General features: G+C 54.0%; 2 protein-coding genes across 6 annotated transcripts; one reads left to right on the plus strand and one right to left on the minus strand.

Moving 5' to 3' along the window:
• Nucleotides 1-30,389: 30,389 nt before the first annotated feature.
• LOC136319074 (uncharacterized) lies at nt 30,390-41,241 on the minus strand. Its single transcript, XM_066252380.1, has 6 exons — nt 41,007-41,241; nt 39,580-39,682; nt 34,321-34,595; nt 33,263-33,436; nt 32,691-32,847; nt 30,390-31,297 (listed from the first exon to the last, which is right to left on the minus strand). The coding sequence occupies exons 2-6, from the start codon at nt 39,629-39,631 to the stop codon at nt 31,152-31,154; spliced, it is 804 nt and encodes a 267-aa protein (XP_066108477.1). The 5' UTR covers nt 39,632-39,682; nt 41,007-41,241; the 3' UTR covers nt 30,390-31,151.
• DUSP8 (dual specificity phosphatase 8) lies at nt 39,678-60,555 on the plus strand. Of its 5 annotated transcripts, none has more exons than XM_066252377.1 (7): nt 39,678-41,242; nt 48,051-48,389; nt 50,998-51,136; nt 55,723-55,889; nt 56,407-56,566; nt 56,727-56,850; nt 57,094-60,555. In XM_066252377.1, exons 2-7 carry the CDS (start codon nt 48,159-48,161, stop codon nt 58,133-58,135), a joined length of 1,863 nt encoding a protein of 620 aa, XP_066108474.1. In that variant the 5' UTR covers nt 39,678-41,242; nt 48,051-48,158; the 3' UTR covers nt 58,136-60,555. The 5 variants fall into 5 exon arrangements, with proteins under 5 accessions (XP_066108474.1, XP_066108473.1, XP_066108472.1 ...); XM_066252376.1 differs by lacking the exon at nt 39,678-41,242 and adding an exon at nt 41,600-41,952; XM_066252375.1 differs by lacking the exon at nt 39,678-41,242 and adding an exon at nt 41,612-41,729.
• The last annotated feature ends 2,947 nt before the right edge of the window (nt 60,556-63,502 follow it).

The raw sequence follows: 63,502 nt of genomic DNA on the forward strand, positions 1-63,502 counted from the left end.
ATGAGTGCCATTCTGACTGGTGTGAGGTGATATCTCATTGTGGTTTTAATTTGCATTTCTCTAATGATTAGTGATGTTGAGCATTTTTTCATCTGCCTATTGGCCATCTGTATGTCCTCTCTGGAGAAGTGTCTATTCATTTCTTTTGCCCATTTTTTGATTGAATTATTTACCTTCCTGGTATTGAGTTTTACAAGTTCTTTATAAATTTTGGTTATTAACCCCTTATCAGACGTATTGTCAAATATATTCTCCCATTGTGTAGTTTGTCTTTTTATTCTGTTCTTATTGTCTTTAGCTGTGCAGAAGCTTTTTAGTTTGATATAGTCCCATTTGTTTATCCTGTCTTTTATTTCACTTGCCCGTGGAGAAAAATCGGCAAATATATTGCTGCGAGAGATGTCAGAGAGCTTACTGCCTATGTTTTCTTCTAAGATGCTTATGGTTTCATGGCTTACATTTAAGTCTTTTATCCATTTTGAGTTTATTTTTGTGAATGGTGTAAGTTGGTGGTCTAGTTTCACTTTTTTTGCTGGTAGCTGTCCAATTTTTCCAACATCATTTATTAAAGATGCTGTCTTTACTCCATTGTATGCTCTTACCTCCTTTGTCAAATATCAGTTGTCCATAAAGATGTGGGTTTATTTCTGGGTTCTCTGTTCTGTTCCATTGATCTATATGCCTGTTCTTATGCCAGTACCAGGCTGTTTTGAGTACAATGGCCTTGTACTATAACTTGATATCCGGAAGTGTGATACCTCCCACTTTATTCTTTCTTTTCAAGATTGCTGAGGCTATTCGTGTTCTCTTTTGGTTTCATATAAAGTTTTGGAATATATGTTCTATATCTTTGAAGTAAGTCATTGGTATTTTAATCGGTATTGCTTTGAATTTACAAATTGCTTTGGGTAATATAGACATTTTAATGATGTTTATTTTTCCTAACCATGAGCACAGTATATGATTCCACTTGTTTGTATCTTCCCTGATTTCTTTTTTCAATGTTTTATAATTTTTTGAGTACAAGTCTTTAATCTCCCAGGTTAAATTTATTCCTAACTTTATTTTTTTATGGCAATGGTAAAGAAAATTGCTTCCTTAATTTGTCTTTCTGAGAGTTCATTGTTAGTGTATAAAAATGCCTCTGATTTGTGAGTATTAATTTTATATTCTACCACCTGGCTGAATTCATTTATCAGGTCTAGTAGTTTTTTGACTGAGACTTTAGGGTTTTCTATATACAATATTATATCATCTGCAAATAATGATAGTTTTACTTCTGCTTTTCCAATTTGGAGGCCTTTTATTTCTTTTTCTTGTCTGTTTCTTGTGGCTAGGACTTCCAGAAATATGTTGAATAAGAGTGGTGAAAGGGGGCACCTCTGCCTTGTTCCTGACCTTAAGAGAATTGCTTTTAATTTTTGACCATTGAGTATGATGTTGGCTGTGGGTTTGTCATAGATGGCCTTTATCATGTTGAGTATGTTCCCTGTATTCCCACTTTGCTGAGAGTTTTGATCATAAATGGGTGCTGGATTTAATCAAAACCTTTTTCTGCATCTATTGAAATTATCATGTGGTTTGTGTCCTTCCTTTTGTTTATGTGATGAATCACATTGATTGATTGGCGAATATTGTACCAGCCTTGCCTCCCAAGAATAAATTCCACTTGATCATGGTGAATGATTTTTTTCATATATTGCTGGATCTGGTTTGCTAATATTGTGTTGAGGATTTTAGCATGTAAATTCATCAGGGATATTGGGCTATAATTTTCTTTGTGTTGTCTTTTCCTGGTTTTGGAATCAGAATTATACTTGCCTCATAAAAGGAGCTTGGAAGTCTTCCATCCTCTTGAACTTTTTGAAATAGCTTGAGAAGGATAGGAGTTAGTTCTTTGAATATTTGGTAGAATTCACTATTGAAGCCATCAGGCCCAGGACTTTTCTTTTTGGGGAGTTTTTTAATTACTGTTTCAATCTCATTTGATGAAATCGGTCTGTTTAGGTTTTCCTGATTTTTCCAGATTAATTTTTGGAAGATTCTATGTTTCAAGGAATTTGTCCATTTCATCTAGGTTGTCTAGTTTTTTGGCATACAGTTCTTCATAGTATTTTCTTACAATATTTTGTATTTCTGTTGTGTCAGTTGTTATTTCTCCACTCTCATTTCTAATTTATTTGAGTCCTCTCTCTTTTTTCTTGGTGAGTCTGGTTAAAGGTTCATCAATCTTGTTTACCTTTTCAAAGAACCAGCTCCTGGTTTCATTGATCCTCTGTATTGTTTCTTTAGCCTCTATGTCATTTATTTCTGCTCTGATCTTTATTATTTCCTTCCTTCCTCTAGCTCTAGCCTTTACTTGCTGATTGTTTTCTAGTTCCTTTAGATGCAGGGTCAAGTTTTTTATTTGAGCTTTTTCTAGCTTCTTGAGGTATGTCTGTAATGCTATGAACTTCCCTCTCAGGACTGCTTTTGCTGTGTCCCATAAATTTTTAGTTGATGTATACTCATTATTGTTCATTTCTAGAAATTTTTAAATTTCTTCTTTGATTTCATTGTTAACCCAATCATTATTTAATAATATGCTATTTAGTTTCCAAGTGTTTGAGTATTTTTCAGTTTTTCTGTTGTGGTTGATTTCTTGTTTCATGCCACTATGATCAGAGAAAGTGCTCGATTGATTTCAATCTTCTTAAATTTGTTGAGACCGCTTTTGTGCCATATCATGTGGTCTATCCTAGAGAATGTACCATATGTACTTGAAAAGAATATATATTCTGCTGCTTTAGGGTGAAAGGTTCTGAAAAGATATCTATTAAATCAAGTTGATCTAGTGTGTCCTTTAAGTCTGCTGTTTCTTTGTTAATTTTCTTTCTTGAGGATCTATCTAGTGATGTTAGTGGGGTATTGAAATCCCCTACTATTATAGTATTGCTATTGATCTCGCCCTTTAAATCCATCAAAGTCTGCTTTATATATTTAGGTGCTCCTATATTAGGTGCGTAGATATTTATAACAGTAATATCTTCTGGTTGGATTGCTCCCTTTATTATTATATAGTGATGCCAGGGTCCAGCCCCAGGGGGAATCCAGGGGTCCCACAGGAAGAGACGGCGTCGGCACAAATCGAGTGAGAGAGCCGAATTCTTTTCTTTCTCTTTATTCTCCAGTTAGCATTTACTGCCAGGCATCTCTCCCAATTGCTGGTCTAGCTTTCCTTTTATGCACACACACTAAGTTACAATCACATGATATTCAGAATACATTGATTAGTCATTGTTTTTGTTTCACTATGGTTACATTTTCTAGGTAACAGTTAATTCATTTCTATAAACTATAAATCAGGTGATAAGTCATTCAAAGTACAATTATACAATAACTTGAACAGCAATAACAATATTGATACAAACTTCCAAAAGGTCAGTACTGATTAATAACTCTACCTTGTCTAGGATTCTATTGTCTAGTCAAATTTTATTTATTACTATATTCATACACTAAGTTCTAACTTTACTTTTCTCAGAGTGTTCCACCACCTGCAGGTCAGGTATGCAAGAAGAATGGAAAGTTTCTTCACTCTACCACATGAGAAGGCTAGGGAGGAAAAGTGATGAATTAAGTGAAGGCTGAAAGGTGCTCTGTGTATAGTTACTGTTTCCTACCTATTCATAAGTCACAATCTATTCTTTCTAACATGATTAATAAGAAGAAGTTCTCCTACCAATTTAACCCTTTATGAGGGATATCATAGCCAGCCTCTTATGTCTATGAGCCCAGTTCAAGGGGCTTACAGACTTTTCTGTGGAACTCACACCCTTTGTCTCATTTCCAAAGATATTACTACGAATCTACAGGGAAAGTACGGTACTATTATCCCTGTGCCATAAATGATAGCACACACCCTGAAAAGGGGAGATATAAGGCCAGATTAATTCAAAAAGGTCAAAAGGGGGAAGTATCGTTGTGCCTTTCCTTTGCGGTGACTTTGTCAACCCGCAGCTGTTAGTCTTCACTGAGGTGACTTTATTAACCAGCAGCCATAGGTCTTCTTCTGCTGTGACTTTGTCAACCAGCAGTTGTGGATCTTCTTCTGCTGTGACCTTGTTAGCCAGCACTAGTGGATCGGCTCCCGACATAGTGACCTTCTTCATCTCTTACTATAGTCTTTGTTTTAAAGTTCATTTTGTCTGGTATAAGTATTGCTACCCCAGCTTTTTTAAAATTTTCATTTGCATGAAATATTTTTTTTTCCATCCTTCTATCTTCAGTCTATGTGCATCTTTTGTTTTAAGGTGTCCTCTTGTAGACAGCATATGCATGGGTCCTGTTTTTATATCCATGCAGCTACCCTATGTGCTTTGATCAGATCATTTAATCCATTTATATTTAAGGTTATTATTGATATGTAATTGTTTATTGCCATTTTATTCTTTAAAATTGTATTCCTGTTTTGCTATATTCTTTTTCTCCTTTGATCTGTTTACAACAGGTCCCTTAGCATTTCTTCCAGCCTTTGTTTGGTAGTTGTGAATTCCTTGAGGTTTTTTTTTTTTTTTAATCTGGAAAGCTTTTTATTTCTCCTTTAATTTTAAATGATAGCCTTGCTGGATAAAGTAGTCTTGGTTGTAGGCTCTTGTTCTGCATTACTTTGAATATTTCTTGCCATTCCCTTCTGGCCTCAAGTGTTTCTGTTGAGAAATCGGAAGTTATCCTTATGGTGGCTCCTTTGTAGGTGATAGTCTTTTTTTCTCTAGCAGCTTTTAATATTTGCTCTTTATCACTTAGCTTTGGTATTTTAATTATAATGTGTCTTGGTGTAGATTTCTTTGGGTTTCTCTTTAATGGAGTTCTCTGTGCTTCTTGAACTTGTGAGATGTTTTCCTGCCTTAATTGAGGGAAGTATTGAGCTATGATATGTTTGAACAAAGTGTCTATCCCTTGTTTTTTCTCTTTTTCTTCAGGAACCCCTATGATGCAGATGTTATTTTTCTTCATGTTGTCACAGAGCTCTCTTAGAGTTTCCTCAGACTTTTTGAGTCTCTTTTCTTTTTTCTGCTCTGCTTCTGTGACTTTATTTATCTTGTTTTCTAACTCGCTGATTCAATTCTTAGTTTCATCCATCCTGCTTTTAATTCCTTCCATTGTGTTCTTCATTTCTGATATTATATTTGTCATTGCTGACTGATTCTTTTTTATTATTTCAATGTCCTTTTTTTTATTTGCTATCTCTTTATTTAGGTGTTCGTAATGACCATCTGTTGTTGTTCTAAGATCTTTGAGCATCCGAACAATCGTTATTTTAAACTCTGCATCTGGTAATTTGGTTATATCTGACTCATTCAGGTCCTTTTCTGGAGATTTCTCTTGATTCATTTGTGTTGCATTTCTCTGCTTTCTCATTTTGTCTATGTAAAAGAAGGTTTTGGCCACTGGAGTCCACTGGGTGTGGTCTCTATGTTTCCTAGGTGTGGTCTGTCTGCAGGGCCACCACCCCCTCTGCTGTTGCTGCCTAGGGCGTTCGGGTATGGGCGTTGCTGGTGCCTGCCCACTGGAACTGTTGCTGTGGTTTCCGCCTCTCCTTCACGGGAGCGGCTGTGATCATGTTCTCGAGTGTACAAGCCTCGTTGGCCTTGGCCTTCACCCCACCCCTGTGGGTGGCGTTATGCTTGGCCCTGAAGGCAAGGGTGAGCACCTTTACTCAGCTGCAGGTCTCTGTCTGATTCTGGGCTTTCACCCTGCCCTTGCAGGAGGAGCCCACTGGTGGGTCGACTGCAAGCCTTGGCTTCACAGGCCGGGCGGGGCTGAGTGTCCATGCTCAGTAGCGGGACTCCGCCTATTCTCAGCTTTTGGCTTCACCCCCGCGGGAGAAGCCAGCTCTCAAGTCAGGCCACAAGCCTCAGTTCAGCAGGCAGGGCAAGGCTGTGCTCCTGCACCCTTGCTCAAGGACGGGTCTCTGCCCCTTCTGGGGTTCCCGCCCTTCCCCCCACAGGCTGGATTTCAGGCGGCATACAGCTGGGCTTGACTACTTTTGCACATCCGCTCCTCCCCAGCTCACACCTGGGCTTCAGTGGTGGCCAGCTGGCTTCCACCCTTGCCGACAGAACCGAGTTTCCATGTCCCTCCGCCGCCCACCCTCAGGAGAGTCCTCAGCCATATGAGCGCTGCAGGTCAGACTCTAACACTCACTTCTGTAGTCCCAAAAGCTCCCTCCTTCTAAGCGACTCTGCTCTAAGTACCACGGGAGAGCTTGTTTGGCTAGTGTCCTGCTTCCCTTTGCTGGTATTACTGTTTCCCAGAGAAATATTCACTTCAGATTTGGGGAGTGACTCGTCCCAGAGGTTAGGGTGGCTGTCTCTCAAAATGTTTCTCCCTGTGCCTCCTACATTACACTCTCTTCCTGCTACTGCAATCCTCTCCTCTCTCCCCATTCCCCGGAGCCCAGGTGAGTGGTTGTGAGAGAGGTTTTCTGCACAGTCCATTTAAGAAGAATCCTGGCGATTCCCAGCCAGGGCACACAGGAGAAGTGCCCATCTGCTTCTCCACCCCTCCCCCTCTCCTTCCTCTCTGTCTCTCTTTTCCCCTCCCACAGCTAAGGCTCCATTGGAGCGTGGTTGACCCGAACGCTGAGGATGGCTCCATGACCTCTGCCTCAGGTGCTAAAATGTCCCTGGTTGCAATGCCCCAGAAGGACAGAGCATCGCCCCCTGGTGAGCATGCTGGGTGGATCCCGGTCGGGCGCATGCTGGAGTCTGTCTGACTGCCTCCCCCTTTCCAACTTCAGAAAAATACAAAAAAAAAAAAAAAGAAGAATCCTGGGTCTGAGAAATCAGTCTCTTTCTCACAAACAGTATCCTGTCTTGTTTCCAGCTAAATACTGTCCATTCACCTCTTCTAGGCTCTGGGGCTGCAGGCTTGGGCTTTGTTCCTGGGACTCAGGACCCTCCTCTCTCCGTTAAACTCACTTCCTGCCATGCGAGTCTCTCCCAGCTGCCGTTCACTCCAGGGAGCTGGGCAGCCCTCTCTGTGTTTCCGCTTTTCCTACCAGTCTCAGTGTGCCTTATTCAGTGATCCTTGGTTGAAGAGTCCTCTTAGTTTAGTTCAAACTTGGTTTCTCCAGATGATGGTTCTTAAAATTAGATTGTAATCCACTTTGGTTCCGGGAGGTGGAAGTTGTTACATCGGCCTACTACATCGCCATCTTGTCTTTCTCTTTGTCTAGTTTAGGAATCAGTATTATGCTCGCCTCATAAAAGGAGTTTGGAAGTCGTCCATCCTCTTGAATTTTTTGAAATAGCTTGAGAAGGATAAGAGTTAGTTTTTCTTTGAATATTTGGTAAAAAATCCCCTCTGAAGCCATCTGGCCCATGACTTTTGTTTGTTGGGAGTTTTTTGATAACTGTTTCAATCTTATATGATGAAATCGGTCTGTTTAGGTTTTCTGATTCTTCTATATTGATTTTTGAAAGATTATATGTTTCAAGAAACTTGTCCATTTTGCCTAGGTTGTCTAATTTTTGGCAACAACTCTTCATAGTATTTTCTTGCAATCCTTTGTATTTCTGCTGTGTCAGTTGTTACTTTTCCACTCTCATTTCTAATTTTATTTATTTGAGTTCTCTCTCTCTTTTTCTTGGTGAGTCTAGTTAAAGGTTCATCTATCTTGTTTACCTTTTCAAAGAACCACTCCTGGTTTCATAGATCCTCTGTATTGTTTTTTCAGTCTCTATGTCATTTATTTTCACTTTGATCTTTATTATTTCCTTCCTTCTACTTCCTCTGGGCTTTACTTGCTGTTCTTTTTCTAGTTCTTTTAGATGCAAGGTTAAATTGTTTATATGAGCTTTTTCTAGTTTCTTACGATGTTCATGTAGTGCTATGAACTTCCCTCTCAGGATTGCTTTTGCTGTGTCCCATACATTTTGAATTGTTCTATGTTCATTTTCATTTGTTTCAAGGAAATTGTTTATTTCATTCATTATTTAATGACATGCTATTTAGTTTCCAAGTGTTTGAGTGTTTTTCAGTTTTTCTATTGTAGTTGATTTCTAGTTTCATGCCATTGTGTTCCAAAAAGATACTTGATATAGTTTCAATCTTCTTAAATTTATTGAGACTTGTTTTGTGCCCTAACATGTGGTCTATCCTAGAGAATGTACCATGAGAAATTGAAAAGAATGTATATTCTGCTTTTTTAGGATGAAAGGTTCTGAAGATATCTATTAAATCCAGTTGATCTATTGTGTCCTTTAAGTCTGCTGTTTCTTCATTAATTTTCTTTCTTGAGGATCTATCTAGTGATGTTAGTGGGGTATTGAAATCTCCTACTATTATAGTATTGCTGTTCATCTCGCCCTTTATATCCATCAAAGTCTGCTTTATATATTTAGGTGCTTCTCTATTAGGTGTGTAGATATTTATAATGGTTATATCTTCTTGTTGGATTGTTCCCTTTCTCATTATGTAGTGACCTTCTTTCTTTTACTATAGTCTTTGTTTTAAAGGCCATTTGTCTGATATAAGTATTGCTACCCCAGCTTTTTTTTTATTTCCATTCACATGAAATATTTTTTTCCATCCTTTTATCTTCAGTCTATGTGCATCTTTTGTTTTAAGGCGTCTCTCTTGTAGACAGCATATGTATGGGTCCTGTTTTTTTATCCAAACAGCTACCCTATGTCTTCTGATTGGATCATTTAATCCGTTTACATTTAAGGTTATTATTGATATGTAATTGTTTATTGCCATTTTGTTCTTTAAATCTACATTCCTCTTTTACTAGATCCCCCCCTTTATCTGTTTACAGCAGACTCCTTATCATTTTTACAGCATTGATTTGGTTGTAATGAATTCCTTGAGTTTTTATTTTTTCTGGTAAGCTTTTTATTTCTCCTTCAATTTTAAATGACAGCTTTTCTGGATATAGAAGTCTTGGCTGTAGGCTCTTGTTCTGCATTATTTTGAATATTTCTTTCTTTTTTCAGAGACAGAGAGAGAGTCAGAGAGAGGGATAGACAGAGACAGACAGGAACAGAGAGAGATGAGAGGCATCAATCATCAGTTTTTCATTGCAACACCTTAGTTGTTCATTGATTGCTTTCTCATATTTGCCTTGACCGTGGGCCTTCAGCAGACCAAGTAACACCTTGCTCGAGCCAGCGACCTTGGGTCCAAGCTGGTGAGCTTTTCCCCAAACCAGATGAGCCCACACTCAAGTTGGTGACCTCGAGTCTCGAACCTGAGTTCTCTGCATCTCAGTTAGATGCTCTATCCACTGCGCCACCGACTGGTCAGGCTACTTTGAATATTTCTTGCCATTCCCTTCTGGACTCAGGTGTTTCTGTTGAGAAGTCAGATGTCATCTTTACGGGGAGTCCTCTGTGGTGATTGACTGATTTTCTATTAAAGCTTTTAGTATTCTATTTCTATCTTTTAATTTTTGTATTTTAATTATGATGTGTCTTGGAGTAGACCTCTTTTGGTTCATCCTTACTGGGACACTCTGTGCTTCTTGAACTTGTGTGATTTTTTCCCTCATCAATTTAGGGAAGTTTTCAGCTATGATTTCTTCAATCAGATTATCTATCCCTTGATCTTCCTCTTCTTCTTCAGGAACCCTATGATGCGCTGTTGTTTCTCTTCATGTTGTCACAGAGCTTTCTTAGAGTTTCCTCAGACTTTTTGAATCTCTTTTCTTTTTGTTCTTCTGCTTCCTTGTTTTCATTTATCTTGACCTCTAAATCACTGATTTCATCCTCTGCTTCATCCAGCCTGCTTTTAATTCCTTCCAGTGTGGTCTTCATTTCTGAGATTGTATTTGTCATTTCTGACTGGTTCATTTTATTATTTCAATGTCCTTTTTGATACTTGCTATCTCTTCATTTAGGTGCTCGTTATGTCCATCCATAGTTGCTCTAAGATCATTGAGGATCCTAACAATTATTATTTTAAACACTGCATCCGGTATTTTGATTATTTCCATCTTATTCAAATATTTTTCTGGGGATTTCTCTTGTTGATTCATTTGGGTTGCATTTCTCTGCCTTCCCATTTTGTCTGTGCATGAGAAGGGTATGGCCACAGGAGACCAATGGATGTGGCATCTGTGTTCCCAAGGTGTGGTCTGTCTGCAGGCTCGTCAATCCCTTGGCCACCGTCTCCGGAATTCAGGCACAGGCATTGCCAGTGCCGGCCTGCTGCTGCAGTCTGTGCAGCTTCCACCTCGCTTCCATGGGCAGAGCTGCATTCGCGCGTCCGAGCTGCAAGCTTTGGCCAGCCCCCAGCCTCCTCCCTGCCCCCACAGGCCGGTCTGCAAGCGGGACCGCTTTTGTGCATACTGTCCATAGCATCGCCAGCACCCGGCTTCAGCACCTTCCGACAGGACCATGCTTCTATGTCCTGCCACTGCCTGCCCACCGGCAAGCACTCAGGACTGTGGGGGTGGCATTGTAGCTCAGACCTCAGCACTCAATACTGTATCCCTGACAGGCTCCCTGCTTCTAAGTGACTCTGCTCTGAGTGCAGTAGGAGAGCTTTCGTTTGTCTGATGACCTGCCTCCCTTTCCTGGTATTCCTGGTTCCAGAGGAAATATTCTCTTCAGATTTGGAGAGTGACTCAGCCCACGGGTTAGGGTGGCTGTCCCTCAAAGTGTTTCTCCCTGCACCTCCTAGATTACACTCTCGTCCTTCTGCTCCAGTCCTCTCCTCTCTCCCTGTCCCCTGGTGCCCCGGGTGAGTAGTTGTGAGAGAGGTTTTCTGTGTGATTTTTTTAGGAAGATCCTGGGTCTGAGAAATGTGTCTCTTTCTTGTAAATAGTAAACTGGCTTGTTTCACAGATAAATACTGTCTGTACCTCTTTTCTAGGCTTTGGGGCTGCAGGCTGGGGCTTCAGTCTGGGGGCCAGGACCCGCCCCTGTCTGGTAAAACCTTACTACTATGCGAGTCTCTCTGGGCCACCGTTCGCTCCCGGGAGCTGGACAGCCCTGTCCACATTTCTGCTTTTCCTACCGGTCTCAGTGTGGTTTTTTTGGTGATCTTTGGTTATAGATTTCTCTTGGTTTAGTTCAATGTTGCTTTTTCCAGATGATTGTTCTTAAAATTAAGTTGTAGTCCATGTTGGTTCTGGGAGGTGAATTTTGGAACGTCAACCTACTCCATCGCCATCTTGCCAACCATTTTTAATTTTTTGAGGGAACTCCATGTTCCCAGGGGCTACACCAATCTTCATTCCCACCAACAGTTCTCAGAGGCTCCCTTGTCCCCACACTCTTGCCTAGACTTGCTGTTTGTTGATTTATTGATGACAGCCATTCTGACAGGTGTGAGATGATATCTCATTGCAGTTTTAATTTGCATATTTCTGATGATTAGTGACACTGGGCAACTTATCACATATATGTTGGCCATCTGTGTGTCCTCTTTGGGGAAGCATCTATACGAATCCATTGCCCATTTTTTAAATTGAATTCGTTGGTTATTTTGGTATTGAGTTGTATCACTTCTTTATAGGTTTTGGATAGTACCGCCTTATCAGAGGTGCCATTGGAAAATGTTTTCTTTCATCTCTGGGTCATCTTTGCGTTGTGTTGAGGGTTTCCATTGCCACTGTTCAGTTTGAAGGGTTACATTTCAGGGAATCCCCACGGGGAGAAGAGGGGTTCCCGCCTGGTCCTCCTGGCTCTGTGCTCTCTGCACCATGCTGAGCAGGTTTGCGTCCTGCAGCCTCATGTCCTATGCCCACCTCACAACCACCCTGGCCACCGCCTGTCCCCTCTGGGGAGCTTACAGGCACCTCAGAAAACTTGACCCCACCCAGGGGCAAGTGTTCCCTCAGCCCTGCTGCTCCCCAGGGGCTCACATCTGTGCCCACATCCCCCTGACAGGCTACCTCACCCTCCAAGTACAGGCAGGGGCTCACACCTCAGAGCCACCCCATATCCTGTCTTATCTCATATGTTTCAATCCTGCTGACTCTGCTTTGGACCTCAGTCCTGTTTTGCTTGTTTCTCCCTGGCCACAGCCACTGGTCAGGCCACCATCATCACCTGCCTGGGTATCATAGGATAATTTGTCCAGCCGGTTCAATGCAGCAGCAAGATGACACCCATCTGATCCCAGGCCATGCTTGTTTTCTGTGGTGGACATTCCTAGAAATCCTGATGCCCTTGGGATGAAGACCTGAGTCTTCACTGACCTCTGAGACCAGACCTCAAACCCAATGTCCGCTCACTGCCCCTCTTGTTCCTGGGTCCCTGCTACCTCCGTGTTATCGAGGTTCCTCTGACACCCCAGCATGTGTCCTTAGAGCTACTGAACCTGCTGTCTCCTACATGTCCTTGGGGCCAGCCCCCTATTCCTAACGTTTGCTCAAATGACCCCCTCTCAGCAAGGTACTGCATGCACACCATTTGAGATATATACCCATTGCCTCTCCTGCACTTCTGTTGGCCCACCCCTTCCCTCCTGTCCTATGTCATTCATCATATTTGTCAACATATGGCCTTCTGTTCATTACTTGCTTTTCTCCCTGATGCTTCTACCCACATCGTAGGTGCTACAAAGGCATGGACATTTCATTCATTTCTTTCTCTTCCCTGTACTTGAAGTCATATGTGACACATCCTGGGTGCCCTATCGAGTTGCTGGATGGATTCATAAACTTACATGTGCTTCAAGTCACAGGAGATGTGAAGATGCATTGAGTCCATCATCCACTATGAATTAATTGATGTGTGCCAGTCATAAGTAGCATGCTCACATCGCACACGTATGTGTGTGAATTACCTCACAATGGGCACCGCTGGATCCCCACCCCATGTGTCCTGAGATAGCTTCCACCCAAATCCCATCCCCGCTCTCTTTCCCCAAACCCCACTGGGCTGACCTTTCCTCCCACAGAGAAGCTCTGTACACCCTTCAACGTTGTAGAATGGGACGCTGTAATGTGTGTGCACGGCTGCAGGTTCAGTATACCCCCTCCCACGTTATGTGTGTTATATTCACACATGACGGTGTTCAGAGCTGGGGTTAATAATTTTTTTTCAATAGCATTGCATGAGTGGACGCTGGGTGCAGAGGGGCCCCTGACACCCAGGAGTGGAGGTCAGAAAAGCCACAGGCGGGAGAGCACAGAGCGGAGGGAGCTGAATGCTCAGGACAGAGGAGCAGGGAGTGAGGAAGAATCAGGGAGACCAGGACTGGGAGGGAAACACATTTATTTAAAGAAAGCACTAGGTCAGGACTCCCAGACCTGAGGTCCAGGACAGACAGATTAGAGCCAGAGGGACAAGAACATTCCTCAGGGAGAGGCTGAGGGTGGGGTCGCAGGGAGAGAGGAGGAGAGAGACAGGACCTGGGACAGGAGGAGCTCAGTCCCTTTCTGGGAGCGTCCACCAGCAGGTGCCTGAGCTGCCCTCTGCCAGGTGCAGCAGGCCACCCCTGCTCTAGCCTCCTGCTTCCACAGTCCTGACACAGCAGGCAGGTGGGGTGCAGGGTCAGATGGAGTGAGGGTCTCTGTCTGGGGCATAAGAGCTGCAGCCACTAAGGCTGTGCCAGGGCCTCAGATCTTGCACTGGCAGCAAACAGGGGCACAGGAGCTGGAGCCACAGCCCCCACAGCTGGAGCCACAACCCCCACAGCCGGAGCCACAGCCCCCACAGCTGGAGCAAGGACAGACTGGCACACAGCAGCACACGGGCTTACAGCAGGGCACACAGCTGCACACAGGCACACAGCAACTGGAGCCACAGCCGGTGCAGGAACAGGTGGGCACACAGCAGCAGACTGGCTTGCAGCAGCAGACGGGCACACAGCAGCTGGAGCCGCAGCCCCCGGAACAGCCCCCACAGCTCATGGTTCTGGTGGTTGAGGGTGGAGCAGGTCAGAGGAGCAGGTAGAGAGGGAGGTGGTCAGTGTGGAGCCCCCTGGGTCAGGGGCCTTTATATACCTGCCGGGTCAGGTGAGATGCTGGGGCACGGTGACTTCCTGGTTCCTGTCTGTGCCCGTCCTGAGCCATGTTTGTTTTTCCGTGTCCCTGTCCTCTCACTGGCTCAGGCAGTCCCACTGTCTTAATTTTCTAAATTTGGTGTCTTCCTCTCTGTTGGGCCCTATAATTAAAAACTCACCTTCCGCTTGCACGGACAGGAACTGGTCACCTGCCTTTAGCTCATCTCGTGTGACAGGCATAGGGTGGCCCAGCCCTCAGGACAGCAGAGTCCCGGGAACGTCCTCAGGTGTCTCACCTCCGGGCAGCTGCTCGAGCCAGGAGAGGCTGCAGCAGGAAGTACGGGAGCCTCGCTTGGTCTCAGAGGCTTATTTACAAGACTCTTAATCTCCAATTAATTTTCCTTTCCGTTTTAAAGATTTTATGTATTGATTGTGTGTGTGTGTGTGTGTGTGTGCGCACGCACGCGTGTGTGTGTTTGTTTATGTTTGTGTATGTTTGTGTATTTTTCCGAAATAGTGTTTTGAGTTTTCAGATAAATCCCAGAACTGGAATCACTGGGTCATAAGGCAGTTCCATTTTTAATTTTCTTTAATTTATGGTTTTAACTTATTGTATTTACATACATTCAAGTATCCCAACGAATACATCTTCCCACCCCTGTATTTCCCTCCCCTCTTCTGCCCCCTCCCTCCAATTCCTTCCCCCTTTCTCTCCAGGATTTGCCGTTCTGTTCTCTATAATGCTGTGTTATAATATATAATTTCTCTACTCTCTTTCTCTTCTCTGATCCCATCTTCTCTTCCACTTTCACTCTGACCACTTTCCCTCTGGTCCTTTTGATCCCTCCTCTGCCTCTGTTCCGTTCCTCAGTTCACAGTGTTCATTGGATTCCTCAAATGAGTGAGGTCATATGATTTTTTTTTTCTCTGCCTGGCTTATTTCACTTAGCATGATAATTTCCAGGTCCCTCCATGTTGTCACAAAAGGTATGATTTCCTTCTTTTTCGTGGCCCCATAGTATTCCCTTGTGTATATGCACCACAACCTTTTAATCCACACATCCACTGATGGACACTTGGGCTGTTTCCAGATCGTCGCTATTGTAAACAATGCTGCCATAAACATGGGGGTGCATTTCTTCTATTGAATCAGTGATTTGGTATTCAAAGGTTATATTTCTAACAGTGGGGTGGCTGGGTCAAAAGGCAGTTCCATTTTTAATTTTTGAGGAATCTCCATACTGTTTTCCACAGTGGCGGCATCAGTCTGCATTCCCACCAGCAGTGCAGGAGGGTTCCCTTTTCTCCACATCCTCACCAGCACTTATTCTGTGTTGTTTTGTTGATGAGAGCCATTCTGACTGGTGTGAGGTGATATCTCATTGTGGTTTTAATTTGCATTTCTCTAATGATTAGTGATGTTGAGCATTTTTTCATATGCCTGTTGGCCATCTGTATGTCCTCTCTGGAGAAGTGTCTATTCATTTCTTTTGCCCATTTTTTGATTGAATTATTTACCTTCCTGGTTTTGAGTTTTACAAGTTCTTCATAAATTTTGGTTATTAACCCCTTATCAAACGTATTGTCAAATATATTCTCCCATTGTGTAGTTTGTCTTTTTATTCTGTTCTTATTGTCTTTAGCTGTGCAGAAGCTTTTTAGTTTGATATAGTCCCATTTGTTTATCCTGTCTTTTATTTCACTTGCCCGTGGAGATAAATCGGCAAATATATTGCTTCAACAGATGTCAGAGAGCTTACTGCCTATGTTTTCTTCTAAGATGCTTATGGTTTCACAGCTTACATTTAAGTCTTTTATCCATTTTGAGTTTATTTTGGTGAATGGTGTAAGTTGGTGGTCTAGTTTTACTTTTTTTGCTGGTAGATGTCCAATTTTTCCAACATCATTTATTAAAGATGCTGTCTTTACTCCATTGTATGCTCTTACCTCCTTTGTCAAATATCAGTTGTCCATAAAGATGTGGGTTTATTTCTGGGTTCTCTGTTCTGTTCCATTGATCTATATGCCTGTTCTTATGCCAGTACCAGGCTGTTTTGAGTACAATGGCCTTGTAGTATAACTTGATATCTGGAAGTGTGATACCTCCCACTTTATTCTTTCTTTTCAAGATTGCTGAGGCTATTCATGTTCTCTTTTGGTTCCATATAAAGTTTTGGAAAATGTGTTCTATATCTTTGAAGTAAATCATTGGTATTTTAATCGGTATTGCTTTGAATTTACAAATTGCTTTGGGTAATATAAACATTTTAATGATGTTTATTCTTCCCAACCATGAGCACAGTATATGATTCCACTTGTTTGTATCTTCCCTGATTTCTTTTATCAATGTTTTATAATTTTTTGAGTACAAGTCTTTAATCTCCCAGGTTAAATTATTCCTAGGTACTGTATTTTTTTATAGCAATGGTAAAGGGGATTGCTTCCTTACATTCTCTTTCTGACAGTTCATTGTTAGTGTATAAATATGCCTCTGATTTGTGAGTATTAATTTTATATTCTACCACCTTGCTGAATTCATTTATCAGGTCTAGTAGTTTTTTGACTGAGACTTTAAGGTTTTCTATATACAATATTATATCATCTGCAAATAATGATAGTTTTACTTCTTCTCTTCCAATTTGGATGCCTTTTATTTCTTTTTCTTGTCTGTTTCTTGTGGCTAGGACTTCCAGAACTATGTTGAATAAGAGTGGTGAAAGGGGGCACCCCTGCCTTGTTCCTGATCTTAAGAGAATTGCTTTTAATTTTGGGCCATTGAGTATGATGTTGGCTGTGGGTTTGTCATGATAAAGGTTTGTGGCCTTTATCATGTTGAGGTATATTCCCTGTATTCCCACTTTGCTGAGAGTTTTGATTATGAATGGGTGCTGGATTTTATCAAAAGCTTTTTCTGCATCTATTAAAATTATCATGTGGTTTGTGTCCTTCCTTTTGTTTATGTGATGAATCACATTGATTGATTTGCAAATATTGTACCAGCCTTGCCTCCCAAGAATAAATCCCACTTGATCATGGTGTATGATTTTTTTCATATATTGCTGGATCTGGTTTGCTAATATTTTGTTGAGGATTTTTGCATCTAAATTCATCAGGGATATTGGTCTATAGTTTTCTTTCTTTGTGTTGTCTTTGCCTGGTTTTGGAATCAGAATTATACTTGCCTCATAAAAGGAGCTTTAAAGTCTTCCATCCTCTTGAAATTTTTGAAATAACTTGAGAAGGATAGGAGTTAGTTCTTCTTGAATATTTGGTAGAATTCACTCGTGAAGCCATCAGGCCCAGGACTTTTCTTTTTTGGGAGTTTTTTGATTACTGTTTCAATCTCATTTGATGAAATCGGTCTGTTTAGGTTTTTCTGATTTTTCCAGATTAATTTTTAGAAGATTATATGTTTCAAGGAATTTGTCCATTTTATCTAGGTTGTCTACTTTTTGGCAACAACTCATCATAGTATTTTCTTGAAATCCGTTGTATTTCTGCTGTGTCAGTTGTTACTTTTCCACTCTCATTTCTAATTTTATTTATTTGAGTTCTCTCTCTCTTTTTCTTGGTGAGTCTAGTTAAAGGTTCATCTATCTTGTTTACCTTTTCAAAGAACCAGCTCCTGGTTTCATTGATCCTCTGTATTGTTTTTTCAGTCTCTATGTCATTTATTTTCACTCTGATCTTTATTATTTCCTTCCTTCTACTTCCTCTGGGCTTTACTTGCTGTTCTTTTTCTAGTTCTTTTAGATGCAAGGTTAAAATGTTTATATGAGCTTTTTCTACTTTATTAAGATATGCCTGTAGTGCTATGAACTTTCCTCTCAGGACTGCTTTTGCTGTGTCCCATACATTTTCAAATGTTGTATGTTCATTTTCATTTGTTTCAAGGAAATTGTTGATTTCATTCATTATTTAATAACATGCTATTTAGTTTCCAAGTGTTTGAGTGTTTTTCAGTTTTTCTATTGTAGTTGATTTCTAGTTTCATGCCATTGTGTTCCAAAAAGATACTTGATATAGTTTCAATCTTCTTAAATTTATTGAGACTTGTTTTGTGCCCTAACATGTGGTCTATCCTAGAGAATGTACCATGAGAAATTGAAAAGAATGTATATTCTGCTTTTTTAGGATGAAAGGTTCTGAAGATATCTATTAAATCCAGTTGATCTATTGTGTCCTTTAAGTCTGCTGTTTCTTCATTAATTTTCTTTCTTGAGGATCTATCTAGTGATGTTAGTGGGGTATTGAAATCTCCTACTATTATAGTATTGCTGTTCATCTCGCCCTTTATATCCATCAAAGTCTGCTTTATATATTTAGGTGCTTCTCTATTAGGTGTGTAGATATTTATAATGGTTATATCTTCTTGTTGGATTGTTCCCTTTCTCATTATGTAGTGACCTTCTTTCTTTTACTATAGTCTTTGTTTTAAAGGCCATTTGTCTGATATAAGTATTGCTACCCCAGCTTTTTTTTTTATTTCCATTCACATGAAATATTTTTTCCATCCTTTTATCTTCAGTCTATGTGCATCTTTTGTTTTAAGGCGTCTCTCTTGTAGACAGCATATGTATGGGTCCTGTTTTTTTATCCAAGCAGCTACTCTATGTCTTTTGATTGGATTATTTAATCCATTTACATTTAAGGTTATTATTGATATGTAGTTGTTTATTGCCATTTTGTTCCTCAAATCTACATTCCTCTTTTACTAGATTCCTCTCCCCCTTTAATCTGTTTACAGCAGGCCCCTTATCATTTCCTACAGCATTGGTTTGGATGTAATGAATTCCTTGAGTTTTTATTTTGCCTGGGAAACTTTTCATTTCTCCTTCAATTTTAAATGATAGCTTTTCTGGATATTGAAGTCTTGGCTGTAGGCTCTTGTTCTGCATTACTTTGAATATTGCTTTTTTTCTTCAGAGAGGATCCTAACAATTATTATTTTAAACACTGCATCCAGTAATTTAATTATTTCCATCTTATTCAAATCTTTTTCTGGGGATTTCTCTTGTTGATTCATTTGGGTTGCATTTCTCTGCCTTCCCATTTTGTCTGTGTATGAGAAGGGTATGGCCACTGGAGACCAATGGATGTGGCATCTGTGTTTCCAAGGTATGGTCTGTCTGCAGGCTTATCAATCCCTTGGCCACCATCTCAGGCATTCAGGCAAAGCATTGCCAGTGCCGGCCTGCTGCTGCTGTTTGTGAAGCTTCCAACTTGCCTCCGTGGGCAGGGCTGTGTTCACTTGTTCGGGCTGCAAGCCTTGGCCAGCCCCCAGCCTCCACCCTGCCCCCGCAGGCAGGTCTGCAAGCGGGACCGCTTTTGTGCACCCTGTTCATAGCATCACCAGCACCCAGCTTCAGTACCTTCTGACAGGACCACGCTGCCATGTCCTGCCACTGCCTGCCCACCAGTGAGCACTCAGGACTGTGGGGGTGGCATTGTAGCTCAGACCTCAGCACTCAATACTGTATCCCTGACAGGCTCCCTGCTTCTAAGTGACTGCTCTGAGTGCAGTAGGAGAGCTTCCATTTGTCTGATGACCTGCTCCCCTTTCCTGGTATTGCTGGTTCCAGAGGAAATATTCTCTTCAGTTTTGGAGAGTGACTCAGCCCAGGGGTTAGGGTGGCTGTCCCTCAAAGAGTTTATCCCCGTGCCTTCTAGATTACACTCTCATCCTGCTGCTCGGGTCCTCTCCTCTCTCCCCGTCCCCTGGTGCCCTGGGTGAGTAGTTGTGAGAGAGGTTTTCTGTGTGATTTTTTTAGGAAGATCCTGGGTCTGAGAAATGTGTCTCTTTCTTTTAAATAGTAAACTGGCTTGTTTCGCAGATAAATACTGTCTGTACTTTTCTAGGCTTTGGGGCTACAGGCTGAGGCTTCAGTCTGGGGGCCCAGGACCTGCCCCTGTCTGGTAAAACCCTACTACTACGCGAGTTCTCTGGGCCACCGTTCGCTCCCGGGAGCTGGGCAGCCCTGTCCACATTTCTGCTTTTCCTACCGGTCTCAGTGTGGTTTCTTTGGTGATCATTGGTTATAGATTTCTCTTGGTTTAGTTCAATGTTGGTTTCTCCAGATGATTGTTCTTAAAATTAAGTTGTAATCCATGTTGGTTCTGGGAGGTGAATTTTGGAAAGTCGACCTACTCCATCGCCATCTTGCCAACCATTTTTAATTTTTTGAGGGAACTCCATGTTCCCAGGGGCTACACCAATCTTCATTCCCACCAACAGTTCTCAGAGGCTCCCTTGTCCCCACACTCTTGCCTGGACTTGCTGTTTGTTGATTTACTGATGACGGCCATTCTGACAGGTGTGAGATGATATCTCATTGCAGTTTTATTTGCATATTTCTGATGATTAGTGACACTGGGCAACTTATCACATATCTGTTGGCCATCTGTGTGTCCTCTTTGGGGAAGCATATATACTAATCCATTGCCTGCTTTTTAAATTGAATTCGTTGGTTATTTTGGTATTGAGTTGTATCACTTCTTTATAGGTATTGGATAGTAACGTCTTATCAGAGGTGCCATTGGAAAATGTGTTCTTTCATCTCTGGGTCATCTTTGCGTTGTTTTGAGGGTTTTCATTGCCACTGTTCAGTTTGAAGGGTTACATTTCAGGGAATCCCCACGAGGAGAAGAGGGGTTCCCGCCTGGCCCTTCTGGCTTTGTGCTTTATGCACGATGCTGAGCACGTTTGGGTCCTGCAGCCTCACGTCTTATGCCCACCTCACAACCACCCTGGCCACCGCCTGTCCCCTCTGGGGAGCTTACAGGCACCTCAGACAACTTGACCCCACCCAGGGGCAAGTGTTCCCTCAGCCCTGCTGCTCCCCAGGGGCTCACATCTGTGCCCACATCCCCCTGACAGGCTACCTCACACTCCAAGTACAGGCAGGGGCTCACACCTCAGAGTCACCCCATGTCCTGTCTTATCTCATATGTTTCAATCCTGCTGACTCTACTTTGGACCTCAGTCCTGTTTTGCCTGTTTCTCCCTGGCCACAGCCACTGGTCAGGCCACCATCATCACCTGCCTGGGTATAATAGGATAATTTGTCCAGCCGGATCAATGCAGTAGCAAAATGACACCCATCTGATCCCAGGCCATGCTTGTCTTCTGTCGTGTACATTCCTGGAAATCCTGATGGCCTTGGGGTGAAGACCTGAGTCTTCACTGAACTCTAAGACCAGACCTCAAACCCCATGTCCTCTCACTGCCCCTCTTGTTTCTGGGTCCCCTGCTACCTCCATGTCATCGAGGTTCCTCTGACACGCCAGCATGTGTCCTTAGAGCTGCTGAACCTGCTGTCTCCTACATGTATTCGGGGCCAGCCCCCTACCCCTAACGATTGTTCAAATAACCCCATCTCAGCAAGGTGCTGCATGCACACCATTTGAGATATGTACCCATTGCCTCTCCTGCACCCCTGCTGGCCCACCCCTTCCCTCCTGTCCTATGTCATTCGTCATATTTGTCAACATTTGGCCATCTGTTCATTACTTGCTTCTCTCCCTGATGCTTGTATCCACATTGTAGTTGCTACAAAGGCATGGACATTTCCTTCATTTCTTTCTCTTTCCTGTACTTGGAGTCACATGTGACACATCCTGGGTGCCCTATCGAGTTGCTGGATGAATTCATAAACTCACATGAGCTTCAAGATAGAATAGATGGGAAGATGCATTGAGTCCATCATCCACTATGAATTAATTGATGTGTGCCAGTCATAAGTAACATGCCCACATCGCACACGTATGTGTGTGAATTACCTCACAATGGGCACCGCTGGATCCCCGCCCCATGTGTCCTGAGATAGCTTCCACCCAAATCCCATCCCCGCTCTCTTTCCCCAAACCCCACTGGGCTGACCTTTCCACCCACAGAGAAGCTCTGTACACCCTTCAACGTTGTAGAATGGGACGCTGTAATGTGTGTGCACGGCTGCAGGTTCAGTATCCCCCCTCCCACATTATGTGTGTTATATTCACACATGACGGTGTTCAGAGCTGGGGTTAATAATTTTTATTTTTCAATAGCGTTGCATGAGTGGATGCTGGGTGCAGAGGGGCCCCTGAAACCCAGGAGTGGGGGTCAGAAAAGCCACAGGAGGGAGAGCACAGAGCGGAGGGAGCTGAATGCTCAGGACAGAGGAGCATGGAGTGAGGAAGAATCAGTGGACACCAGGACTGGGAGGGAAATACATTTATTTAAAGAAAGCACTAGGTCAGGACTCCCAGACCTGAAGTCCAGGACAGACAGATTAGAGCCAGAGGGACAAGAACATTCTTCAGGGAGAGGCCGAGGGTGGGGTCGCAGGGAGAGGGGAGGGGAGAGACCTGACCTGGGACAGGAAGTGCTCAGTCCATTTCTGGGAGCGTCCACCAGCAGGTGCCTGGGCTGCCCTCTGCCAGGTGCAGCAGGCCACCCCTGCTCTAGCCTCCTGCTTCCACAGTCCTGACACAGCAGGCAGGTGGGGTGCAGGGTCAGATAGAGTGAGGGTCTCTGTCTGGGGCATAAGAGCTGTAGCCACTAAGGCTGTGCCAGGGCCTCAGATCTTGCACTGGCAGCAAACGGGTGCACAGCAGCTGGAGCCACAGCCCCCACAGCTGGAGCAGGAACAGGCTGGCACACAGCAGCACACGGGCTTGCAGCAGCAGACGGGCTTACAGCAGGGCACACAGCTGCACACGGGAACACAGCAGCTGGAGCCACAGCCCCCACAGCTGGAGCCACAGCCCCCACAGCTGCAGCAGGAACAGGTGGGCACACAGCAGCACATAGGCTTGCAGCAGCAGACGGGCACACAGCAGCTGGAGCCACAGCCCCCGGAACAGCCCCCACAGCTCATGGTTCTGGTGGTTGAGGGTGGAGCAGGTCAGAGGAGCAGGCAGAGAGGGAGGTGGTCAGTGTGGAGCCCCCTGGGCCAGGGGCCTTTATATACCTGCCAGGTCAGGTGAGATGCTGGGACACGGTGACTTCCTGGTTCCTGTCTGTGCCCGTCCTGAGCCATGTTTGTTTTCTCCATGTCCCTGTCCTCTCACTGGCTCAGGCGGTCCCACTGTCTTAATTTTCTAAATTTGGTGTCTTCCTCTCTGTTGGTCCCTATAATTAGGAACTCAGCTTCTGCTTGCATGGACAGGTACTGGTCACCTGCCTTTAGCTCATCTCGTGTGACAGGCATAGGGTGGCCCAGCCTGCAGGACAGCAGAGTCCCGGGAACGTCCTCAGGTGTCTCACCTCCGGGCAGCTGCTCGCGCCAGGAGAGGCTGCAGCAGGAAGTACGGGAGCCTCGCTTGGTCTCAGAGGGTTATTTAGAAGACTCTTAATCTCCAATTAATTTTCCGTTCCGTTTTAAAGATTTTTTTAGTTTGTGTGTGTGTGTTTATGTGTTAGAGACGGAGAGAGGGAAAGAGAGAGGGACAGATAGAGACAGACATACAGGAAGGGAGAGAGATGAGAAGCATCAATTCTTCTTTGCAACACCTTAGTTGTTCATTGATTACTATTTCATATGTGCCTTGACCAGACACCTCCAGCACAAGTGACCCCTTGCTCAATCCAACAGCCTGGGACTCACCCCAGCGACCATGGGGTCATGTCTGTGATCCCTCACTCCCACGTTCCCACATTCAAGCCAGCAACCCCGCGCTCAAGCCAGCCTTATTGTGATTTCCAACCTGGGTCCTCTGCGTCTCAGTCTGACGCTCTAACCACCGCGCAACTGCCTGGTCAGGCTATCGATTGATTTTTAAAGAGAGGACAGAGGGAGAAAGAAAGAGAGAGAGAGAGAGAGAGAGAGAGGCGGCAGGTGGTGAGGAAGGAGCCGGAAGCATCTACTCATACTTGATTCTCGCATGAGCCCTGACCCAGCAAAGCGGGGACTCGAACCAGCGCCCTCAGTGTCCCAAGTTGACACTCTATCCCAGAGCCACCACATGTCAGGCTTCAATTAATCTTATATTATTTTTATCATTTAGTATTTAAAAATTAATTTAAAATATTTTTCAAAAGCCTTTTCTTGAAATGAATTTGGGATTTACATTTTTATTTATTATTAAGTATTTATTGCATTTATTGGGGTGGAATTGGTTAATAAAGTATATAGAATTCAAGTGCCTTTGTCTTTAACGGTCATTGGTAGCTCGTACTGTGAGTTCTCACCCAGTCACGCCCCTCCCATCACCATTCACCCCCCACCCCTCTCCCTCCTGTGGTCCCCACACTGTGGGCTCTGCCTATGAGGGTGTTTTTTCCACTTAACCCCTTTCCGTTTTTCACCGAGCTCCCCGACACCCTCCCCTCTGACTGCTGTCACTCTGTCCTCCGCGAATATGGGAACGTGGGTGTCGATATCTATAAAACATGTTTATTTTATATGTTTACAACTTGTTAATGTCGGGCTTTAAAAAGTAAGTGTTCAGAATATTCGTTTCAAAATCTCCATTGAAAACATTTTGGGAACAGCCCTGGCCGGGTGCTCAGTCAGCTCAAGCCCAGCCCGAAATGCCAAGGTTGTGGGTTTGATCACAGTTGCGGCGACCATATCGGAGGGACCCAAGGAAGGAACACGGAAGTGGAACAAAAAATTAATGCTGCGCCTTCGCTCTTTTTCTTTTTCTCTCTTCCTGTGTCTCCCTTCCTCTCTCTGTCTCTCTCAAATCAATCGGTCAATAAAAACTTCTTGGGGGGCCCTGGCCGGTTGGCTCAATGGTAGAGCATCGGCCTGGCATGCAGGAGTCCTGGGTTTGATTCCCGGCCAGGGCACACAGGAGAAGAGCCCATTTGCTTCTCCACCACCACCCCCCCCTTCCTCTCTGTCTCTCTCTTCCCCTCCTGCAGCCGAGGCTCCATTGGAGCAAAGTTGGCCCGGGCGCTGAGGATGGCTCTGTGGCCTCTGCCTCAGGTGCTAGAATGGCTCTGGTTGCAACAGAGCGATGCCCCAAGATGGGCATGCCAGGTGGATCCCGGGCGGGCGCATGCGGGAGTCTGTCTGACTGCCTCCCCGTTTCCAACTTCGGAAAAATACAAAAAAAAAAAAAAAAAACCTTCTTGGGGAACCAGTGCCTTCTCACGCACGGTCCCCACCTGACCGATGACGAGAGGGAGACTGGCTCTTCTGGTGGGAAAAGCCTAGAACTGCTTCTCCTGGTGAAGACAGGAACGCAGAGCAGATGACCTTCCTTGTGGGATGGGACAGGTGAAGGCCAGCTTTGGGGACATGAGCGAGGTGGAGGTGGCCAATCCTCACTCACCGCCGCCCCTCGGGGTCCGTCAGCAGAAGGTCCGCCCCAGTCCTCACGACACGGTTCTGCGGGTCTCGACACCATCGTTCCAAAGGAAGGAAAAGCCATCGCCAGGGACACGACAGCCGCCTCCTGGAAGAGGGGTCGACGAAGGCCACCCTCCACGGTGGGTGTCCCCGGCCTCGGAACCCACGGTGACTGACCCGATGACCAGTGAAAACGGGCCCCTGGTCCACACGGAGCTCAGAGCCTGGAGCGTGCCCGCCCCTGCTGCCTGCTGTCTCCCCCCATCCCGCCCCGACGGTCAATGCAGAACCACAGCCCAGTTCAGCCAGGGCCACGAGGTGCCCGGGTTTCCAGCCAGGGCCACGAGGAGCCCGGGTTTCCAGCCAGGGCCACCAGGTGCCCGGGTTTCCAGCCAGGGCCACGAGGAGCCCGGGTTTCCAGCCAGGGATCGCGGTGCATGAGCTCCTCCTGACCCGAGATGGGGGAGGCACACGTCCACCCACCTCCATGGCGGCTTCCTGCGCCCCGCAACACCCACGCCCCGAGTCCGCCTCTGACGTGCTCTACGCCCAGACCGTTCAGGGCCCGACGGAGTCAGCACTGTGTCAGGGTGGCAGCAGGAGAGCCGCAAGGACACTACCTCTGTCCCCATGAGCAAACTGACTCCAGGCCTGACCAGCTGACAAAAAACAACCTGTGCCAGGAAAGACTGCAAAACACAACACAAAGGTTCCTTGTAAACACTATAAAGGCTTTACAATACTCAGAAACTTTCTGCTGCAGAGGGGCACAGACAGGAACCAGGAAGTGACCGTGCCCCAGCATCTCACCTGACCCGGCAGGTATATAAAGGCCCCTGGACCAGGGGGCTCCACACTGACCACCTCCCTCTCTACCTGCTCCTCTGACCTGCTCCACCCTCAACCACCAGAACCATGAGCTGTGGGGGCTGTTCCGGGGGCTGTGGCTCCAGCTGCTGTGTGCCCGTCTGCTGCTGCAAGCCCGTGTGCTGCTGTGTGCCCACCTGTTCCTGCTGCAGCTGTGGGGGCAGTGGCTCCAGCTGTGGGGGCTGTGGCTCCAGCTGTGGGGGCTGTGGCTCCAGCTGCTGTGTGCCCGTGTGCAGCTGTGTGCCCTGCTGTAAGCCCGTGTGCTGCTGTGTGCCCACCTGCTCTTGCTCCAGCTGTGGGGGCTGTGGCTCCAGCTGCTGTGTGCCTGTGTGCAGCTGTGTGCCTTGCTGTAAGCCTGTGTGCTGCTGTGTTCCCACCTGCTCTTGCTCCAGCTGTGGGGGCTGTGGCTCCAGCTGCTGTGCCCCCGTTTGCTGCCAGTGCAAGATCTGAGGCTCTCTCTGGCACAAGACCCCTAATGGCTCCAGTCTGAGCTCCCCTGCCCATGACCAGTGAGATACGTCATGTCCCTGAAGCCCAGATACTTATCCATCTTCGAAGATGTTTCAGGGGAGACTTCACCTGAGACGTTGAGCCAAAGTCCCAGCTCAGCTGACCCCATGGTACTGGCCATCTCGGAGCACCGCCCCTCATGTTCCAGAAGGTTCCTTCTCCTTGTCTCTCTGCTCGTCGGGGTCTGAGTCTGAAGACACTCATCACATTCCCACTAAACTGCCAGGTTCCTGCCCAGACCCGCCTGTCCCACTCCCATCACGTCCCCTCTCCTCTCCTGAGCTGCTGCCGGGTCAGGACCCCGAGGGTGCAGGTGACACCGCTGTGCCCTGAGCGGCCCCCTCGTCCTGAACACCTGCTCCCTCTGATCCTGTCTCCCGAGCTCTGCTGAATCCTCAAGCCCTAAATAAACCCTTCCTCACACCACAGACCAGGACTCACTGTGACTTTGTCTTACTGCTTTTGTGACAGAAACACACAACACTCCGTGGGGGTGACAGCTGGTGCCACTTGTGGATTTTACAAGTGTTTATCCTGTGTCACCTTTTCTACACACACATTTCCCTCAAATGTGTCTCAGGGAACAATCCCTGTTATTCCCAACAGCGGCGTGAGGCAGGCTGTTTGTGGGGTCCTCGTTTACCAGAGGGGAGCTCAGACGTCCAGAGGGGACCTGGTGACTTGAGGAGGGCTTCCCACCGCAGGGTGAAGTCCAGGCAGGGAGAGGAAGCCTCCGTGTCGTCACAATCAGCAGAGACGCTCCTGTCTCCGGGAGGGGCTCCTCCTGCAGCCGACCTTGGGCTGCGTGTCTGTGACCCACAGAGACAGCTCCGCTGCCGCAACCCTCAGCCCTGTCGGGGTAGACACGGGGACCAGCCTCCTCTGCTCCCGGCCCTCTGGTTCCCTACCAGGACGCTGTGCCTCTCACAGGGCCCATAGTGACACTGGCAGGCCTTGGTCGACCACAGAAAGTCAGCAGGTAATGCAGGAGGATGGACGGACCAAGGAAGACAGGTGAGCGGCTGTCCCTGTGCTGAGAGGGACACACGGGAGGGGGGAGGGCAGCCGCTGGTGTCTGTGTCTGCTCTCTGGTGTCTTTCTCAACCACGTGTTCATCGAGTGGGTTTAAAGCAGAGCTTCGGGGCCCTGGACGAGTACCGCAGTGGAATAGAGCATGGCCCTGATGTGCGGAGGTGGAGGGTGCCATCCCTGGTCAGGGTGTGGGAGACTGCAAGTGGCAAAGCCTTTGTAAGTTCGAGGCTTAGCAAAAGGGTAAGTTCTCCACCCCCCACTGCTCCAGATTGGCTATGAAGCTGAGTATTTGCACTCATCCCATCCCCCCACTTCACTTGCTTGCTTAAGTTGCTGGAAGCAGTTTACATGCCCTTCCTCTCACTGGTTGTTTGTTCAGATGTTTGTTGATTTCAGTTATGGGTGGTTGGGGGATTCCTGTTTACACCTTAAATGGGTTCCTGTTTATGCCTCAGATATGTGACTTTGTATCAGAGACTTCCTTATTTGCATACGGCAATATAAATAATAAAGCAAACCCAGGCTGTTCTGTGCTCTGTCTTGCCATCAGCTGGCCGAGGCCTCGGGATCCCATCCTCTTTTCTCAGTGCGTCTATTTTCCTCGCTCCGCACCGCTCTCCCTCAGGACCTAGAAGCACTAGCTGTGCTGGTTCACAGCCCAGGGCACAGGCAGGACTCAACCAGTGAGCGCAGGGATACGTGGAACAGCACATCAGTGTCTCTCTCTCGCTCTCTCTACATTCCTCTCTTTCTCCAAAATCAATAAACTTTTAAAAGTATAAATAGATCAGTAACACAGCTTCTGTAGGCAGCCAGGTGGGTATAGACGTATGGGGGGAGGGGATCACTTTGTAAAAGATATAAATGTCTATCCACCACGCTGTTCCCCTGAAACTAATGCAACATGCAAGGTCAACAGTGATTGAAAATAAAATAAAACCTATAGTTTAAAGTTACGTCTACATGACAAAGGGACTCAGATCAGGGAAATAAGTCCTTAAGGAAGACGTCTCCGACATCAACATCGCAGGTCCTCAGAAACACCGGGAACCCTTCAGGGTCTATACGTGCACTTATGGGGCACCGACTGGATACCAGGCCTTGCTCTGGCTCTGGGGACACAGAAGCGAACAGCATGGCGGGCCTGCTCTCGAGGGCCTGACCTTCTGGAAGAGAGAGGGACAGGGAATGCCGGGCACTGTGGACGTAGAGGGCCCCCGTGGGGCAGCAAGGGACACAGGGCAGATGGGCAGATGGGTGTGGGCAGCCAGCCCGCGAGCTGCTGTCCAGGTGTGAAGCCCCTGGTGTGTCCCCAGGTCACCCGCCGTGCCACCTGCCGGGTAGTAGAGACGCATAGGCATCTGGGCTGCAGGTGTAGGGGCCTCCTGCTCCCTCTGAGTTCCAGCAAGGCTGGTCCCCAAGGCCATGGCTGATGGGCTCATGACAACATTCTCCCAGCCACACACAAAATAGGAAGCCACGCCTGACCCATGGAGGCACAGCGGATAACGTGTCCACCTGGAACGCTGAGGTCGCCGGTTCCAATCCCAGGGCTGCCGGGCCAGGGCACACATGGAAAGAGACTACCATGCGTGCATGCTCCCTGCTCCTCCCCCCTTCTCTCTCTCTCTCTTTCTCTCTCTCTAAAATCAATAGATAAAATCTCTAAAAGAGAAAGGAGGACATGAGTATGAGTTCCATGAAGGTAAATGGGTTCCACGCATAGAGCTGAGCTTCACACGGAGGTTCTGTCTCTGCCAATGACAGATGTTGTGCTACCTGCCGTGACACACTCCTTGTCCTCGCGGGCACAGCTACAGCTGACAGCAGTAAGACACTTCCCTGTCACCAATGCTTTTATACCTTCATGAGATTCAGAGCCTGGGAACACAGTCTTGGGCCTCATAAGGCATCACTCCCTCCAAATGCAGCAAGTTCTCAAATAGCGTGCTGACCTTCTTGCTTTCCTGGTGAATCCACTTTGAAAGAAGCGAAAAGGCTGGCCAGTTAGCTCCGTGGTAGAGCGTCAGCCCGATATGTGAATGTCCCAGGTTCAATTCCCGGTCAGGCACAGAGGAAAAGCGCCCATCAGCTTCTCCACCCCTCCCCATTTCTCCTCTCTCTCTCTTTCTCTCTCTCTCTCTTTCTCTCTCTCTCTCTCTCTTCCCCTCCCACAGCCATGGCTCAGTTGGTTCAAGCGCATTAGCCCAGGCACTAAGGATAACTCCGTGGAGCCTTCACCTCAGGTGCTAAGAATAGCTCAGTTGCAAGTATGGCCACAGATGGGCAAAGCATCAGCCCCAGATGGAGATTACTGGGTGGATCCTGGTCAGGGAACATGTAGGAGTCTGTCCCTCTATCTGCCACCTCTCACTTGGAAAAGAAGGAAAATATATATATATTAGAAATAAAGATAAATAAAAATGAAGAAATAAGCCAATAGCATGTAAATAGTCACAGAAGAACGCCAAGAGCTCAAGCAACACAAAACAAACCAAAAAAAAAAAAAAAACTAAAAAACAAACCCAGATAAACTGGACTTCATCAATATTGAAAAATTTTATGCCTCTATGGACCCTGTCAAAAAAAAGAGGAAAGCTGACATACAGAAGGGAAGACAATATTAACAAATTGCACGTCTGATCACAGTCTAGTGTCCAAAATATATAAAGAGCTCCTGGAATTCAATAATAAAAAGGAAAAAAGAAAGCGAAGCAATGAACTGTAACAGTATCTTATTTATTTATTTATTTAAAATTTTTTTACAAAACCTTGTGTCGAGGGCTGACTTTCAATAGATCGCAGCGAGGGAGCTGCTCTGCTACGTACAAAACCCCGAACCAGAAGCAGGTCGCCTACGAGTGGTTTAGCACCAGGCATAACAGTATCTTAATAAAGAGGGTCTTCTCCACTGAGGGACATGTTCACATGGCCCCAAACACACAAAGAGATCTCAACAAGGCCCGTCATCAGGGAAATGCTAATCTGAACCACATTTGAGATGCCGCCTCCCACCCATTCCTAGGATGGCTGTGATGGGCAGGTCGGATGACAGCAAGAGCTAACAAGGATGTGGAGAAGTCAGAACTGCCCCCACGGCTGTTGGGAACATGCGTGGGCTGAGCAACCGGGGGAAATAGTCCGGCAGTTCCTTTCCAAGTCACCCATGGAGTTGTCCTGGGACCCAGCAATTCCACTCCCAGGCGTCTGCCCAAGAGTAGTGGACACGCCTGTCCACAGATAACCTGCCCACGAATGCTCAGAGCAGCGTGACGCACAGTCACCCAGGGGTGGACATGACCCAGAAGCCCATCACCTGACGAACGAATAAACCAGAGAGCATATCCACGCCACGGAGTGAGAGTCGTAAATAACATGCCGTCAAAGAACGTGCTCTCACACGTTCTGCTCAGGGAGAGAAGCCGGGCACCCAAGACCGCATGCTACGTCACTTCATCCCTGAGAAATTTCCAGAACGGGCCGGCCGGTGGGGACAGAAGGTAACTCTATGGATCCCGATGGCTACGCGGGGGCAGGGCAGTGTGACGTGGAGGTGGCCCTGGAGGGGACGGGTGTCCACTGGGGGTGATGCAGGTCTGTGGTTGACGGTGTTTGGACCGCTCGGTGACTGATGGGAAAAGGTTGAGGTGCACACCGTACGTGGTCAGCTGTAAAGAAGTCACCGGAGAGGCTGAGGGTCCATGGGTGAAGGTCTAGCCCTGAGCCAGAAGCTAGATCCCTAGGGCTGGAAGGAACAGTCACAGGTGCCACATGGCAGGTCCCCGAGAGAGGGAAGATGGACAGGAAGTGGTGGTGAGAACCAACCATTCACCAGGACCCCTGTCCACACCTTACCCGTCCCTCCTCCTCCTAGTCTGACCTGTGTGGAGACAGACCCAGGTGTGAGTGGGGCGTGGAGTCCTCCCTCCATCACACCATTCACTCGGCCATTCATTACCTCTGACCATCGCTGCTTGTGACATGAAAGGCTCTCTTCGTGGGGAACCAGGGGCTTCTCGTCAGGGACCAGCGTGCGATGTGCTCAGTTGGAGGGTCTGGCGTCGGCACCAGACGTGGAGGGAGAGATGGGAAGAAAAGTGGAAGAAAAGGAGGGAGATTCTAAGGGGAAAGGCAGGAGCCCAGCCAGGGGTGCTGAGTGGGGGTTCTGGGGAGGCCAGTACCCCAGGGTGTGGTGGCCGAGCCTGTGACAGGTGACCTGTGGTGGCATCAGCAGTCTCCCTTCTCAGAGGAGCCGTTCCCTTCTGCTCCCCTCATGTCTAGACCACACACACACACACACACACACACTCACACGCACATTCACACAATCACACTCACACACTCACACGCACACGCACATTCACACAATCACACACACACACTCACACACACACTCACACTCACACAATCACACACACACTCACACACACACACTCACACACACACTCACACAATCACACACACACTCACACACACTCACACACACTCACACAATCACACACACACAATCACACACACACTCACACACACACACTCACACACACACTCACACACACACTCACACAATCACACACACACTCACACACACACACTCACACACACTCACACAATCACACACACTCACACACACACTCACACACACTCACACAATCACACACACACAATCACACACACTCACACACACACAATCACACACACTCACACACACACACACACACACCAGCCCGTGTCACCTGGCAGGGTTAGCAGGGAGCCTCAGAGTCCCACAGAGTGAATCCCAGGACAGAACACGCTCAGGGGCGGGAAGAAGGGGCCACAGGAGGCACGGGGGTCTGAGTGCAGAGGAGAGACGGCTCTAACGGCCTCTGAGACTTCCAGAAATACTCACCAGGAAGAAGGGGTCCCTCCTACCAACCGGGATGGGGACTAATTATTCATGCTTACAAGGAAAGAAAAAGTGAGCCGCAGAGAGTGGACAGTTGGGTAAACTGAGGCAGCACCAGCGTCCACGTACTATCTGTATTTACAGAAACAACCCAACGGCCGGCCGCCTCTACTCACAGGATGGTGGACATTCTGTCCCCTGTAGATGGTTGACTGTTTGCAGTAAAGACCACGCAGGACTTCTAACACCACACGTGTCAGATGGCGATTGTCGGGGAGAAGTCAGCACAGCAAAGGTAAGAGCTCCTGGGTGGTGTCGTCCTCCGCTGGTCACCTGTGGTCAGCAGAGAGGCAGGTGACCAGCACACCCGGGGCTTCCGGGGAAACACGACACCTGGAGCTGAGGTTCTAATTATAGAGGCCACCACGAAAGGGGACGGGGAAACTGAGGAAGGGAAAACAGAATGCTCCCCTGAGCCGGGAGGAGGGAGAAAACAGAGCTGAGGAAAACAGCACCAACAGCAACCAGGAAGTGACCGTGCCCCAGCTTCTCACCTGACCCGGCAGGTATATAAAGGCCCCTGGACCAGGGGGCTCCACACTGACCACCTCCCTCTCTACCTGCTCCTCTGACCTGCTCCACCCTCAACCACCAGAACCATGAGCTGTGGGGGCTGTTCCGGGGGCTGTGGCTCCAGCTGCTGTGTGCCCGTCTGCTGCTGCAAGCCCGTGTGCTGCTGTGTGCCCACCTGTTCCTGCTGCAGCTGTGGGGGCTGTGGCTCCAGCTGTGGGGGCTGTGGCTCCAGCTGCTGTGTGCCCGTGTGCAGCTGTGTGCCCTGCTGCAAGCCCGTGTGCTGCTGTGTGCCAGCCTGTTCCTGCTCCAGCTGTGGGGGCTGTGGCTCCAGCTGCTGTGCTCCCATTTGCTGCCAGTGCAAGATTTAAATTCTTTTTTTTGTGCTGGGACTCTCCCCTGAGTTGATGCCACCCCTGGTCAGGAGTCATGGCTTCCAGCAGAGCCATCTCCTGCCTTTTCCCAGCACCCCCGAACAAGACTCTCTGTCTCCATTCCAGAGCCCTATTTCCCTCTCTCTTTCCTGGCCACATTTGAAGGTTTCTCTCTGACCTCCTGCAGGAAATTCTGGGGGCGTCTGCGTTCAACACGCCCCATTTCTCAGCCATCGCAGCCCTCTTCCACCAGCTGCAGCCTCGGCCTGTCCTCAAGCCCTGCCCACCTGGCACCTTCTCCAGTGAGGACACCTGAGCGGGGACAGCATGGGCTTTCCTCCACTCTCCCCACTCTGTGGTCCCCCAGAAGTCCCTCTCTGTCCCCTAAGCCGTAATAAAGGCACCAGAACCCCAGTGCTGTGTTGGTAAATCTGTCAGCTTCTGTTCCTCTGTGGGTGGGACAGCGCGGACTGGACCTGCACCTGTGATCACACGCTCCACTCTGGGACACCCCCGCTGAGCTGCCCAGAGTGCCCTCTGCCGGCACTGATCCGCTCCTCATCTCCCACACACTCTGGCCGTGGGCCCTAGAGCCAACGCGTGGAGCACCGGACCCCATCGCTCGTCCTCCCCGAACCTGTGTCCACACCTGTAAAGTGGGCTGCCCGTGGCCCCTCCCTGTCAGGAAACGGTGTGTGAACGGATAAGGCTGCCCCCAGGGGAAGGGACTCCTCCTAATGACCGGTGTGTGCGTCTGGCTGGCACCGACTCTCGGCTCAGAGCCATGCTGAGGCAGGAGGTGCCCCCCCCCCGCATTGTCCTCACATGAAAACCTGTTGGATGCGGCCAAAGCAACACTTACCGGATGGGAAATCCGTCCCTCAAGACGCGCACGGTAGAGGAGGAAGGCTGGTGAGAATCGACCCCCGTCCTTCCAGCCCCGGGGAAGGGGGGGGGAACCGGAAAGAGAGAAATCAATCAAATCCGAATGAAACGGAAGAAAGGACCTCACGGAGGCGAGGGGGGCGTCGACCATGGAGACCGGAATCGCAGGTAAAATGGAGACAGCCTCCTCGGTCACGTGTGTGGGCGCTTTGCAGAGAAGAATAAAATGGGCAGACCGCCAGTGAGACGGACCTAAAAAAGTAAGATAGAATAAAGAAGAGACGCATTAGGAGTAACCGGGTCGGAAAGGGGACGACGCACTGAACCCCACACGCAATAAGAAACGGTAACTAGGTATGAAAACAAATGTAAAACGGGGCGAAAGGCACAACTATCTCGAAAAACACATGCGTGCCACCGCTGACAGAAAAGAAACAGAAAGTGTGAGGAGCCCTCTCTCCTCTGAGGAAACTGAGTCTGTGATTGAACACCATCCCACAAAGGACACAGAGGGTGGGTCTGCAGGCCTGAATTCTGGGAGCCAGGGGCTGGGGCCTGGGGGAGGGAGAGGGAGAGGGAGGGAGTGTTTCATGGGGACAGAGTGTCAGGTTGGGAAGGTGGGACATTCTGGAGTGGTGAGGGCTGCACCACGGTGTGAATGTGCTTAACGGGCCCCTGATCTGTGCACTTAACACTGATTAAAATGATACCTTCTATTTTCTGTGTATTTCAGCACGGTAAAAAAAAAAAAACATCAATTTTTCTATATGACAACTGTAAAATGTTAAGTGATACAAAAAGAAAGAAAGAAGGAAGGAAGGAAGGAAGGAGAGTGAGAAAGAGAAAGAAAGAAAGAAAGAAAGAAAAGAAAAGAAAAGAAAAAAGAGAAGAGAAAAGAAAAGAAAAGAAGGAAAGAAACAGAAAAGAAAAACAAGACACTGAATGGTGTGTGCAAAGCTGCTGGACTTGTTAAGACACATCTTCTGGCTGCACAGCTGGGGCGGGGCTGAGAGTCTGCGTTTCTGACACACTCCTGCGACCTCGATGCTGACATGGCCGGGAGGGGTGACTGCAGGTCAGCCGGCGCTAAGAGAAACCCTCGAGAATGTTGGCTGGAAAAGAGGGGCGCAGAGGAAGGGGACCACGCCGGGGGCCCAGCTGCTGTGTTTCTGACCTGAAGCAGAACTGGAGAAATGCTAAGACAGTGGGGTCTAGGATCTAAGTCAGGGGTCTCCAAACTGCGGCCCCCTGAAGCCATTTATCTGGCCCCCACCACACTTCCGGAAGGGGCACCTCTTTCATTGGTGGTCAGTGAGTGGAGCGCTGTATGTGGCGGTGCCACAAAGCGCAGCGTCGCTCACGTCACGCGTCACGGCTCTGGAAGAGCATCATATCACTTCTTATGGCTAGCAGTGACAAATATGGAACTGGACATTGACCGTCTCATTAGCCAAAAGCAGGCCCATAGTTCCCATTGAAATACTGGTCAGTTTGTTGATTTAAATTTACTTGTTCTTTATTTTAAATATTATATTTGTTCCCATTTTGTTTTTTTACTTTAAAATAAGATATGTGCAGTGTGCATAGGGATTTGTTCATAGTTTTTTTTATAGTCCAGCCCTCCAACGGTCTGAGGGACAGTAAACTGGCCCCCTGTGTAAAAAGTTTGAAGACCCCTGATCTAAGTGTTTGCTATAGTGTTCTCTCCATGCTGATTTGTAAGTTATTTAAAATATTATTTTTTTAAAAAAAAACGGCCCTGGCTGGTTAGCTCAGTGGTAGAGCATCGGCTTGGCATGCAGGAGTCCCGGGTTTGATTCCCAGCCAGGGCACACAGGAGAAGTGCCCATCTGCTTCTCCACCCCTCTCCCTCTCCTTCCTCTCTGTCTCTCTCTTCCCCTCCCGCAGCCAGGGCTCCACTGGAGCAAAGTTTGCCCGGGCACTGAGGATGGCTCTGTGGCCTCTGCCTCAGGCGCTAGAATGGCTCTGATTGCGGCAGAGCGACGCCCCCAGATGGGCAGAGCATCGCCCCATAGTGGGCATGCCGGGTGGATCCCGGTCGGGCACATGCAGGAGTCTGTCTGACTGCCTCCCTGTTTCCAGCTTTGGAAAAATACAAAAATAAATAAATAAATAAATAAATAAATTTTTTAAAAAAGGAGACCCTGATGGGTTGGCTCAGTGGTAGAGCATCAGCCCAGCATGTGGATGTCCTAGGTTCAATTCCCAGTCAGGGCACACAGGAGAAGCAACCATCTGCTTCTCCACCCCTCCACCTCCCCTTCTCTCTCTTTCTCTCTCTCTCTCTCTCTCTCCCTCTTTCTCTCTCTCCCTCTCTCTCCTTCTCCTGCAGCCATGGCTCCATTGGAGTGAATTAGCCTCAGGTGATAAGGATGGTTTCATAGCCTCTGCATCAGGTGCTAAAAAGAGCTCAGTTGCTGAGCAACAGAGCAACACCCCAGGTGGACAGAGCATTGCCCCCAGTGGGCTTGTCCGGTGGATCCTGGTCAGGGCACATGCCGGAGTCTATCTCTCTGCCTCTCTTCCTCTCACTCCAAAAAAAGGGGGGGGGAGGAAAGACCCTGCTGGGTTGCTCAGTGGGCAGAGCATCGTCCCAGCGTGCTGAAGTCACGGGTTCAATCCCTGGTCAGGGCACATACAGGGCACGTACAAGAAGCAACAAACAAGTGCTCAACTAAACGCAACTACATGGAGCAATGGGTTGATGCTTCTCTCTCTTTCTCCCTGCCTATCTTTCTCTCTCTTAAATCAATGAAAAATTAAAAAAAGAAAAACATAAAACAGGAAATAAAATATACTGCTCACCATAATTAGGGGATATTTCAAAATGAATATGAAGCGATAAAAAAAAGAAGCATGTGATTTTTTAAACAAAATTAAACAAGAACCTCAGAAAAGCAAACGACACGTCAGAGAAAGTCGGTCGATTATGCAAACGAGAGGCCAAACCCACTCGTATTTTCTGGGTGAAAATCCACTCTGGCGGAAGGCTGAAGGGACTGGGGGATCTGCACATTCCCTGGTCCCCTCGTTTCTGTGAGCAGAGTGCCGGGCACCTGCTAGAAAACGCTTCTCACCGCAGGAAGGACGCTGCCCGTTGCACTGTGCTTAGGAGCCGAGCTACGGGGATAATCTAACAAGACAGAGAGTTGGTTTGAGCGTCACCACATGTCCATGAAATACAGAATACGGGTGGTGGGCACCCCCAAAGCGTTTTTGGTTTTTTGTTGTTGTTGTTGTTTTTTGTTTTGTATTTTTCTGATGCTGGAAATGGGGAGAGACAGTCAGACAGACTCCTGCATGCGCCCGACCGGGATCCACCCGGCACACCCACCAGGGGGCGATGCTCTGCCCCTCCGGGGCGTCGCTCTGTCGCGACCAGAGCCACTCTAGCGCCTGGGGCAGAGGCCAAGGAGCCATCCCCAGCGTCCGGGCCATCTTTGCTCCAATGGAGCCTCGGCTGCGGGAGGGGAAGAGAGAGACAGAGAGGAAGGAGAGGGGGAGGGGTGGAGAAGCAGATGGGCGCTTCTCCTGTGTGCCCTGGCCGGGAATCGAACCCGGGACTCCCACACGCCAGGCCGACGCTCTACCACTGAGCCAACTGGCCAGGACCCAAAGCGTTTCTTTGGGTGCAAAAAATAAAGGCAGACACAAAAGAACGCACACTGCACATGGCCCTTTCTGTGGAGTTCAAGAACAGGCCACACTAACCCGCGGTGACGGGTCAGAAGGTGAGGGGACAGTTGTCTGGAAAGAGGCTCAAGGGAACGACACGGAAATGATCTGGTAACACCAGTGCACATGGTTGGCAAAACCACACATCGACTTGTTCACCTGAGATGTGCATTTTTGTTAACTAGGCCTTGACTTTTTAAAGATAGTGGGAAATGGATGCCACGGAAAAACGGTGGCTATCAGTCCAGTGAGTTGCAAACCAGCAAGAAAAAAGCGAACCCGCTTCTCTTGTGCACCGCAAAAGGATGCGTTGAGAAACTCCCGCCCTCCGGCATCCTCCCCGCAGCGCGGCGGGTGCAGGCGGGCGGCAGAGGGCGCGCACGGACCGCCAAGACCGCTGCGCGCTCGGACATGCCCGACGGGGAGCGCGGGTCCCGCCTGAAGCTGCCCGCCCCGCCTGAGGCTGCCCGCCCCGCGAGCCGCAAGGTCCGCCTGGTCCGGACACGACCCCAGACGCAGCCTTGCTGCCTCCCTGGCCCTGTGCCGGGTCCTGCTCCACTTCGGGGATCCCGCACTCCCAGGCCAGCGTGGTTAAGATCACCTGGGGGAGGGAGGGGAACCACACAGGGTTCAGCGCTTGGACTTTGCCCGGCCTGGTAGGCGGCCACTGCGGGAGTCCAGGCCCCGCTAGGGAGCTGAAAACCCCGCGAGGTGTTCTCTCTCAAGTGCGACCCACAGCTTGGAGCCACTGCAGCTGCTTTTCCAGACCGCCCCTGCCCCTCCACACCTGTGCAGAGATGTTGGCCGCCTGGCGGAGCCCAGCAGGTCTGGGGCCCTGAGTCTCGGGGGCCACTAGGTCAGGCGCCAACCCTCTGCGGGGGGGGGGGGGCAAAGGAGCAGTGGAAAGCCTGAAAGGGACAGGCCAGAGATGGCAGCCTTGGAAAGCCACTGTCCTCTCCAGAGGGGGTACCTCCGTACCCTGTGCCTGCCCCATTTTTGCAGAACACCAGGTTTTAAGGGCTCCTTTGCAGAAGCCATACCATTAGGATTATAAAATATTCGTGGCCTAAACATACTCCCCTGGTCAGGAACAGCCTGGGAAACCATATGCCACACACACTTGCAGCTTCCAGAAGGGGACATGCGGGCACCACTGCCAACCCCTCAACTTACTGCCATGCTCAGGAGCTGCCCGGAGCACAGAGTTCTTAGGGACCAAGGGCACCTCCAGGCCATAGGCAAGCACAAACCACAGCTGGCCCCACACCCTCCTGCAGGACACCTCAGTGCCACCCCATCTCCGCCTTCCATCGACACCCTGGGCTCACCCTGGGCATCCCCCTCCCCCCGAGTGACAGTTCTTCTAGAAAGACACGGACAGCCTCACTCCTGTGGGTCCCCGGGCCCTCTGGTTCTGTCCTTGCTCCCCCAGGTCCTTACCTGCCCGTGCCCAAGGCCCAGCCTCTCCTCTTTTCAGCCACGCAGTGACCCCAGTGCAGCCAGGCCCCCGCCCGCCGCACCCTCACCCTGTATCGCTGACCTGGCCGTGCATCCGTGCTGGGCATCTCCCTTGTTGAGCTCAGGGTCCACATCTGGCCAAGACCTCTCTTCTTAGCAGGACTCTCTTCCTTCCGGGGCCCAGCCTGGCTCACAGAAGGAGGAAGTCACCGAACCCAGCCCCAGCTGTAAACAGCCCTGGGTTCCTAGAGCCCCATCTCTGCACACGCACACCCCAAGACGTTTTGTTTCTCCCAGTTGCTGGCTCTGAGCCAGGTACTACACACACACACACACACACACACACACACACACCTGCCTCTGTGCTCCTCAGGCCAGCAGGGGAGGAGATCCCAAGCACTTATTAAGCACCTACTGTGTGCTAAGCTCTGTGGCAGCACAGTCTGGTGAGGAGAACTAAGTATGGCACAGGGAAGGGGCCAGCGTGGACCTGCTGCCCACCACCCTCCCCCATCCCTACTCAGAGCTCTGGGGTACTGAGTGCCCACCCTGGCCCCGAAGGGGACGAGCCAGTCAGGCTTGCATTGTCTTTTTTTGTAACTCTTCTTTCAACCGCTGGTGGCTGAAGGCTGCCCCCACCCAGCTCACGCCCTCCATGGCAAGGGGCTGCACTTCCTGGGCACCAGAGCCCCTCTCAGAGGCCAGGTGACCCTGGGAGACCTATGCTGGCTGGGCCTCCAGGCTGGAAGAGGGACCACCTTCACTCTCCATTGGGGGGGGGGGTAGAAATGTCTGGGCTGTCTAGTAACACCACCCCCCCCAAAAAAAATAATAATTACCAGCCAGGCTCTTAGGGCTTGTCAGCTCCTAGGCAGGGAGGGGCAAAGGGGTGCCTCTTTATCCCCTTTCTCAGAAATAAGTCCTAGCGTGTGGCACAGAGCCTGGCCCCAAGAAGGCACTCGGTAAATATTTGACGAATCAATAAACATGTGGCTCCATGTCCTCTCTGCCTTGCCCGCTCCAGCACCCTGGCCTCCTGCTAGTGGAGGGACAAGGTCCTCTCTTGCCTGAGGTGGTCCCTGCTGTGCCACAGAACTCCTCAGCCTCTTGTCACTGCTCGCATGTCACCTCCTGAGGTGGCCTCTGAGACACCTACATGTTCCAGTGTGTCGCTGGCCCTATCCCGGCCCAACACTTGCCCAAGGTGTAATTACCTATGTTTGTTCGCGCTCTGGACTCCCAGCGTCCAAGCGGCCGGCTGGTTGTGTTCCCACAGTGACCGACTGGGGGCGGACCCTCACAGTCTTTATTGAGGAGGGAAAGAGGGGGCACCCCGTTGGAGTGGGACCCAGTGAGCACTGTTTAGGGGTGGCTTTTCACTGGAAGCGTTCAAGGCTATAGGTCATCGTTGGGGCTGCAGAGGGAAACGGCGCCGCGCTGCCCCCTACACCCGAATTCAGATGTATGACCGACGCAAACCATCTCGCCTCTGAGCTTCCAGTCTCCTACCAAACAAAGTGGAGAACCAGGTCCCCACCTCCAGGAGTCGTGGACAGGGGTGCGCGCAGAAGCTGCAAGGACAGCGCTCCGCAGGGCGGGCCAGGCCCCGGGCTGGCGAAGGCATTCCGGGCGGCAGGCCCCGCACGAACAAAGGCTGCGGGGAGCGGGTGGCCGGCGCCAGCTGCTGCCCGTTCCGGCGGAGAGAGAACCCTCGCGCGGGACCCGGTCAGCCAGACTCTCCGCAGGTCTGTATGCAGTGAGGCTGCGGGGGGGAGGGGGGGTGTCCGCGGGCGAGGCAGAGCGCCGGGGCTGGGAAGGTTTCTGGAGGTGGGGGTCCCAGGCACGGCCTCGGGACGCCGCGCGGCCCCTTTAAGAGCCGGTGCCCGGGTACGGGGTGAGGGCAGAGGGCGGAGGGCGGCAGCGGCGAGCCCGGCCCCCCCGCCCCCTGCGGCCGCCGCCTCTCATCTGCACCCAAAGCTGGGTTCTGGCTGACGTCACCTGCCCCCGAGCCGCGCGTGCTGATTGGTTGCAGGTGACGTCAGGGGCTTTTTTCGCTTGGCATGACCTCATCCCCGCCGGCGGCCCCGCCCTCCGCCCCGGGCCTGTCACTCGCGGCCGAGCGCGGCGGCCGAGCCGGCTCCGCGCCCCCCGCCCGGACGCCGGAGCCCGAGCCGAGCCCGAGCCGGAGCAGCACCGGCCGCGCCCGCCGAGCCGCGGGGTGGGATGCGCGCGGTGAGTGCGCGTGCCCGCCCGCAAGACGCGCGCCCCGGCCCGAGCGAGCGCTCCCCGCGGCGGCCGCGGCGGCGACGGCGGCGACGGCGACGCGGCCCGCACGCTCCTCCGGCCCCTGCCCCGGCTGCGCGGGCCCCCTCCGGGCCCATGGGCGACGCAGCCGGCCCGGCGCGCTGAGCGCGGCGCGGGTCCCCCGTGCGCCCCGAAGGCAAGCGTGAGCGAGGTGAGCGGAGGCGCCCCGCGCGCGCGGCGCCGGCGGGGCAGAGTGTCAGGGGCACAGAACCCGTGCGCCCGGTACCTCCCGGCCCGGCCCGGTGGGGCGTCACGTCGGGAGCGCTCGGGGGCTGCTTCCGGCGGGCGCCCGGGAGGAGGAGGCGGCCCGGAGGTGAGCGGTCCCTGCTCCAGGGGTGCGGGCCCCAAACCGAGCTGGAAGGGAGGCCAGGGGCCGGACAGGGAAGCCCTTCCTCCGCCTCGCGCAGCGCCCAGCGGACCCCGGCCCGGCCCACGCCCTGCTACCGCTCGGCCGCCTTTCTCCTTCATTGCTTCTTATCTTGGTGGGGGGAGGGGTATGAATGAAGGACCCAGGAGGGCCATTCGAGATCTAGCGGGGGTCTGTCCGGACCATGGCCAGCCCGCGACGCCCCACCCCTCTGAACAGCCCCCCGTTGGGGCCCAGAATTGGAGAAGGTCGTCCTGCCTTGGGCTTGCCGGGGATGCGGAGGCTTTGGCCTTAGATGCTGAGGGCCTTTGGCCTGTGGGAGGCCAAGGAAACGGCTAATTCCGTGTCGGATTGGGGGAGACTGCAGATCCATCTCCCCTGTGTGCCCAGACCGCCCTGGGCACCCCCATCTCGGGGTGCTCAGCTGCCTCTGCGGAATAAAGACCGTCGCCAGGCTGCTGCAGAGGCAGCTCGGGTGCTGGGGGAGGGGCTGGCACTGCCAGGCTGAGTGCAGCCAGCCTCCCCCACACACACACCTGTCTACCCACCTGGGGTGGGGTGGGGATGGTGCGTAATAGTCTGGCCTGGAGGGGAGGGGGCACCAGTGGGCCCAGCTCGGAACAGGTTATCACATTCTGGGAGAATTTGCCTTCTGGCTTTTGCTGCGGGGGGGGGGGGGGGGGGGGGGGAATTGGAGGCCAGGGAGCTGCAGTGATGGAGGTGATGGGGGACTGAGGGTTGGAGGAGCGAGATGGCAGGATCTGCTGTGGCCTCTGCAGCGTTCTTGTGCAGCTTGGGGTAGGCTGGGGGTGTTGCAGGCCGGGGGAGCAGTGTTCTCCCTGCTCCAGGCCCCCGACCTCTTTGCCCCCAGCACACCACCACCCCTGCCCCAGCCCCTCAGGGGGACAGATGTCCCCTGCATTCACTCAGATGGTTAGCGAGCACTCACCCAGGATGGGACTTCCTCCTGAAGTCCAGCTGCAGCCCGCCTGGGCCTGGAGAGTGGCTGGGCAGGATCGAGTCCCCTGCTGACCTCAGTGCTCCGGGAGGGTCCCAGTCCCCTGCCGACCTCAGTGCTCCAGGAGGGTCCCAGGCCCCGGGACTGCCCCCAGGACAGAGATGAGTCCCGGGGACAGAGATGCAGAGAGATGCTGAAAGTTGTCCTGTGCTCCAGGGCCCTCCGTAACATCATCATCGCTCCCCTCTGGCTGAGGCTGACCTCAGGGTCCAGAAGTTTAAACGTGCACTGTGGCCAGGGAAAAGCCAGAGGGTGTCCTGGTCACATCTCGGAGATGAGCCGCTCCCAGGGAGAGGACAGGAGGGGGACAAACCAGAGTCTACAGAGATGTGGTCAGACTGACCAGGACGGTATGGGCTGAGGCCACTTCTCCTGGACAGCTCTGCCTGGGCAGTAATGGGCAGATGCTCTGGGTTGGTCCTGGTGTAAACCATCGTGGACGGTGACCAGTGGAAGGCTGGGCTGGCCTGGGCGTGTGACATGGAGACAGGTCCTGAAGGTCAGTAAGGCCAGAACAAGCCAGGCAGGAACCACGAAAGCCCGGATGGGGTACAGTCCTACACCCGCCTTTCCGGTCACCCGTATGCCAAACCCTCCCGCCACAGGCACAGCCCGGAGTCCACGGCCCCCCAGGCGGGGCGGAGCAGTGGAGGCCGGCTTGGGTCTGGTCCTGCTCACCCCCCTGGAAGCTGAGAGGGGAGTGAGGGTGCAAGCACTGGAGGTCTCTGATGAGCATAGGAGAGGACAGTGCAAGCTGACCTGTGTGAGCACTTGGGCCCCTGCCCCTCGTGTGCCAGTCTCTGCCCCCGGGGTCACAGCAAGCTGGTGACCTCTGCCTCTCAGGTCCCTCCACTGCCGACTCTTCCTGAGAGTCTGCCTGTGAGCCCGGCACCAGTCCTCTGAGAGCCACGGTCCCCACCCACACAGTCCTCCCATCACCAGGAGCTCAGCAGCAGGGACCTGGTAAGGGTGCTGCCAGTTGGGAGTTCCCTGGTTGTGCATGGGCTCAGGGACGCGCGTGTGCCACACAGGGGTCCTGGGAGCTGGCAGTGTGAGACTGTGCAGTCGGCACTGGGGTCTGGGCGTCCCGGACTTCGGAGCTGGGGTTTGGCGTGCAGAGGGTGAGGACGTCTGTGTCCAGTGACCACATATGTGTGTGTGTGCACACACTTGCATGTGAGTAGCTGCACGTGGCAGGGATGGATCGAGGTGAATTGTGTGGCAGGGGCGAACACAGGTCCGTGTGCAGCCGGTGTGCAAAGGGGCGAACACAGGTCCGTGTGCAGCCGGTGTGTGAAGGGGCATGTCCCAGAGAGACACGGGAGCGTGCACGCAGCACAGGAACTGGGCAAACACAGGTCCGTGTGCAGCCGGTGTGTGAAGGGGCGAACACAGGTCCGTGTGCAGCCGGTGTGCGAAGGGGCCTGTCCCAGAGAGACACGGGAGCGTGCACGCAGCACAGGAACTGGGCAAACACAGGTCTGTGTGCAGCCGGTGTGTGAAGGGGCCTGTCCCAGAGAGACACGGGAGCGTGCACGCAGCACAGGAACTGGGCAAACACAGGTCCGTGTGCAGCCGGTGTGTGAAGGGGCGAACACAGGTCCGTGTGCAGCCGGTGTGCGAAGGGGCCTGTCCCAGAGAGACACGGGAGCGTGCGCGCAGCACAGGAACTGGGCAGCGCTCAGCTGGGCGGAGAAGCGTCTCCTCCAGCCCCTGGACTGCGAACGGCCTTTGGTGGAGGCGTGTGGGCTGTGCCTCCCTCCCACCCGCACCCAGGCTCTGGAACAGGGGGCGATCGCTGCTGTCCCCCCCTCGGTTCCCAGAAACGGGGTCTGGGCTACGTCTGGGGTGGGTCGTTGAAAGTGGGGAGGCCTGAGACCCAATAATACCTATTTCCTCTGTACCCGCCTGGCTTGTTCTAGCCCCAGAGATCTGCTCAAGGTTGTCCTTAGCTTCTCCACCCCCATCCCCTGCACCCCCCGTCCTGTGCCCAGCTCTTGGTCTTGATCCGTAGCATCCTTGGGAGATGAGAAGTAAGCTTGAGGTCCCAGGAGGCCCTGTGGGTGAGGGCGCGCTCCCAGGAGGCCAGCTCGGTGCAAAAGGGGCTCTGGCCAGGCGTTGGCCATTCACGAGAGGCCTCCAAGGGGTGGGGAGCCTGTGCAGGGTGGGTGCCCGATGGCGAAGAGGGTTAGGACCAAGTGGAGCAGAGAGCAGAGAGCCCAGGGGCCTCGTGGGACCTGGCTGGGAGTGGTCCCAGGCCCCTGCCGCTGGGCACCTGCAGGGCCAGGTTGGGGGAGCGCCTGAGGAGGGGACCTGCAGCTCTGCAGAGCCAGCTCGCTGAGTGGCGGCGGCGGTGGCTGCTGCTGCCGTGGCAGGAGCAGCGGTTGCCTGGCACCTCTGCTGTTGCCATGGAAACAACGGAGGTGCTAACTGGCTAATGAGTCCCCCTCGGCTGCAAATAACAATACTGTAGTGGTTAATAGGGCCGCACTGGAAGATCCTTGGGAGGCAGGCGGGCAGGCAGGCGGGCGGGGACCAGGTACCTCTGCCCGCTCACCCTCCCTCCAGCTCTTGCCCGGCCCTGGCCCTGGCCCTGACCCTCACTGCCTCTCCTCTCTGATCTCAGCCTTGTGTCCTCCCTGACTTCCTCGAGCCCGGATTTCCCTCTGTGGGGCAGAGCCCTCCACACCTGCTCCTCTCTGGGTGGTTTAAGGATCTGAGGGCCGTATATACACAAGCCTTGCTTCCCAGCCTTTCCCACCGCTCCTTGCTCTCAGCTTCTGTGGGTCTCGGCGGGAGGTGACTGCCCCTACCTACCTGATGAGGGCGTTGAGGCCAGGGCCACAGGGCAGGACCCGCCGGCCCACAGTGGCCCCCTCCCGCACGGTGTCCTTCTCAGGGTCCTGGGCCTTGGAACTGGACTCTTGGTTCCACGTCCGTCCGAAGGCAGGAGGCTTTCCAGGCCTGCAGGAGAGGTGTGTGGGAGGGGACCGGGTGGCTGTGGCCTGTCACAGCCTTGAAGAGATTCAGGTTAGAACTCAGAAGCTTCCCAGAACTGCTCGTGAAGGAGTAGAATCGGGGGCAGGTGGGGATACCCCTCAGCAGGCGGGCCCTTGGACTGTTAAACGCTTTGGGTGTGGCCTCCAGGAGGGACGGTGGCCCCAGTGCGCCCCCACAGTGGCAGAGCCTGGAGAGCAGGCGTCTGTCTGGGGACCCCAGGGCCCCACCCACTGCCCAGGGGCCATCCTGGGCACTTCCCTGCTGGCCAGCTCGCTGGTCACCCTATGGGAGCTCACCCATCCTGCCTGGCGCCTGCTACTCTTCCACCATCACCGTGGCCGGACTGGGGGGTCACCCGCGTGGGTGGTCCGGAAACAGCGGCGGCGGCCACTGCTGACCCCCCAGGACCGTCGTCACTGTGTGCAGTGTCCCCAGTGTGCTCAGAAGGCCTGCCTCGCCCCAGCGCCCTCGGCGGCTGCAGGGGTGCCCCCCCAGGGGAGCCCCAGGGGACAGCTGACTCCCAGCCTTCCCGAGCCGAGTGGGGAAGGTGGTGGAGGAAAGCTGATGGCATGAGGCTTGGGGTCTGTCCAGTCTCCTTGGTGTGACCTTGGGTTAGCCCCACCCCTTTCCCTGAGCCTCAGTTTCCCCGTTTCTAAAGCAAAGTCGTCTCCCTGACGCTGCACGCCTCCTGGGGGGGTGGGGGGCTCTGCGAGCCCCAGGAAAGCCCAGTTCTAAAATGAAGAGCAGAGAGGAAGGGCCTGGCGGGGGGGTGAGAGGGTGGCTGCAGCTTGGCACGGGACCCCCAGAGGGGGGCTTCCACTCCGGGCTCTCTGTGGTCCCCTTAACCTCTTCCTCCCTCCGTGCACCCCTCAGCGCAAGGGACTTGGGAGGTCATGCTGAGGGTCCCAGACAGGGGTCACCGTGTCGACCTTTTATCCTTGAGTCGCTCCCGTCTCAACCCATCCTGGGCTCTGTCTACCCCTAGATGGCACCCCCCCAGACCCCAGGCGCCCACTGTGCCTGGAGTACCAGCTGTCACCCCCTCATTCTGTGGGCATGTGTACCCCGTGCAGAAGGACTCTGGCTCCAGACCTTTGTGTGGCAGGCCTGCAGGGCTGTGGCAATGGTGGCAGCAGAGGAGCCCCCTGCAGTGCCCCGGCCACCCGCCTCCCGGAGCCATCAGCCTGTGGAGGCAGCCCTGACCCCCCCCACACACACACACACGCACATGCACACGCACCAGCACACGCGTGTGCCCCGTCCAGATTATCAGCTTATGGAGCGATTGGGCCATTTGGGGTCAGAGAGGGAGGGCGTGCCATGAAGGGGGGTTGGCAGCGAGAGGTCCTGGGGATTGAGAAGACGTGGGGGCCAGGAATGGGAGCTGGGGTGACAGAGTTGACAGAGCTCTGGAATGGAGCGGGGGTGGAGCAGGCGTCCCCGCACCCAGGGGCCTGTCCCGTCCCTCTGCGGCCAGGCCAGGAAGGGGAGCTGGGGTGACAGAGCTCTGGATGGAGCGGGGGTGGAGCAGGCGTCCACGCACCCAAGGGCCCGTCCTGTCCCTCTGCGGCCAGGCCAGGCTCTGAGCGCCTTCCTCTGGTCCCCACTCGCCCTGCTGGGGCCGGCACTGTGACCTGCACGGGCTGGGCTAGATGACCGCCGTCCTGAGGACCCAGAGCACTCCAGTGCCGTGTCACCGGGTCCAGTGGACGTCCAGAGCAGAGCCAGAGGGACACTGGTTCACCCCGGGGGAGAAAGGACCCGTGCGGGGTCACGTCCAGCCCGGTCGTCCTGTGTCCTGGGACTGCACACCCCTGGGAGGCCCCTGGGAGGTCACTGCTGACCGGGCTGCCTCTCCCTGCAGGTCTGGTGCCATGCCCGGTTCCTCGGAACGCTAGGCCACCCCTGGGCCGTCGGAGCAGCCCTCGTCTCACTTCAGGGGCCGCCCCCTGCCCACTGCCCACCGCCCACCATGGCCGGGGACCGGCTCCCCAGGAAGGTGATGGACGCCAAGAAGCTGGCCAGCCTGCTGCGGGGCGGGCCCAGGGGGCCGCTGGTCATTGACAGCCGCTCCTTTGTGGAGTACAGCCGCGGGCACGTGCTCCGCTCCGTCAACATCTGCTGCTCCAAGCTGGTGAAGCGGCGGCTGCAGCAAGGCAAGGTGACCATCGCGGAGCTCATCCAGCCCGCCACGCGCAGCCAGGTACCCACGCCGGCCAGTCCCGGGTGGGCAGGCGGGCGGGCAGCCTCCTCTCCTCTGCCCTTGGACCTGCCAGGGCAGAATGTCCAGACCCACTCCTCACCCCCGCGGGCAGTTGTCGGGCAGCTCCCCCCCCTCCTGGAGGACTGCAGGAGTGCCCCTCCCCAGGGAGGCCCTCACTGACCCCCATCCCCGTCCTGCCAGCCCTCCCAGAGCCTTCCGACCCTGGCCGGGTCCTCACTCAGCCCGGGCATGGAGCTCTCCACACACACCACGGGGCCATGCCCGAGGACCAGTCCACACACACCACGGGGCCATGCCCGAGGGCCAGTCCACACACACCACGGGGCCATGCCCGAGGGCCTTCCACACACACCACGGGGCCATGCCCGAGGACCAGTCCACACACACCACGGGGCCATGCCCGAGGGCCAGTCCACACACACCACGGGGCCATGCCCGAGGGCCTGTCCACACACACCACGGGGTCATGCCCGAGGGCTCTCCACACACACCACGGGGCCATGCCCGAGAGCCCGTCCACACACACCACGGGGCCATGCCCGAGGGCTCTCCACACACACCACGGGGTCATGCCCGAGGACCAGTCCACACACACCACAGGGCCATGCCCGAGGGCCGTCCACACACACCACGGGGCCATGCCCGAGGGCCAGTCCACACACACCACGGGGCCATGCCCGAGGACCAGTCCACACACACCACGGGGCCATGCCCGAGGGCCGTCCACACACACCACGGGGCCGTGCCCGAGGGCTCTCCACACACACCACGGGGCCATGCCCGAGGACCAGTCCACACACACCACGGGGCCATGCCCGAGGACCAGTCCACACACACCACGGGGCCATGCCCGAGGGCTCTCCACACACACCACGGGGTCATGCCCGAGGGCTCTCCACACACACCACGGGGCCATGCCCGAGGACCAGTCCACACACACCACGGGGCCATGCCCGAGGGCCAGTCCACACACACCACGGGGCCATGCCCGAGGGCCGTCCACACACACCACGGGGCCATGCCCGAGGGCCGTCCACACACACCACGGGGCCATGCCCGAGGGCCAGTCCACACACACCACGGGGCCATGCCCGAGGGCCAGTCCACACACACCACGGGGCCATGCCCGAGGGCCGTCCACACACACCACGGGGCCATGCCCGAGGGCTCTCCACACACACCACGGGGCCGTGCCCGAGGGCCCTCCACACACACCACGGGGCCATGCCCGAGGGCCGGCCCAGAGAGGGAGCCCAGCGGGGGAAGGAGGAGGTGCGAGGGGACAGGTGTCCGAGGGACAGTGGACCAGGAGCGCGGCCTGGTCAGACACACACCCCGCCAGCTGTGAGGACTCGGAAGAGGACAGGAGGACGGCCACGGTGTTGACACTGACCAGTCCGGGTCCTCCGCCCCTCCTCCCACCAGGGTTCTTCCCTCTTTGGAGTCTGAGTGACCCAGAATTCTCTCTGTGGCCCCCAAGAATGTCTCAGGTCCCCAGCCGTGGACAATCCTGCCTCTGTTCCCAGACGCATCGAGTCCGGCTGGGGAGGGACAGCTCGGCCAGTGACCTGGGAAGGCTGTGGCACCTCCGGTGGAGGAGGGGTGACATGCCCAGCAGCCTAGAAGCTGGGGAGGGGGGCAGGGACCTTGGTCCTCGGCCCTGCCCTGCACAGAGCTGGCTGCTGCTGTGAGATATGCCCTAAGTGAGACAGCTGCCTATCGGGAGCCCCCCCCCCAGGCAGAATGGCTCCCTGCAGCCTCAATGAGGGGAATCCGGTCATTAATCACCCCCAGCGAGGACTCCCCTCCAGAGCGGGATCCTATTGGCTGCCGGTGACATCATCCGGCCAGGGTTGGCGGCTCAGCTGGCTTAAGGGCTGAGAGCACTGGAGGGCTAGGGCCCGGAGCAGCTTTTGCTGCTGAACATCTGGCCCCCAGGCTGGGCGCTCGCAGGAAGCAAAGGGCAGGTGGCACCCCAGCCCCAAGCGGCTGCCTCCTGAATTGGGGGTGGAGTTCTTGCTGCAGCCCTCAGTGTCCCCAGAGCTGCCTGAGGGGGGAGGGGGCGGGCACGGGGAAAGGGGAGAGCCCAGACCCGAAGGTGTCCTGCCTTTAACTCCCTGCAGTGTGCCTTCCGAGGGCCCTGAGGAAGGTTTCCTTTGCCTTGGCCAACGTGGGTGCCAGGCCAGGCTGCGGCTGTGCCACCCTCACTGTGGGCCCGGTGATACCTGCCCAGGACGCTGTCACATTCACCTGTGTCTCTGCCACGTGGGCCTGGCCCACACCGGACACCCATCACTCACCTCTGCGCGCAGGAGGCTCAGCTTGCTCTGGAGACCAGTGTCCTGCGTCCCTGCCTGTCCGGACACCCGTCACTCACGTCAGAGCACAGGAGGCTCAGCTTGCTCTGGGGAGCAGTGTCCCGCGTCCCTGCCTGCCCCGAGGGCGTTTCCACACCCATCCAGACAGAAAGTGGGTGGTTGGGTCCCTGCCCTCCCTCAGGGCAGCGAGGTGACAGCAGCCCCTCCCTCCCGAGCCTGAGCCCCCTGCCTGGTGGTTCATTGACCTCTGTGCCCTTCACGGCCCCCAGGTGGAGGCTGAGGAGCCGCAGGACGTGGTCGTCTATGACCAGAGCACGCGGGATGCCAGCGTGCTGGCCGCGGACAGCTTCCTCTCCATCCTGCTCAGCAAGCTGGACGGCTGCTTCGACAGCGTGGCCATCCTCACAGGTGAGCTCCGCTGGACCGGAGGGCCGCGGCCACCTCTCCTCTCCGCCCCCTCCACTCTCCACTGTCAGCTTGGCTGGGGGGAAGGGCATGCTGGGAGTCAGGGTTCTGGGTCCGTCTCTGTTCTTCTCTCTGAGCCCAGAGGGCAGTCTCTGCCGGGGCAGCGGGAGGACCTCGGTAGCTCTGCAGTTCTCGGGGCTCCGCCATCCCCTCCCCTGGGCCCCCACACTGCAGGACCCCTTCCACTGGCAGGTGAAGAAGGGATCCTTCTGATGTGCCTCGCCTGTGAAGCCCCCCCCACCTCCCAGCAACTGCCACTGTCACCCGGATGAGGCACAGACCCACCCTCTGGAAACCCAGTCTGAGCAGAACTGATCCCCCTCATGAGGGTCCCTGAATGCCTAGCACGGGATGCCTGGCCACAGCCCACTTGATCACGACCCCTGCCTGGCAGCCCCCTGAGATCCCCAGGTGGCCCCAAAGTAGCCAGGCCAGTCTGGAGGCTGGGAGCCCCCGACACACACACAGAGACACATGAAGGGTTCCACAGAGGTTCTGGCTGGTCCACCCAGGGATGTCCCCCTTCCTACTCAGGTCTGGGGCTTTTGTGGGTGCTCCTGTCCCTCCCCACTGCATGCCAGGGGCTGTGCCAGGCAGTGAAGGGTAGAGGGTGTGACCCCTACCATCACAGCCGGTGGGACCCTTCTGCTCATTCAGCAAACCTGCCCCGAGCATCTGCCACAAGCAGGGGCTGGTGGGGGTGGTCAGTGGGCACCAGGCTGGCCCTCGGGCACTGTTGTCCAGAGGGAGCACAGGCCTTCACCACGGCCTGTGAGAGGGAGGCTGTGGGCAGTCCGCTGACTGCTTTAGCCAGGCTGCCCAGAGCAGAGCTCTTGAAGGAGGTGCCACGTGCGCCCAGCATGGCGGGGTCGGCGTGGTGCACAGATGTGCGTGCCACCCTCTACACGCGTGCCTGGTGTGGGTCCGGCCGTCTGCACCTCGGGTCTACGTGGTTAGAGGGGGTTTGCGCCTGCGCGTGGCTCTGGGAGGCAGGAGGCCAGCATCTGCCCACGTGTGCGCCCCCCTTCTTGTGGTGCCGAGCTCGTCTGGGAGGGATGTGGGGTTTGTGTCCGTGTGAAACCAGAGGTCACAGAACAGCAGGTACTCTGGCTGCACCGCCCTCTCTGGGTTCAGTTTGAGGGCTGTGTGGGTGGGGAGTGTGTGGAGAGAGGGCAGCAGTCAGGGGGTTTTCGTTGTTGTTTTTGTTTTTTTATTTTATTTTATTTTTTTTTTTTTACAGAGACAGAGCGAGAGTCAGAGAGAGGGACAGACAGACAGGAAGGCAGAGAGATGAGAAGCATCAATCATTAGTTTTTCGTTGCAACACCTTAGTTGTTCATTGATTGCTTTCTCATACGGGCCTTGACCGTGGGGCTACAGCAGACCGAGTGACCCCTTGCTCGAGCCAGCGACCTTGGGTCCAAGCTGGTGAGCTTTGCTCAAACCAGATGAGCCCGCGCTCAAGCTGGTAATCTTGGGGTCTTGAACCTGGGTCTTCCGCATCCCAGTCCGACGCTCTATCCACTGCGCCACCGCCTGGTCAGGCAGCAGTCAGGGGTTTTCAGGTGCCCAGGGACCCCCACTGTGTGCCCATGCACCCTGGCAGGAGTGGGAACCACCAGGCCCTGCTGTGAGTCTGGGAAGGGAAGAGGGTCCCAGAGCGGCACGAGGGAAAACCCAGAGCCTCCAGTGGTCTGTCTCCCCCAGGGGGTGGGCCCCCTCACCCAGCATGTGCCCGTGGTGGGGCAGGCCTCGGCTGGGATGCACCAGCAGGGCTCACCTGGGGCCTGTGTGCCCCACCTGGCTCTCTTTCCCGCTCGCTGCCCCGCCCTGCAAGGTTAGAGTATTTGCCCCCCTTTCTCCAAGACACAAGTCAGGAAGCAGTCCTGACACTCATGGTATGAGGTCTCCTAGGGACACCCAGTCAGGACCCAGACATGGGTCAGCCACCTGGCCTTGCCCACAGCTCTCATACCCAAGTCAAGCAGGTCCCTGAGCTGTAGAAAGAGAAGGCCAGGCTGAGCCAGGGAAGAGGGGTGCTGCCCACCTAGAAAGGGGAAGTGGGGGAGCCCAGCACAGGAGGAGGGGTCAGCAGAGGCCAGACCTTGCAGACTGACTCTGGGGTGGGGGTGGGGGGACACAGTGAGGGGCGCTGAGCAGCACTAGAAAGATGAGGAGGGCACTGCTGGGAGTGAGGGAAAGCCCCCCACCCCATGACGGGAGGTTGGCACAAGTGGGAGAGGGCGGTGGGGTCAGGCTCCCTGGGGTGTGAGAACTGGTGGCTGCTGTGACTCCTGTCCCCTGTCCCCCACCCAGCCACTGGGCTGTGACGTCCGGCGGGGGCGGGGATGGGAAACGGAGCCTGGCCCTTTAAGTGCTAGCCCGGAGTCGGCTGTGGCGGCTACTCCTGCGTGCGCACGCGTTGCTGCGGAATGCGGGTTTGTGATGCCCCTGCGGTGGCCCGGCCCCACGAGCGCCAGCGCCGCCCTCGGACCCTGGCTGGAGACCCCAGCGCGGAGGGTGGGTGAGGCCCCTGCCCGAGGAGGGCAGTGGAGGCGGGCAGCCTTGGGGCTGGAGCGCGTGGTGGCAGAGACGGCTGGTGGGGCGGTGGCCGGGTATACGAGCGCTGGCGCGGTGGGCGCGCGTCCGGGCACGCGCTCTTGTGCGTGCGAGTCCCGGATTTTATTGTGAGGGACAGGCCAGCCGCTGTGTCCTCCCGACCGCCAAGCGGAGAGAAGCAGGGTTAGCTAGAGCAGGGGCTTTCTTCCTGAAGGAACGTGCCCTTAGGGATGTGTAAGGGTTTGGGCACTTTCCCAAGTCTGAGAATGCCAGGACCTGCAGAGAGTCCAGATCGGCTGCTCCTGCTTCTCCCGAGTGCCCACCCCTGGAGCCTGTGGTGGTCCCGAAACGGCTCAGGGACTGTGGTTCCGTGCCAGACCCAGCGTCTGCAGGGGGTCTGGACAGTCATCCCAAGCTAGTTGGCTCTACCCAAGGGGGTCCCGGGGGGGGGGGGAGAGTGTGGGGCTTAACCTGAGGAATTGCAGCAAAGGCTCTGCAGAGACTTCCCTTTGGGGAGGAGGTTCCTAGTGGCCCCCCACTCCCCCCACTTTAGCTAGGCTGCTCTGAACATGAAACGTCCCCTGTCTCCGTGCCCCTCCTCAAAGTCAAGCCTTCATTAGGGGCACAGGGAGCATTCTGGTTGGGGGGGTTGCACACCATGGCCAGGCCACTGAGCTGGCCCTGGGGTGAAGGCTGAGGTCCCAGGTGTCTCTGTCCTTGTGAATCCGTCAGTCAGGTCTCTGGCACCAGCTGCTTCTGTGGACCAAGGCAGGAGCGAGCACTGAGGGTCCCAGGGCCCGAGACCCTACCCCTACCGCACTCCCCACCGCCTCTGGTGGGGCAGAGTGGACCTTGGCCCCACTGTCTCCTGTGATGGGCTGGTCCACTGAGCCTGGAAACAGCAGCCCACTGGGCTGGGAGCAGGAAGACACTGCGGGGCCTGTGTCCCCAGAAGTGTGGTCAGCCCCAGGGTGCCACTCAGCAGACTCTCCTCATGCTACCAAGAGCTGGCAGCCACTGGGCACTGCCCCACTGCTGGTCCGAGTCAGTGGTCACTCAGCCAGACCCGGTGTGAGCGGGTCCATTCTCAGTGTGTCTCTGTACGGCAGGCAGGACAAGGAGCAGCTGTACCCATGCCCACTCTTGAGTCAGAGGTACCCCAAGGTAGAAGCCCACTTAGGTCCTTCTGGTCAGTGGGGGGGGGGGGCGGGGCGGTTCCCTCCTCCGACCCCTGGTCCAGGACTCGGCTACGCTGTGCGGAAACGGTGGCAGGGCACATGCCAACCACATGTAGCCCACGTGCCCGCTGCCTGCCCTGCGTGCCCCCAGTCCCCAGGGTGCCCAGCTTCTCTGTGTTTGCTGGTGGAATGGAGCCATAACCAGAGTGCGGATGCCCCTGTGGGCTGTGCCAATTCCAGTGGGTGATGTCATGCCCAGGAGGGGGGGAGAGGGTCCCCTCAGAAGCTCTTGCCTCCTGGTTCTGGCACCCAAGCCTGGCCTGGGGCTCCCAGCCAGATGGAGGCAGGGAGGTATTGCATCAGCCCAGGGAGAGAGGGGGAAGAAGGCCCAAGCTGCCCCCCCCTCCTGGCCCCAGGTACGGAGGGGCTGTGTGATACACAGCCACCACGGGAGGCCCTCACTGGGGCCTCGGGGCCGGCCTGGGCCCTGCGCGTGCTGCTCTGACTGCCACCTCAACCCCACGTTTTATGGGCATCACATTGGTGTCCTCAGCCGAGCCAGCCCCTAGTGAGCATGAGGAGGAATGCGGGGGAGGGGGGCTGCAGACGTGCACGGCATGAGCCTCGAGTCTCTTCTGTGTGGTCAGGTGGCCCTACTGCACCCAGCACTGAGACCAGGAGCTCAAGCCAGAGGGTCAGCCGTGGGGGACCAGGCTGGGTGTGGTCAGTGCCCTCGCCTCTCTCCTGCCCTAGCCTGCAGCCTGCCTGACTGTCCTGCCCCTCCTCCTGCAGGGGGCTTCGCCACCTTCTCCTCCTGCTTCCCTGGCCTCTGTGAGGGCAAGCCTGCCGCCCTGCTGCCTGTGAGCCTCTCCCAGCCCTGCCTGCCCGTGCCCAGCGTGGGTCTGACACGCATCCTGCCTCACCTCTACCTGGGCTCTCAGAAGGATGTCCTGAACAAGGTGTGTGCGCAGGCCCGCGGTGGAAGGAGGCGGGAGCTCGGGAGCAGTTCCTGGGCTTGTCGGGGGCGGGAAGGGAGCTGAAGGCCTGGCGATGGAGGGGATGGATTTGCGCGGGCTGGTAGCACAGGAGGACCCACGGGGGCCAAGGGGGACCAGAGCAGGGTTGGGGGAAGGGCCCAGCAGGGCAGGGTGGAGAAGCAGCTTCCCCGCCCCCTCCGCGGTAGAGCCCACATGCCAAACTGCTGATGTCACTGGGCCCCCGGCCAGCGCTGAAAGAATCCCGTGTTTTAAAAATGGTGAGGAGGGAAGAGGGCAAAGGCGCCGCCCAGGCAGCCCTAAAATTCCTGGGAGCCCGGCAGGCTGTGGGCGGGGCTTGCAGAGCCCCCTCCGGCTCCGGGGTGGGAGTGGGCGGGGCTTCCGGGGGCCCGCCCCACCCGTAACTTCTGAGGCTGTGATTGGGGTCTGAAGGTCCTGCCCAGCGGCACCCTCGTCCAACCCTGTCCTCCCGCCCCTCCAGGATCTGATGACCCAAAATGGAATAAGCTACGTCCTCAATGCCAGCAACTCGTGCCCCAAGCCAGACTTCATCTGTGAGAGCCACTTCATGCGCATCCCCATCAACGACAACTACTGTGAAAGGCTGCTGCCCTGGCTGGACAAGTCCATCGAGTTCATCGGTGAGGGCGGGGGCGCCAGGAGGGGTAGGGGCTCAGGCCGGGAGGGGCTGCTCCCTGAGACGGCCCGATTGTGGAGGGTGGGGTTCTGCACCTGGGGTAAGGAAGGGAGGGCCGAGCAACTCCAGGACTCACCTGGTCCCCGTGCCCGCCCTGCCCCCAGATAAAGCCAAGCTGTCCAGCTGCCAAGTCATCGTCCACTGTCTGGCCGGCATCTCCCGCTCCGCCACCATCGCCATTGCTTACATCATGAAGACCATGGGCATGTCCTCGGACGATGCCTACAGGTAGCTGCCTTCCCTTCTGTGGCTGGAAACTGCTCCCTCCCTTCTCTCCACCCTCCAGAAGCCCCCGGCCAGGGGAGGGGAGGGAGACAGGGAAGCCCGAGTCCAGCCCCGGCAGAGGCAGATTCAGGTCCGCACAGCAGCTGTGCGCCCCGGGATGGGCAGTAGGTGCAGGGGCGAGGCCGTGAGTGGGCAGTCTGGCTCGGCAGGAAGCCCCCGTGGCCACCCAGCTGCCTCTCACCCCAGGTTCGTGAAGGACCGGCGCCCATCCATTTCGCCTAACTTCAACTTCCTGGGCCAGCTGCTGGAGTATGAGCGAAGCCTGAAGCTGCTGGCCGCTCTGCAGGGTGATGGGGCATCCCTCCCAGGGACGCCCGAGCCCCTCCCAGGCCCTGTGGCTCCACTGCCGCCACTGCCACCACCTACCTCAGAGAGCGCTGCCAGCAGGAGCCCAGCGGCCAACTTAGCCAAGGAGGGCAAACCGAGCCCGGGCGGGGAGCCCCCCTCGCCGGCCACCAGCGCGCTGCAGCAGGGCCTGCGCGGCCTGCACCTCTCCTCCGACCGCCTCCAGGACACCAACCGCCTCAAGCGCTCCTTCTCACTGGACATCAAGTCAGCCTATGCCCCCAGCCAGCGTCAGGACGACCCCGGGCCCCCCAACCCCGGTGAGGCCCCCAAGCTCTGCAAGCTGGACAGCCCGTCAGGGGGCGCACTAGGCCTTCCCTCCCCCAGTCCGGACAGCCCAGAGGCAGCGCCGCCGCCGGAGTCGCGCCCACGGCCTCGCAGGCGGCCCCGGCCCCCAGCAGGCTCCCCAGCGCGCTCCCCCGCTGCGCACGGCCTCGGCCTGAACTTTGGGGACGCCGCCAGGCAGACTCCACGGCATGGCCTCTCTGCCCTGTCCGCACCCGGGCTGCCCGGTCCGGGCCAGCCGGCCAGCCCTGGGGGCTGGGCGCCTCCCCTTGACTCCCCCAGCACGCCGTCACCAGATGGGCTCTGGTGTTTCAGTCCCGAGGGCGCTCAAGGCGCAAGGTTTTCACCCTTCGGCCTGGCGGGCGCGCAGGGCGCAGGCGGGGACTTGCGGCGGCGGGAGGCGGCCAGGGTCGAGTCCCGGGACGCGCGGACCAGCTGGCCCGACGAGCCAGCCCTGGAGACGCAGTTTAAGCGCCGAAGCTGCCAGATGGAGTTTGAGGACGGCATGGTGGAGGGGCGCGCCCGCGGCGAGGAGCTGGCGGCCCTGGGCAAGCAGGCTAGTTTCTCCGGCAGCGTGGAGGTCATCGAGGTGTCCTGACGCCGGCGGGGGTCGGCCCTTCAGCGGGGACCCAGCGCTCTGAGCTCTCTGCTGCCCTCGGCTGGGCCGCCAGCAGCTGGGCCCACTATAAATATATCTTATATATAAAGAGCAAAGAGAGGTAAATGGTTTTACTGCGATTTTTATCGAGAAGTAAATATTTCAATTTTTTATTTATTGAAGCTGTTCATTCTGGCAGTGTGAGGGTGGTCCTCCAAGCTCTGTTTTTAGTCTGGTATTTATACTGAGACACGTTTCTAAGCAATATGAGGCCACCTTCAGTCGCAAGTTGGGGTGCCAGGCTTGGGGTCCCCTCCCCGCCAGCCTCACCCTGAGGAAACACTGCTGACCATTGCAAAGAGGCTGCCAAGCTTTCATGCACTTTTTACATAAGAAAAAGGGGGAGGAAAAAGGAAAAAAAAACTTTGCCACAAACTGAGCCGCAAAAACCCTGCCTGCCCTCCCTGCCCACCTCCCCACATCCTCCCCCTCCTCTGCTCTTTCCTGGGGCTCTGCACCAAAGCCGTAGGAGCTGTGGTCCAAGAGTCCCTGCCCCCTTCCTGCCAGCTCCACCTGCCGTGTCTTGGTGCCATGGAGGGCGCTCCCCACTGCCCATCCCCCCCAGGCCCACGCCTGCCTGGCAGGTGTGGACCAGCACTGAGCCTGCCAAGGCCAGTGTGTGCGAGGGGTCAGGCCGTAAAACAGGCAGGACTCAGTGAAGGGGGCTCTCGAGGGTCAGATGTGTGGGTGCCAGCGCAGGGATGGAGGTGGAATCCCCCTGCCCACTCCTGCCTGAGCTCAGGTCCACTTTCAGGGGCTCAGCCAGGCTGTTCAGGGGACGCTGCCTCCCTCCCCTGCAATCTGCAGATGCCCCCCCCCCAGTGCCACCTGCAGATGGCAGAACCCAGGGAGTGGATGAAGCTTGGCCTCTGGGGTGTCTGGTGGGCGGAACTGGGCTAGCCCAGGCTGGCTCCCCTGGTCAGAGGGCAGGTGGGTTCAGGGTCTTGGTCTGGGCTGTCCCCTCCACCAGCCCCAGGCCCCAGACTTGAAGTCAGGTATATTACTACAGGTTGAGGAGCTCTGAAGCACCTGTCCGACCCTCAGCTTCTGGGGCTGGGGCGTTCTTAGCTTTGGGAGAGCCAGGTCCGGGCAGATAGTGTGAGCAGATGATGTAGGAGGTATCAAGGGGCCTTGGAGGACAGGAGCCCCTTGCACACCCCTTTCCCGGGGAGCTCTCTCCTCCGAAATCGCCCGGCATCTTCAAGGTGACGCGTCACAGTCCCCACCCCAGATGAGTTTTTTGGCCCCTTTGGGCCAGCCTGGGAGTGAAGGCAGGAGAAAAGGCCCAGCCACCCTGGGCCCCACACCCACGTGGATTATTGGGACTCAGGTCTTTGGAGGCAGGAGTAGATGTTCTCTGACCTTCAGAAGTCCTTGAGTCTAGGAGCCGAGCCCGGCCGCCTTGGGAAGAGGCCAGGGGCTTGGCAGGAGGGGTGGCCCCCGCAGGACCAAGTCCCCAGCAGGGTGGCACCTGCCCACCCCAGGACCCTCTGGCTGTTTCTGTTTGTTCTCCTTTGGACCCACAGCCCTGTGTCCCCGTCATACCTCCCTGAAGCAGAAGTCCCATTCCCGCTTTCTGTCCCCACCCCCAACACCCCGTTCCCCAAGAAATAAGCTATCATTGTTGTATTTGCAATCTATGGATTAGAGGTTTAAGTATTTATTATTATTGGTTAATTATTATTGTTGATTATGTAAACTTGCCTCCTGTCCGTCTGTCGCGTTGGGTTTCCGAGGTGACCCTGGGTGTGGAGGATGCACTGGTCTCCCCCTCCACACCCCCCTCCCTAGACTGTCCAGGAGACAGTGGTCTGGGCCGCTGGCTGGGCCCAGCGCTCTGGAGGCAGATTCCACGGCTGGTCCTTCTCTCCCTCACCCTTTCTCCAGGGCTGCAGCAGTTCTTGTGGCTTCTGTCCCCGGGGGTGTGGGAGCTCTTGTTCTTGAGGCACTGGTCACCCAAGTGGGCAGCTGCAATGTGGGAGAAGGTCCCCTCTCTGTGCAAGGAGGGGGGCGTTCCTGGCCATTTCTACCCCCCCTGTCCCAGGCGGGGAGAGGCGGGGCCTCGGTCCTCCCCCAAATCTCCCCAGCCCACTACCCTCCTGCCCGGTCCTGTGCCCTGGCATTGGAGTGGCCCCAGAATGGACCAGGCCCCCTCCTGTTATTTGCTGGAAAGTCCAGCGGAGGAGAGGTGGCAGGTCCCCCCTGCCCGACTCCCAGTCTCTCTGGACTGGGCAGTCGGCTGACCCTGCCTCAGTCCCCGCCCCAGCGCGGCCACACTTTCTGCTCCTGTCCACTCCCCTTCTTTTGTATTTGGAAAAAAAAAAGTGTTGTAATAAATCCTGAGATGGATGTTTTCTCCACGCCTCTGGCTGCCTCTTTCTTCAGGCTTGGGATGGGAGGGTGGGAAAGGGTCCTGGAGGCCCCCCCGAGACCAGAAGGCTGGGGTGTGGGCCTGGAGAGCCGAGGGCAGAGGACAGGTCAGGCGGGGGGGGGGGCATTGCTAGAGAAGGTCCCCGTGTGGAGAGGCGTGAAGCACAGGCCTCGGCTGAGCCCTGGGATGTAGAAGCTTCTTGTTGTCACCCACCAGTGGAGGCTTGAATAACTTAGGACTACATAGAATAAAAGCTCAGTGTTGCCCTTCAACTCCTCCCTCCCACCCCCCAGCGTGACCAGCCACCGGGAATGATTCTGTGCTTCCCTGCAGACCTCGTCTGTGCCTGTGGCTTTTCCTTCCTATCAGAAATGGGGGGGAGGGAGGGACTAGCTCTCTATAGAGCAGGGGTCGGGAACCTTTTTGGCTGAGAGAGCCATGAACGCCACATATTTTAAAATGTAATTCTGTGAGAGCCATACAACGACCCGTGTATGTTACACATTATCCAATAAAAATGTGGTGTTGTGGCCCTGGCCGGTTGGCTCAGCGGTAGAGCGTCAGCCTAGCGTGCGGAGGACCTGGGTTCGATTCCCGGCCAGGGCACACAGGAGAAGCGCCCATTTGCTTCTCCACCCCTCCGCCGCGCTTTCCTCTCTGTCTCTCTCTTCCCCTCCCGAAGCCAAGGCTCCACTGGAGCAAAGATGGCCCGGGCACTGGGGATGGCTCCTTGGCCGCTGCCCCACGTGCTAGAGTGGCTCTGGTCGCAACATGGTGACGCCCAGGATGGGCAGAGCATCGCCCCCTGGTGGGCAGAGCGTCGCCCCATGGTGGGCGTGCCGGGTGGATCCCGGTCGGGCGCATGCGGGAGTCTGTCTGTCTCTCCCTGTTTCCAGCTTCAGAAAAATGAAAAAAAAAAAAAAATGTGGTGGTGTCCCGGAGGACAGCTGTGATTGGCTTCAGCCACCTGCAACCATGAACATGAGCGGTAGGAAATGAATGGATTGTAATACATGAGAATGTTTTATAGCCTGACCAGGCGGTGGCGCAGTGGATAGAGCGTCAGACTGGGATGCAGAGGACCCAGGTTCAAGACCCCGAGGTCGCCAGCTTGAGCGTAGGCTCATCTGTTTTAAGCAAAAGCCCACCAGCTTGGCCCTGGCTGGTTGGCTCAGCGGTAGAACGTCGGCCTGGCGTGCAGGGGACCCGGGTTCGATTCCCGGCCAGGGCACACAGGAGAAGCGCCCATTTGCTTCTCCACCCCCCCTTCCTCTCTGTCTCTCTCTTCCCCTCCCGTAGCCGAGGCTCCATTGGAGCAAAGATGGCCCGGGCGCTGGGGATGGCTCCTTGGCCTCTGCCCCAGGCGCTAGAGTGGCTCTGGTCACGGCAGAGTGACGCCCCAGAGGGGCAGAGCATTGCCCCCTGGTGGGCGTGCCGGGTGGATCCCGGTTGGGCGCATGCGGGAGTCTGTCTGACTGTCTCTCCCCGTTTCCAGCTTCGGGGGGGAAAAAAAAAAAAAAAAAAAGCCCACCAGCTTGAACTCAAGGTCGCTGGCTCCAGCAAGGGGTTACTCGATCTGCTGAAGGCCCATGGTCAAGGCACATATGAGAAAGCAATCAATGAACAACTAAGGTGTTGCAACGCACAATGAAAAAACTAATAATTGATGCTTCTTATCTCTCTCCGTTCCTGTCTGTCCCTGTCTATCCCTCTTTCTGACTCACTCTGTCTCTGTTAACAAAAAAAAAAACAAAAAAAAAGAGAGAGAATGTTTTATATTTTCAACGTTATTATTTTTTTTATTAAAGATTTGCCTGCGAGCCAGATGCAGCCATCAAAAGAGCCACATCTGGCTCCTGAGCCATAGGTTTCCCACCCCTGCTCTAGAGTGTCTGCAACTAGCTTTTTAAATATCATGTAAATTCCTCACCTGACCAGGCGGTGGCGCAGTGCATAGAGCATCAGCCTGGGAGGCTGAGGACCCACCTTCAAAACCTCAGGGTTGCCAGCTTGAGTGCAGGGTCGCTGGCTCAAGCGTGGGGATCACAGACATGACCCCCTGGTCAATAGCTTGAACCCAAAGGTTGCTGGCTTGAAGCCCAAGGTTGCCCCCTTGCGCAGAGGGTCACTGGCTCAGCTGGAACATCCCCCCCCCCATCAAGGCACATGAGAAAACAATCAATGAACAACTAAGGTGCTGGAACTGAGAATTGATGTTTCTCATCTCTCTCCCTTTGTCTGTGTCTCTCATAAAAAAATTATGTAAATTATTTATTGAAACATTATAGCCATGTGGTACAAGGGCCTCTGGTGCCTCCCCCATCCTCGTCCCCAGCACTGGGTTCCTCCCCCTGGAGCAGCCCCCAGCCGGCGCCCGCAGACCTCCCTGCCCCCCCTCACTGCCTGGGCAGCCGGAGCTGCCGCGGCATGGGCGTATGTGCGTGCGCACGCACGCGCACACGTGATTCCTACACTGCTCTCCAAGGATAGGCTTTTAGACAGGCTTGCTCTCTGGACGACTCCCAAGTTTCCTTGGCCGTTAGTATAACACGGCCCCTCCTGCTGCTGAGCCCACCCCCCCCCCGGGTGCCAGGCTCGGCTCCAGGTTTCTCCCAGGTGGCTCCACGCAGGTCTGTGCCCCCCCCCGGCCCCACGGTCTCCAGGTGGCTCCACACAGGTCTGTGCCCCCCCCCCTCCGGCCCCACGGTCCTGTGGCAGATACGGTGTGAGTTCTCGCAGGGGCCTGATCTTGGAGGTTAGGCCTGTTTATCTAGTACCCTGGCCAGTGACACCAGCCAGACCTGTGTGTGTGCGCGCACGTGTGTGTATGTGAGCCCACGTGTGTGTCAGCATGTGCGTGGGGAGAGGGGCATGCTGGAAGAGCCGGGATCCTTGAATGCTGCATCTTGAAGAGTTCTCAAAGAGGCCAAAAGCTA

Source organism: Saccopteryx bilineata, chromosome 1 (genome assembly GCF_036850765.1).
Source record: "Saccopteryx bilineata isolate mSacBil1 chromosome 1, mSacBil1_pri_phased_curated, whole genome shotgun sequence".
Taxonomy (NCBI): Eukaryota; Metazoa; Chordata; class Mammalia; order Chiroptera; family Emballonuridae; genus Saccopteryx; species Saccopteryx bilineata.

Bases quoted from the DNA above. Each gene is read 5' to 3' on its own strand.
- LOC136319074 (XM_066252380.1), bottom strand. From the start codon at position 39,631: ATGTGGACCCTGAGCTCAACAAGGGAGATGCCCAGCACGGATGCACGG. The intron at 34,596-39,579 runs GTCAGCGATACA...TTACTTTTTTAG, and splicing joins CAGCACGGATGCACGGCCAG to GTCCGTCTCACTGGCGGTCT. The intron at 32,848-33,262 runs GTGGGCACACAG...TGCTGACCACAG, and splicing joins CACAGCTGCAGCAGGAACAG to GTGACCAGCGGAGGACGACA.
- DUSP8 (XM_066252375.1), top strand. The intron at 51,137-55,722 runs GTGAGCTCCGCT...CTCCTCCTGCAG, and splicing joins CAGCGTGGCCATCCTCACAG to GGGGCTTCGCCACCTTCTCC. The intron at 56,567-56,726 runs GTGAGGGCGGGG...CCCTGCCCCCAG, and splicing joins CAAGTCCATCGAGTTCATCG to ATAAAGCCAAGCTGTCCAGC.